We start from the raw sequence: 71,729 nt of genomic DNA on the forward strand, positions 1-71,729 counted from the left end.
GCACCATCACAGGGACATCACCACGACACTAAATCTGACAGAAGAAACTTCTTAATGATGGTGCAAATACGTGAATTCTCACCTCTCCACTTTGCAGCACCAAAGCAGACGTTGTGGAGCAGAGGGGCGAAAATTGGATCTATGGTGACGCCTTGGAGAACATCGGCTTACATAAATTTATTTTAGGTGTTTCACTGATAGGTGTTCAACAAAATATTTTTTTTCAAAATTTCAAATTAAAGGAGAGAATGCTCGAGGTATATTTAGTCCGGTTAGATAGTTGATAATTGTGAATATTAACAACCATCTGATACTATACCGAGTTTCCAATTGCCAATTGTGACACCCTGGTTCGGCAGAATTTATATACAAATTGCATAGGTTTGTTCCGGCAATTCTGTTGCATTGTTTTTATGTGTAATACTAGATCTTAAATTTTCAGCTATGCCCCACTTTAACTGGATTCTCCATTAGTTTCTTGGAGAATATTTGCTCTACTAATAGTACTATGGCCGACGTTAGGCGTCGATTGGTTGATAGATGCCATCGAGCGATCACCCTCTGAGCCGTCCGACCGTTCGGTCTCGTCCTCCCCTAATTGCATCATTATGTGAGCAACCCCCTACCCCCCCCCCTCCCGCACGAAACGCATGTCTCACGCAAAACAACATGACTTTTGTTGCATCTCCGCCTTGCAGCAACCCTCATCCGTCGTATTGCGGCTCTCATTGTCGTCTTGCTGTAGCCATCCATCCCTCACAACATCGATAACGAGCTTTAAAACATCAACGACGAGTCACAACAACAATGCTTGGGCGACTTGTAGTACCTGTGACGGCTCGCAACAGTGTGGTGTAGTGCCTCGCAACAGAGCCGTGCGGCGGATCGCAACACCGGCGAAGATGCTTGCCCTCTCACGCTTGTAGCAGTATGGCTGGCCTGAGTGGCACGCAACAGCTTGCATCAACACCACTATTGCTGGTTAAGGGGGAGGCGACGCTTGCGGCACTCGCAATCGCCTTGCAGCGTGAGTGCCCTGACATTGCGATAGTAAGCTTCGGCAGCGGCAGCCTCGCCAGGGCTCGTTGAAAGACATGAGGGGATCGATCAATTCTCCGACGAAAAAGAGGACAAATTAGGTGAGAATAAGAAATGAGAGGATGGGAGAGAACGGTGCATGGGTCTCTACGGTAAGTGATGTGCACGGTCGATGCCTTCGTGTCAAAACCAAGGTTTACCTTGCAGTAAACACGAGTTTACGACAAGTCAATACACGAAACACATAGTATGCTGCTTTAAAGTATCATTCATTCTACAGGGATTCATTCTACAGGGAAGAAAAACCATTCATCGTGTTTCCTTCTAGAGAACCAGAGGTTTTCATTGTAGTAAACACGAGTTTACGACAAGTCAATACACGGAACATATAGTATGCTGCTTTAAAGTATCATTCATTCTTCAGGGAAGAAAAATCATTCACCGTGTTTCCTTCTAGAGAACCAAAGGTTTTCCTTAAACACGAGTTTACGACAAATCAATACACGGAACATATGGTATGTTGCTTTAAAAAAAATCATTCACCCTCCAGGGAAGAAAAATCATTCATCGTGTTTCATTCTCGAGAACATGCAGCTCTCTTTTTCCGCAAAAAAAAAAACATGCAGCTCTCTTGGCGGTAGAGTTTCGCTTCATCCGAAAGTAATCTGACGGGTTCTCCCCTGGCTGAAAAATAAAACCCGACGACTTCAATTAGCTCCAGGTCCATAGTAATATTCAGAATCCAGAAAGACTTCCGTCGAGACTTGACAAGTCATGATGCGTGTCTCTCCAGCTCTCACTTTTTTTGTTTTGTTTGAGAAGATCTCCAACTCCTACATAAGCAAATGACATACTCCCGTGACGCGCGGCACATGCGGTCATCGCCGGGCCAAAACGGCGATAGCTCTCTTGGCTGCAGTCGTGCATCAGGTCACGCCGTACAAGACAAGGTAAAGCACAGTAACTAGATCGCGCAAACGGTCGCCATCGGGCCAAACCGCCAAAGCGGAGTGCTGTACAGGTCGGGTGTGTACAGTTGAGTTTCGTACAAGTTTCTTCACATCTCGCAGCACAAAAGCAGTCTCAACAAATCGCTAATATTTTCGGAGCCATGCTCTGGCGAACTCCTCCCAGGCGAAATATGTAAAGAAAACAGTCTAAAAGAAATCGTTAGAATCTGAAGGGAACAAGCATTTGATCAACAGACTGAATGAACAATCCAAACGACGAGGCGCCGAGTATGATCGCATTATGTGCATCATTTCCACGCCCCTGCACTGCGCGAGATTCTTCCGTGGACCGCCGTGTGTTTCGCGTTGGTGTGGTCGATTTCATCTGCTCTTTCTGATTCGTGAGACAGACGACGCAGAGACAGCGACTACACCTTGCAGCTTGGTGTTACGCGGGCGGGTGACGCTGGGCATGCTGACGAAACAAGCGTACGTCAAATTCACACGTGGGCACGACTCTGCCTGACCACGCTCTGTTCCGCGCCACTTGCGCCCCCGTTTTCCCACCCGACCGCGGCGTATCGCTCGATCCACAAGACCTGTCTCCCGAACCCCCGCTATATTTACCCACGTCCATGGCGAACCCAGAAAGCATTCAACTGTGCTCTTCTCCTGCTTGATTCTTCAGGCATAGCACTCGCAGCACCAAGTTTCCAGGGTCGCGCCCGTGTGATTGCTGATCAATGGACACGGCGCGGCGCTCACCGGTCTGCCTCGACCTCATGGTCGGGCTTCCCATGGTCTGCGAGCCATCTTCAGCGAGGTGCACCGGAATGAGAGCCCAAGCCGACATTGCAAGCTCGGCCTGTGGCAGAGCAACTTCCATGACCAGCAGCGAGGTATGCAACCGCTCAATCACACTCTGTTGTTTGTCACCCCGTCTATTTCTTGATTTTCGCTCGAGGTGCTGGATTTGATCCTGGAAATGTGGGGGATTTCCAGGCAAATAAGATTATGGAGGCGAAGTTCACGGAGGTGACCGAGGAGAACCGGAGGCTGACCGAGATGATCGGCTACCTGTACGCTAATAGCCAGAATTTCGCGCGACAGAGTCCCGAAGGCGAGGGCGAGCAGCCCGCAAGTACTGCTGCGTCGCCGACATCGCCGGTGGGCAAGAAAAGGAGCAGGGAGAGCATGGACACGTCGGATTCTGGCGATGTCAACAGCGACAAGAAAATGGGCACGGCCGAGGCCGAGCATATCGACGTCGAGAGCCCGCTGAGCAACGGCACTTGCCGGAGAATCAAGGTCAAGAGGGTCTGCACCCGGATTGACCCATCGGACACGAGCCTCGTAAGTCCATATCGACCAAAGCTAGCTAGAACCCTCCACTGTTCTAAACAATCGTCAACTAATTGCAACTGTACTGATACTGAAACGTATGGCATCTGTAGGTGGTTAAAGATGGGTATCAATGGCGGAAGTACGGGCAGAAGGTGACACGGGACAACCCGTCCCCCAGAGCCTACTTCCGATGCGCCTTCGCGCCGTCCTGCCCTGTCAAGAAGAAGGTATCGTACAAACTCCGCCCAGTTCGACGAGCATTGTGCAGCACTAATTTCGGTCTGAAAAGCTTTTACTCTGTCACTAATTTCTTGGTGCGATCCATGGTGGTGCAGGTTCAGAGAAGCGCGGAGGACAGCTCGGTGGTGGAGGCGACGTACGAGGGCGAGCACAACCACCCGCGCCCCACGCGGGCCGGCGAGCTGCCGAGCTGCGCAACGCAGGGCGGCGGCTCGGTGCCGTGCTCCATCTCCATCAACTCCTCCGGCCCGACCATCACGCTGGACCTCACCAAGAACGGGGGAGGCGTGCAGGTCGTCGAGGCAGGGGAGGCGCAACCGGACCTGAAGAAGGTGTGCCGGGAGGTCGCGTCGCCGGAGTTCCGGGCGGCTCTGGTGGAGCAGATGGCCCGCGAGCTCACCGGCGACCGAAAGTTCACCGACGCGCTCGCCGCCGCGATCCTGCGGAAGCTGCCGGATTATTAGCATTAAGTAGAAGCTATCGAGATTCGAGACAGTGCATACTTCAGAAACAAACACCCGTGCGGTGTTCTAGTACAGCTTCAGAAAAGGAATTCTAGCACTTCTCTGCTTAGATTTAGGGCCTGTTTGGAGACTCTCCCGCTCTCCAAATCCGCTCCAGGAGTTGGTGGAGCTGTAGCTAAAAATGATGGAGTGGGGAAAAGGCAGCTCCACAAATTCTCAGATTTCAGGGAGCTGGAGGACTGCCGAACAGCCCCTTAGGGCCTGGTTCTCCCCGAATTGTACTGCATAATTTGCAGTTTTTCTTGCTATTTGATGATCTGAATCGTACCACAGGAAAATAATGTATCGGGGAAAAGAAAGTATGGAGAAAATAACTTGAATCGTGCCACAGTTTGAAATTTAATACTCTTTATGACTGACATGTGGCAGCCTTGAATATCCCTCAAATAAACAATATTCATGATTGTAATTGTGCTCCTTATAGGCCATGTTTAGTTCATAAGTTTTAGAATTTTTTTTTTCCAACTAAAAAGTCGCTAGTCCCTAAAAACTCTCTACCTGTTTAGTTCTTGGGACTAAAACCTGTTTGATTCCTGGGACTAAACATGGACTAAAAGACCATGTTACAACTAAAAGTACAAAAAGACTCTCCCTTAGGGTCTTCTTTCATAAGTTTCAAATGCTCACTTAGTCCCTCTTATTTGGTTTAGATGAAACTAAAAAAACTTTTTTAAATGCTTATACCGATAAGTCCTTCTAAACAAACACCCCCCTAATCGATCATATGAGGTAATTTTGTGAGAACAATGGTTGCGGATGAACAGGAACTGGGTGTGTTTGGGGGAAAATGTAAACACACTAAGAAAATTGGTACGTACAGTAATTTCCCTTTTAACATTATTTTAGTTTCTTTTTGAGCAAAACTTTATTTTAGTATACACCCGCAAAAATTATATTTTAGTACACAGTATTTTTAAAAAAATACTAATAAAAAACAGATTTGTTAAATAGTTTACATCTAGATGTGAAATAGTTATCTCATATCTAAGTTTGTAACCATCCGATTATGCGTATCAAGATTCGGAGGCTATTACATGAGCTAACGTTTCTGAGCGAAATCACTAGTTAAGGAGTACTGGTTCTGAAGATCATTGTGCGCCACTTGTCGCAATCTGGAAGTTTTCCCTTTTTTCGTAGTTTCGTTTTATTCAAAATGTTTTATCTTTTAAACCATGCGTCCAAATCTCAAACCGCTTTCGCCGTTGGATTCTTCGCGTCGAGATCTTCGAAACTAGATCACATGTTGATAGGTTTTGAAGAAAAAAATTCATGAAAAAAAACGGACGAAGAAAACCGAACCGAGAGCATGGGTTTTCCCTTTCCGAAAGAAGTATGCCCGTGCCTCTGACAAAATCACAACAGTGCCTCTCACGAAAGCAAAACTGTGACTCTCACAAAAAAAACGCATTTTTTCCTTTTCTGAGGAGGCACGGCCGTGACTCTCGCGAAAGCACAACCGTGCCTCTCGCGAAAGAAAAAAAATAGAAAACACGTTTTTTTTCGTTTCGAAGAGGCATGGCCGTGCCTCTCGCGTAAGCTAAACCGTGCCTCTCGCGAAAAGAAAAAAAAATAGAAAACGCATTTTTTTCCGTTTCCAATAGGCACGGCCGTGCCTGTCGTGAAAGAAAAAAATGCGTTTTTTTGCGCAAAATCTTTTTTTCCAAAAAAAATGTCATCGAAAAGCTAGGAAAGACCGGTGGAAAATCATAACATCGAAAAAAGGGGAAAACCGTTTAAAAAGCAGAAAACGCGTGCGAAAAATTAAAAAAATGAAATCCATAGGGAGCGCTCAGAGCGCGACATGTGGCGAATCAAGCCACTAGGCTGACTTCCCTACGCTGTTTATTTTGACGACAAAGAGCCTTACTATATACCCAACCTATTATGCTTGTTATTTTATGACAAAATGAAAAGAAAAATTAAAAACGAATGCACAATATAAAAAACGTGAATTTCAAAGAAAGTTTATAAAATTGGAAAGGTTCGTACAAACTAAAAGAACGTAAATTTCAGAGAACTTCACGAATTTGAAAAAAGTTCACAAAATTTACAATAAAGTTCATGAAATTTCAAAAAAAGATCACAAATTTGGAAAACGTTCATTGATTTTGAAAATAGTTCACTGATTTTAAACAAAAAGTTCACGAACTGAAAAAAGATCATCGATTTTGAATAAAAAAGTTCATCAAATTCGAAAAAATAGTTCACTGATTTTGAAAAATGTTTGTTGATTTTAAGAACAGTCATCAACTTAGAAAAGGTTCATCAAAATTTAAAAAAGTTCATTGATTTCAAAAAAGTTTATCAAAATTGAAAAAGTTCATCAATTTTAAAAAAAACTCGTTGGTTTTGAAGAAAAGCTCATGAAAATTGGAAAAAGGTTCATTAAATTTGAAAAGGTTCATAGAGTTTCAAAAAAGTTCATCAAATTTGAAAAAAATCATCAAATTCAAAGGGGTGCAGGGGAACCTGGTCGTACAAAAAGGAAAAAGCAGAAAGTAAAAAAGGAAAAAGGGAAAAGGAAAAAGGAAAAAAATGAAAAAGAGAGAATAAAAGAGGGGGAAGGTTATAATTTTTCAGAATCAGCTGCGTGGTGGGGTGGTAACTGAAGCATGTAACGACGAGTGAGGTCCTAGGTTCGAGTCGCAATGCCTGCTCCTCACTTTTTTATGTTCTAACATAGAACAAAAACCCGAGGCACCCCAACATGGGCCGGCCCATCACGGAGCGCTGCAGGCGCCAGTTTGCGAAAGTGCACACAAACGGGCGCCTGCAGCTCGTGCCTGGTAGGTGTGTACATGCGTGGTTTTGCGGGAGCTCCTATTGAACGCTCGCGTGCGTCCAATAGTCCAGCATTCGCTGAAGGGGCACACAAAACGGGCCGGCCCATTAGCATGCCTCAAGCGGATGTGAAAAAAATCAAAAAAATCAATCACGAATAGTAATAGCCAGAGGGTGGGACTAGAACTCCTGACCTCACCAGGAGCGCTGCAGGCGCCAGTTTGCGAAAGTGCACACAAACGGGTGCCTGCAGCTCGTGCCTGGTAGGTGTGTACATGCGTGGTTTTGCGGGAGCTCCTATTGAACGCTCGCGTGCGTCCAATAGTCCAGCATTCGCTGAAGGGGCGCACAAAACGGGCCGGCCCATTAGCATGCCTCAAGCGGATGTGAAAAAAATCAAAAAAATCAATCACGAATAGTAATAGCCAGAGGGTGGGACTAGAACTCCTGACCTCACCAGGAATAGAAACGTCTACAGCTAGTCGTCCGCAAAACTACTTGTGACTAAACGGAGCGCTAACACTAAAGTACTTGACAGACACTTTTTTTTTCAATTTGCGAAACATTTGCTGGAAAAAGGTTTGAACATATTTTCTAAAAAATGCGAATATTGTTTAATAATGAAACTAAATTCCGAATTCCCAAGAATATTTATGAACAGTGAACAAATGTTTTAAAAAATGAATGTACAATACATAATGAACATTTTGTTATTATGGTAAGAGAGATCATGCCTCGGGAACCTAGCCCCGACCCCCGCGTCGCCCGAGCCGGGCGACTCGGGGGGAACCTGGCCGCAAGCGCCCGTTGCCCGCCCACCACTCGCCCCCGCGTCGCCGCCGCCGGAGGGCCGGCCGGCGAAGACGCGCCGGGCCCTGGGTTGGCGGCGGCGGGGCTGTCCTTCCTCCTCCTGCGCCCCCTCCCCTCCCCCCCCCCCACCCTCCCCCTCGCGCCAGATCTGGGCCGGCTGCGGCAGCGGCCTCCTCCTCCGGCGGGGACAGCGGCTTCCCCCGTTTGCTGGCGGCGCGGGTGGACTGCCCCGGACGCAGTTCCTCGCGGTGATGCCCTGGTCCGCCCCGACGCGATCTGGACACCCTCTCCGGCTAGTTGGGGCGCTCCGGCCGGCCGGCCGGCCTCCGCTGGGCCCTGCTAGCTGCAGCTCCTCCCCCTCCAACCCCCCATCCCCACGCGAGTTCAGGTCCGCCTCTTCGAGGGCCAGCCATGGAGGCTGCTGCTGTGCCCTTCGGTGTCTGCCTTCTTTGGCACGGCGGCCGGGTTTGGCTGTGCGCGAATCCGCTTCGACACCACCACCTCACCACCCCTCACCCCGCAGGGGTGGCTTCAGCTCGGCGGCAATGGACCTGCGCACCCTTCGAGCGTCCGGCCGGCGCGGCTTCGGACCTGACTAGCCTCGAAAGTTGCGCTCTTTCCGGCTCTCTTGGCTCTTTGGCTCCTCGGCATATCCGCACCATCACCACCTGTGGTGTCTTGGTTGGCCATCCATCCCGGTGCATCTTCGTCACCGGCTTGCTCGGGGTGCTGCGTCCCCTTCCAGTTCCCTGGGCCCGCCGGCGTCCCTGCTGCTCCGGTCCCGGTGGCTCGGATCTGCGTTCCTTCCAGGTCCTAGCTTTCTGGGGCTATGGTCACCGTCCCATCCCCACTTCATTCCGCGCAGCCACGCATCTTCATCCTCCTCCGGAGTTCGCGCGCCCGGCGATGCACGGTGCCTCCTTTGGCACCGCGCGTGGCTCCCCTTCCTGCAGTCGCAGCACCGGCCTACACCTGACGACCTCCTCTTCGACTCTTGTTCCGACGGCTTGGGATTGCTCGGAATTGGCCAGGGCGAAAGCCCCGCATCTTTTGCTGGCAGCGGCAACGCCCGCGGGTGTCGTCACCTTCCTGGAGGCATTATCATGGCCGTTCTGTGCCCCTCTTCGAGCATTAGGGGAAACCCTAGGTCTGGGATTCCGGATCGGACGACGACGGCGTCTCGGTGTCGTTCTCCTTCTTGAAGGCGTCGTCTTGGTTGCTCACGGCGTCCTCAGTGCGGGCTTCAGAGTTTTGGTCGTCTAGTTGTAGATTGGTTTGCTTCTCTGGTCGGAGAGTTTAGCCGTGTTCTTCTTCGTTTGGGTCGTGCATCTCTCATATCTCCGTTTCGGGCACCATGCTCACGCCCCTTGCGTCCGTGTCATGTGTTGTACAACCTCCTGTAATCATTCTCACTTCTTCTGTCAATGCAATGATACGCATGCTTTGCGTATTCGAGATTTTTTTTTGTTATTATACGATGAACATTTTCAATATACACTGAACATTTTTTAAAAATACGTTGAAATTTTTTTAAATGCAATCTGAACAATTTTTTCATACACGCTGAACATTTTTTGTACATAGTGAAAAAAAATCAATACACGTTGCAAATTTTTCACTGCGGTGAACTTTTTCTGAAATGCAATCTGAACAATTTTTCTATACACGATGAACATTTTTTATAAACAGTGAACATTTTTTCCATGCACGTTGCATATTTTTTTCATTGCAGTGAACTTTTTTTGAAAGGTGTGCAAAATTTGAAAACGTGAAAAAATTGAAATAATAAAAGAATTGTTTTTGAATTTCAATCATTTTTCCAAAATTTAAACAAAATTTATTTGCGAACAGTTTCGAAAGATTTTGAAATTCTGAAAAAACACAAAAAGAAATAGGAAAAGGAAACAGGAAAGGTAAGAAAAAAAGCAGAAAAAGCCAAAAAGAAAAATCAAACCTTCTAGAATGTTCCCAAAACCGGCAGCTTTCTTGAAGTGGCCGGCCGGTGCGCGTTGCTCGCTAGCTTAGCTTTCAGCGGAGCCGCGTCCGTCTGCCGCACACGAGCGGCAAATAGGAATTGCCAACTACGAGCTCTCTATGTTTATACAGTGCTCCTGGACACCTGCTGGCATCCAATAGATGAGCTTTCATACAGGGCAACACCAAGAGGGCCGACCCAACAGGGAGATGTCACTATGGCTAGTCGATATACTGCAGCCATTGTTTTTCTAGCTATTTTATTTGGTTATATATTGAAATGAGATTTTGTTTTTTTACCAATGAGAGCATTTCGAGCAAACTATGTATTTTTTACATTTTTGAATTTTCCTGACAAACAAATTATAATTTTCGACCATATTTTTAGTATAGGTAAACAATTTTCTAACATACTATCAAATAGAAGATGAGCATCTTTTCCATTGTTTGGTAAACATTTTTGAAATAGATATTGATACATTTTTACAATATATGATCGACATTTTTTAAATACATGATGCACATTAAAAAAATTATGTATTGAATATTTATAATATACAATAAACATTTTTATAATAAAAGATGAACAGTTTTTATGATTTTTGAACATTTTTTGAAAACACAAACGTTTATCTAAAAAAAGAGGAAATGATCACCATGTATATAGAAAAAATGTTGAACGTATATTACAAAATACTTTTAAAAATGAAAATCTGCACAATGAAAAAACCAAAAAACAAGAAGAAAACAAAATCTGTAAAATTATAAATAAAACAAAAGGAAAACCGAAACAAAAGTCCACACACAGAACAAAAACACGAAAAAAGTAACAGCCAAAAAACAGCAGAAAAAGGCTGGCTCAACTGGCGGCTCACTTCAGTAATCCATTACTATTTGCCGCTCGCAGGTGGCAATTAGGATGGTCAAACCCTATTCGGCGCTTTTTGTGCCGGTTATTGGCTATTTGGTACGCGACGCACAACGTCCCCAGTTTTGGGAAGCTTCCCGTCGGGTTTCTTTTCGATTTTGTTTCAAGAACGGTTTTATTTGGTTTTTTCTTTATTTTATTCTTACTTTTATATTTGTTTCAAAATGCAATTTTTTTGTCAAATTCGATGATTTTTCCGCTAATCGTTGAAATATGTTAAATAAAATTATGCTTTTTAAATATTGATAAATATTTTGCATTTAGTAAAATTTATAAATTTGGTGAACTTTAAAAATAATTGTTCAAATTTATTGAAATTTTCAAACATCCATAAAAACCATGACCTTTTTTCAAAATTTATGATATTTTCTCAAATTAGATGAACCTTCTCAATTTTGATGATTTTTTTAAAAAAAATGAACAGTATTAAATTTTTATGATTTTTTATAGTCAAAGAATTTTCTTTAAAAAATTGCGATTTTTTTCTCATAATTGATGATTTTTTGAATTTCTGTTTTTTTTCAAAAAAAATATGTTTCTTTAACAAAATGTCAACGGACAACTGTTCGATTGTGGACCGGTCAACGCGAGTAGTGAAGCAGGAAACTGACCGACGCGCCCGCAGCGAGCGATCTCGTCCTTCTTGGCCTGGCCACGAAGGGGCGTGCATGTGCCAAGGTTCCCTTTAATGGCACAGAGGACGCCGAAGAGGAGTTCTCAATAGGATTGGCCTATGTTAACCGTGTGCACTGCGGCAAGACCGGTGCGAGTGGGTCGGATTTCTTCCCCTTGAATCCGTATGGAATTCTAGTGAAATGTGTTGTTGATCCGATCATCTTTGGGCTTCGATCCTTGTCATGTCATCGCTCGTGTCACCTTCTCTCTCCCCCCCACCTCTCTCTCTCCCTCCCTCCCCCCTCTCTCTATCTCTCTCTTAAGGGATGGCTTGCGTTCACCCACACCCTGCTGCAATGGAAACAAAGCTCGGATCTCACCACACTTCTCAATTCTCACGATTGTCCATGAATCTCACCGCGCTAGCTGGGGACCCAAGGAAAACTAGAAGGCTTGGGCGTGCTTTGCTGCACCGTCGGTGTTGTTGGGTTTCTTAAAACCATTACTAATTCCGTTTCAAATATAAGATTTTATTACATTTTTTTAAGTCAAACCTTTTCAAGTATGATCAAATTTGTAGAGAAATATATCAAAATCCATAATACCAAATCGGTATAATTAGATTCGTCATGAAATGAATTTCCATTTTTTTGCTTAATATTGTGGATGTTGACATTTTTTGGCTCTGAACTTGGTCAAAGTTAAAGGAATATGAATTTCCAAAACATAATAGAGTTTGTTTTATTTTATTTATTTATTATAGTTTGATGATTTGGTGGGCCTTTCTCGATGTGATTCTATGTTATCCGCTAAGAAACTCATATTTATGTGGGCTAATTTCTGCGTCGGTAGTTGCATGTACTATAATGGTGCTACAGTGTCACATGATGACGTTTATTTTTTCTAGATGGTGGGAGAGTTTGCAGGATTGATATGTTTTTATCAGCCGGTTGCTGCTGATTGATTTGAAAAAGGATTGGCTCTATAATTAAATACCTCAATCGAATTGAAGAGCTTCAAAATCAGGGAACAATAGTGACTTAAAATAATTAAATGGGACAGCTAATTGTTGATCCAGTAAAATTGAGTGACTCAAGTTAAACTGAAGACCTCAATTAATTGTGAAGCGTTAAAATTAGAAAGTATAGTGTATAGTACAAAATACTTAATGAGAGAGCTTTAAGAAATTGCTTATTCAATTGAAGACCTCAATTGATTGTGAGCCCTTTAAAATTAGAAAGCTTAGTGTTATAGAGGATAGCCACCCAGATATCCCTGGCATGAGTAGCAGCACGAGCCACTTAGTGTCACGTCCCAAAGCAGCCCGCCCGGCCGACCCATTCCCTTCACACGACATGCATTTCCAGGGCACCGCGTTTTTTTTTCTTTTCTCACGACCCAATGAGGAAGAACTAGCTACCGAGCACATGTTTGCAGGTCAAGTTCTCTGTAGCCTTCCGTCGCGTTTCAATCATGCGTGTTGACCAACTGCCTGGATTTTTCCTGTGATGCATCGGGGTTGACCTGTGGATGCGGCGCGGTGTGGCGCAACGTCAACTCACAGGGAGGAAAAGATGCTAATGGATTCCACGTTGACGTTGCAATGAGAAAAGATGCTGACTATAGCGAAAAAGGTGCAGCAGTTTGGGCGGCTCCGGGGCCTACGCCCCACGGGGATATGGACGAGGGATGTTCGGCCTAATTAGCGGAGGGCAGTGGCAGAACAGTCTCAGTCCGACTATTGAATTCAAGGACTGATAGCTAAATTCCCTCATAAGGAAAACAGGGTGTGATAGCTAAAGAAATAAAATTAATCCTCGCCTCTACTTGGACGCCCAAACCCGCCTCAAACGCCGGAACAGAAGGTCCGATCACTGACCGGTCATAAAATGCGACCCAAACAGGTGCCTTAAACGGGCTCAAACGCCCGGACTGACCGGCACCCCTCATGTCCACCTCAAATATGGGGCGGATACGAAGGCGTCCGGGCGCACCTGGGCACGTCGGACCCGGCATCCCTACCCCACCTCAAATTGCATCAAATCCACCCCTCGCCCTACCAGATCCATTTGCTCTCTCCGCTCTTCTTCCTCCTTCGCGGCATCCGCCTCGCAGCTCCGCCGCCTCGCGCGCTTCGCAGCCGTTCCGAGCCTCTGCGCCGCCAGCACCAGTACAACACTCTCTGTCCCGGCCTCGTTGCCGGGGACGTCGGTGGCGGCTCGGACGCCACTGTGGTACATCCGACAACTCTCACACTCCCCGTTGCGCTCTATGTGTTCGAAACACTGTCCGACCTGGTTCTTTTGTGATTTTTATGGAATAATGATTTCCGATGCTTCGGAATACAAGGAGTATGGACCGACAGAGCTTGATCAAATTATTTAAGATGAGTTTTTGATTCGTCGGATTCGGACGAAGAAGCGGACATGATTATGATCATGAACATGCAAGAGAAAATGGACCGACAGGTGGAGCATATTCTCAACTTGAATGGCTCGATCAAAGGGAGAAGAAAGATCAACCGGGATAGGGTGTCGTGAGCACGGATACTGCAGAAGGACTACTTTGGTATGAACCCAACATTTCTGGACGATTCATGGTTTCGTCGCCGTTTTCGCATGTGGAAGCCATTGTTTTTGTGCACTGTAGAGGGAGTGGTCACACTCAAGCTCACAAGGGATTGTTGCGGCCAACTATCTTTATGTACTAAGAAAAATGCACAACTGCTATGAGGATACTTGCACGTGGTACTGCCGGAGATGCCATTGGTGAGATGGTCAGGATGGGGGAGAGCACATGCCAGAAGACAACTATCAAGTTTTGTGGCACCCCGACTCAGAGCAACCAATTTACCTTGCATTGCCAGCCCAGAGATCAAGTCTTCTGGCAACACACAACATCTTGATACAGAAAACAACCGCTTTATTGATGCTAGCGGAAGCATAGTGCGATATTACATCAAGTATCGAGGCCAAGCGGCACACACGGCGCAGATGAACAATATGTACATTATTTAGTGGACACGATCACGACAACTACGCAGCAGCGAAACGACGATGAAGCGGGACTCCATAGCATAGGGATACCAACATGGACACGATCTAGACACGGCAGCACTCCGATCCGGTTAGACTTTCCTAAAAGCTGGCACACGCCAGGCCAGTACATTGAATGTACTTGCAAGCTCACAACAAGCATAAATATAATGGCAAACAATATGAGAATATTTAATCAAGTTGAATGCAGATAAAAACATACTACTGATGTAGTGCAAACCAACTTGTGCACAAAGTCCCTCGGACTCTCTTACCAACGGGTTACCTCGTAACCAAACGGTGATCATTCACGGATCACAAACGAAACCAACATTTTGGTTTCCACAACAACAGTCTCACCAATCTCAGCATCCCTTAACCAGTGCCAAACATATGACTTAGTGTGCAAGAGTACTTATTAATGTTGATCCATGGTGTGACTTACTTACGAGTTGTGTCTGTAACCGAGGACGCAGCTATCGATAGATTTATATACACTTTGCAGAGGTAGTACACTGGACCCACATCACGAAACCCATGGCCTCGCGCTCCCATTCGGGTGGACTAACGGCATTCCGACAGAACTCTCCCATTGCCATGACACTCTCCCAGCCACTCCGACTAACTCTCCACTAGGCTAAGTCATGGGTGGCCCCATGCCTACCAAAGGCATCAACGACCACCGTCATGACAAAACTTAAACGGTCCCAAACGGGGACAAGGTACCATAACAACAACAACGGGCACACAAGGTTATGTCTGCTTACCGGGTCAGGGTACCGCATGCCCATAACCTTCCCTCGTTGGAGGAACCAACCAGAGGTATGACAACAGACTGAATAAAGGCCTTCCCATAAAGGCAAATGTGGTTGCACTGGGAAAAACTCGATTCAGTGGCACCATGACTCGATCAACTTTATGTTCAAGTTCATTTAACATCAGGTTTAACTTGAAATGAAAATACTTGAGTCACATATGCCATGATCATGCAACCGTTCGACATGCATCACATATCACTTAGAATAAACATGCCAACATCATCAAAAGTTCTACTTGCACAAGTCATCTCTAAACTTTACTGATTCTTTTTCACTGGTTATTATCACTCATCATTTTTAGTTTTATCATTACCATATGAAACCAAGCCATCACATAAGAAAATAATACTGATACTAGTCATATCATAGCCATAGCAAAAATCACATAGTCAAACTACCCTTGCTTGCTCACGCTAGTCTAGGTACTCACTACTGTAGACTAAGCATTTTGCTCATGACAAAATAACCAACATAAGCATTACTCATTAAATGATTATATGCAAGAAATAACTCATTTTCAAGTTGGAAAATCATGAATATTGCAATGACACCATGAAAATGTTGGTGTGGCTTGCCTTAGTTCAGAGGAGCTTCACACTCCTACTGGGTCTCCTCAAGACAAGCTTCTCCTTCTGAAAATAAATAAAACCATAAAAAGAAAACATCAAGAACACTTTTGAAAATCACCAGAAGATCTAGACAGCAGAGAAAATTATCATTTTTGGTGTGCTGCTAGATCTTTTCAATAAGAACACAATACAAAAAGAATCAACTCATTTGGACTTATGGTTAAAAAGTTATAGCTGGTCAAAGTTTCTGGTCAAAATTTGATTAATATTTGAATAAAAAGAAAACAAGGGGGTGACGTCCCACTCATACCGCTTGGTTGTGAGCAGTGAGGCTGACAGCGGGCCCCACGCATCAGATCCGGGGAGAGAGAGAAAGAAAAGCAGAGACGACGGCGATTCGCCGGGGCGTTCTCCGGCGAGGAGTGCCCGGCGACCGGATCCAGAGGGATAGAAAGAGAGAGGGGGTCGAGGCGCACCTGCCCATACCCGTGGTTTGCCTAGAGGTGGTCGTACGGGGTCGGAATTAGCCTCTCCAGCGGATGCAGAATGCAGAGCTCGTTGGAGTTGAAGACGACGGCGACGTGGGGCTGCACCAGGGGCTCCAACGAGGTCGGACGACACCAGTGAACCACCAGAGGGTCGCCTGAGGAGTGGGTGGAGCTCGAGAGGCACCAGAGTGAGGAGGAGGAGCTTGCAGGGATCGCCGGTGAGCTCGGCTTGGGGCGGCGGCCAAAGGCCTGCCCGACCGGGTTGCAGCTTAGCTACGGGCTCGTGGAGGTTGGGTGAGTGAGTGATGATGCTCGAAGAGGCTGGGGAGGGCTGTATTTATAGGCGAGCGAGGAGGGGGGGGGGTCAGGCTCTGCTGGAGAGCTTTTAGACACGGCAACGAACAGCGTCAGCGAGAGGGGGAGAAGGCGAAGCAGCTCATGCGACCACTATGGAAGGGCAGAGATGAGCACAAGAGCGCGGGTGGCGACGAGCACAGTGGCATGGCGTACGCTTGGTCGCGTCGTGCCCGTGCCCGTTGCGGCAAGCTCCGGAGTCGGTAAGCGCCAGGGGGGAGTTAATGGCATCGGGACGTGATCGTGGCGAAGTTTGGCAAGGTGCGGCGGGCTGGGAAGTGAGCACAAGCTCAACAGAGTCTCGGGCACGATGCAGAGCGCGTCGTCAGCATGCCAGCACGCTTGGACGAATGCAGTCACCATGTGATTGGCATCACACGCGCCTTGCAGTAATTTAATGTCTGGCGTGTAGTCCTTGATGGTTAGGGTTGTTCCAAAGTTTTGAGTCGATCACAGGTGCTTTGTATGTGTGGTTTACTTCCTGGTAAGTTTATGGACAGTAACTTGTGAGGTTAACTAGGAGTGATCTAGTAAGAGTTTAGAGCTTTGGGGGTTTGTAGTTTCTTAGGAAGGTAATGAAGCTTAAGAAAAATCAGCCTCATTGGATCAAGGAAAAATATACTTATTGCGTAAAGTGCCTTTTTTGTTCAGAACATAAATGATTTTCTGTAGCAAAAATATTCCAAAAATTGATGCAATATTTTTGCTCAAGGAGGTTCCCTAGGGTTCAAAAAGTATTTGGGAATTTTCTCAGGATTTTTGGAGCAATAAAAATGAGGGTTGCTTTGGAGCACAAGTTTCTGAAGTGAGTTTCAGAGAAGATAATGAATATTTTTCTTTTATGAAAAATATTCCTTGGGTCATTCTGGGATTTTTCAGAGAAAGAATGATGAGTTAGAGATGGATGGGTCACTTGGGTGAAAATAAAAGGCATGCCCAAGTGTTTAAGTCCATTTGAATTGATTCAAAAACTCCAAATTCAAACCAGAAGCAAATGAAGTCCGAAAAAAAAGAGAAGGCAAAAACCAGGCTGTCATAAGTTTGCCCACGTGTGGTGCAGGTGTTTTGAGCAGAGTATCTGAGAGAACTAAATGTGCAGGACACAAAAAAGTTGTTGACTATTGGAGAGACCAGAGGGTTTTCAGGATTGCTCAGTTCAATTGATTGTATGCATTGGCAATGGAAGAACTGCCCCAAAGGTTTGCAGGGAATGTATCAAGGTCACATCAAAGAGGCCACCATCATACTAGAAGAAGTGGCATCATGTGACTTGTGGATTTGGCATGCTTTCTTTGAAATGCCGGGTTCTCACATCAACATCAACGTGCTTCAACGATCTCCGGTGTTCTGGAGGCTTTGTAATAGGGAATCGCTGTCGTGCAACTACACCGTCAACCGCCATGTCTATAACGTGGGATACTATTTTGTCGATGGCATCTACCTTCAGTGGACCGCGTTTGTGAAGGCCATATCCGAACCACAGGGCAACAAACAAAGCCACTTTGCAACAGTGCATAAAGCAACTAGGAAGGATTTATAGAGGGCATTCAGAGTGCTTCAAACTCAATGAGCAATTATTCATGGAGCTACAATGACATGGAATCAGAAACTTTGTGGCAGCTCATGACATTTTGTGTTATTTTGCATAATATGATTGTCGAGGATGAGGGTGATGATGTTGCCAAACCAATGATTTTGAAGCGCCTCGATAACAAGTTCATATCCCGAAAGATCAAGATGCAACTCACTTTATGAACTTTCTACAGATGCATCAGAATCTTCGAGATCATTAGGTGCACCCGCAGCTACTCAATGATCTTGTGAAGTATATGTGGACCCACAATAAAAACCAAAGAGCTGATGTGTGAGTCATGCACTTAAAATAATTTTATGTAAGAACTATGTATTTTTGGTGCTAATATTTGTTATTTACGTGTGATATTGGTGTGTACTATGAACGTGCATGGATTTGAGAGTCCGGATTTGAGATATGTGAATGTCGGGCACAAGATATAAGGGGTCGTTTGGATGCGTCCCTGGGCATGCCCGGGTGCGTCCCTTGACGTATAGGGGTCCGGATTTTGCAATTTCATAGATGCTCTTATTTAATGACAAAGTGAATTATTGTGACCGATTAACTTGTTCCATGGCCTCGACCCCTGACCCCTGCGTCGTCCCCAGGCGACACGAGGAAACCCTTGCCGTCGGTCAGCCAGTGTCACCCTCTCCACCCCTCCCCCTCGCCATCGCCGGAAGATGCTGCTGGGTAAGCCCGCGCCGTGGATGGCGGTGGCAGGGCGTTTGCTTTGCAGCGACACGGTTTCCTCGGTGGTGGGAGGCTCCCGTTCCTCAGCTCAGTGGCCGAGCCATGGCGGCACCCTGCGGGGATCTGGCCGGCGTGGGTGAGGAGGGGTGGCGGCCCTCCTCCCCCTACTTGTGGGTGGCGTGGCGGCTTTGCTGGCCCAACGGCTATGACGTTTCGATGGTTGGCTTCTTCGTGGACGCTCCTTGTGCTACGGTGGCGGCCCCGAGTGTGCAGCGACGGCGGTCGCCAGTGTGCAGTGTGCACTGACGACGGCCGCCAGTGTGCAGTGTGTAGCGATGGTGGCCCCAGTGTGCGGTGACAGCGGCTACCGGCATGGATCCGGATTCAACTGGCGAGGATACAGAGAGGTGGAGGCCCTCCCGCCCCTGCTCGTGGGTGGCGTGCTCGCCTACTGGTTGCGGTCCTTTGGCCGCATGAGGTGGGGGAATGCGGATCTGGCAGGCGGACAGATCTGGCTTGCCGGTGCTACTCCGACTGCCGGTGATGAGTTGTTTGTGGTGGCTCTCCAAGGGTGTTGGCGCGTATCTTCGTGGAGGTGCGTAGAACTGTGGAGGTGTTATGCGTGAGGGTGCCGGTGGTGACGGGTGCTCCAGGCGAAATCTTGTTGGGTTCTTGCTAGCCGGCGGCTTCGGCGTTTGTGGGCGTCGTTTCACCTCCTTGGAGGCACCGTTGTGGAGCCCCGTGTCCGCCATCCTCAGATCTTGCTCTTCGGGTGAAAGCCTAAGGCCCGGCCGGGACGGGCGACGACGTCATCATCGTTGCTTCCCCCCTTGGGGGCTTCACCTTGAAGAGCATTGGGTCCCGTTTGCGCGGTTCATGGGCTGGACACTCGCGACATTGCGGTCGGCTGGTGTCTGGACGACGATGTGGATGTTTGTGCGACTTCTTATGTGGCAACGATGGCGGCTTCGAGCGGAGTTTGCTTGCTGATGGGTCTTGGAAGTCGGTCTCTTCTGGCGTGTTCGAGGGTTCTCCATGCCTCACTTTGTCTTCCTGAAGTCGTAGCTGCTGAGGAGGGGCCCTTGCGATGACGATGACACGAGACGGGTGGTCGGCTCTGGCGCTGGCTCACCGCAAGCCCAACGCTTTTTCCCCGCAATGCTCGTCGACAGAGTCGGAGCTGCCTGGTCGCCGGCTTTGTGTGATTGACTGTTTGGCATCAACAGGCGCAGGTATCGACGCTTGTTTGCAGGGAGGGCTTCTTCGATGGTCGTCGATGGTGGAGTCGGAGTCTCCTTCGCGGGGGCATGATGACGAGGACGCGGGCCTGCAACTTTGACGGCGCTTTTCTCCTCGGCGGCGTGTGTGCATTCTTGTGTGGGTTGCCAGGTCGCCCAGTGTGTCTTGTTTTTGCGGGCGCGGTGTAACGGTTTTCGCTCGATTTTCCGTTAATTAACTGGGCAATTCTCTTTGAGCTTTGAATCGAACCCTAAGGGACCGCGTTTCAAAAGAAAAACTTGTTCCATGGCATCCTGGCAGAAAACAATCATCTTCAACAAACAAACAAAAGTAGTACATATGTTGGCGCAAACAATTACTCCTATACAAGTGCATGTTATCTGTATAAACTCCGTTAAATAAAACATTTTTGTATCATTAGGCTGTGTTTAGCACTCTGGAGGTATAAGAAATCTTACTGAAAATCTTACTGAAACTGGCATAAAAATGAATTTATAAACTCTTAAGTACTTAAATTGGTGAGAAGAGTCACGTAATTAGCTAGATAGACTACACTTCTGTCACAGAAACACTGAAAACTGGAGAGCCTCAATCACATCGATCGACCAGTATGCTTTAGCCTTCCTTGTCTTTTTGTACAGTCGTGGTCCTCCGTCACTCTCACTCGGGACTCCGGAGATAGATACTCGACAACAGGAACACGTCTGCTACAGTCACTACTCCTGCCTGAATCTGTAGGAACAGGGGGTGTGCAGTTAAGCGCAATAGACGAGCAGAATTGCTATCCTCGGGAAAGCTCTACCGCATCTTCACTTCTTGCTCGGACAGGCACGCACGCGTGCGTGCTTTCATTTCTTGCAGAGTCTCCGTCAGGGACGGACGTAAATACTCTCGTGTGGACTAGTGGGGGGGGGGGGGGGGGGGGGGGGGGGCTGACAAAGTTTAAGTGCAACAATGAATTCAGAAGGCTATCGTGGACTCACAAGTCACATTGTGTGTTCCAGGTATTCAAAGGCACGAATTCTTGATGTTTTATCAAGTTCGATCTAAACAAAATATTATAGTACACTAAATAGAGCTAAATGTTACTACTACTTTAACTTGTAAAATGATATTATGTTATGGGATGGAGGAAGTAGTAAACTGGAGTTAATGATATTATGTCGCCTCTCGTCCACTTTGATTTTCAACCGAAGGGCAGCGCTTGCACCTGATTTTCCAGTTTTTGGGTTATCATCTCCTCACTAGAGAAAAACAGACCAATCCACTCCCTTCAATAAAACAACCATTCCCACTCAGAGTTTATATGCGTCGTCATTTCAGATGATTAGATGTTGCATCTTCCATCATGCCATAGGCTCGGTAATTTGCTATTAGTCCAATTTCTCAAGCCCAACAACGTATCACACCTTGTCCATGTCTCAAGAGCTGAATTTGATTAATCAATTCATTCGTTCAATGGGATTCCGATTCGAATTTTGATTGGTCCAAATTTTATTCCAACAGTTATGATTGGGTTTCACACGGAAATAAAATTATTCGTTCTACTACAAAATTAAGTTGTTATGAATTTGAACCTCACTTCACACCGGAACCATACAAGAATTATGACATGTGTACGATTTTGTTGAACTTTGAAATTTAAAATTTTCAACCTCATCGAGTCCACACTATAATATTTTACGAAATTATTGAAATTTTATAGGTGACACATTTGCTAAGGAGCAACTTGAGCCTATTGGCTGATCAACTCGTGTAAAGATGGCTTATTAAAATTTCAGAATTTACAAATTTTAACTTCGCATTTGCACAATAAAATTTTAACAATATTACTTGAAACTTTATGTATAGCTAGAGAGCAGAACAAGTTGTGAAGAAGCGAGTGTACTATAAATAGGGTACATCTTGTGGCTGCGGGTTAGTGAAGTGTGATATGCACAAAGGGATAAACAAAAAGTATACATGCATTAAAATCATGTCATGTTCTAAAGGTGATGACTTACTTCTGGGGTTGTTTTCGATCTAACCTTCAGTAGTCGAACTGATTGAACGTCGTTCTTGCATAATTTCTTAGTAGTGATGTCATTTCCTTTTCTTATAACCATGGTTGGTTCGCCGGCGGTGGCCAGGTCTAGTGCTTCAAATAAGAATTGATGAGCTAAACCTTTTCAATATCAATCATATGGAAAATAGCAATATGAAAATAACTGGCTAGATGGATGATAAATAGACAAAAGTTGGGTGACCGGACATAATTACAGTAAGACCACTCCCAATATATAATCTTTTAGCATTGTCTCTTAAGAGTATGTAAATATGTTATTTTTGTAACTAGCCACCAATGCATTGTATCTTACATGTTTTTGTTGGTAGACCTCACTTTTGTTCGAATTACCCACTCCAGTTGGATGATAGTTTGAGGTTTAATGATAGTTTGTACTATATGCATTAGATTGCGTCTAGAGACCAATACTAAAGCCTCACACCTCATCAATTATACGCCACACAGCGAAAAATCTGAAGTGAATCTCGAAAACACGGCGTCAAGGTGAAGCATTGGGCATAGCTAACCCATTTGATGCATGCACGACATGACATGAGGGACTGTAAAACCGGATAAATTAACAAAGAAAGTTAATTGTTGTCAGCCCTGGACGGCGCGCCGTGCGATGCGGAGCTGCACGCCGGCGTGGATCTGGCCCTCCGGCCTTTTCTCTGGCGCGGTGGCGCTGGATGCTGGGGCGGCGGCCCCAGGGAGCGGCGGTCCCCTCCTCTCTTCCTCGCGGTGGAGGAGCGGCGGATCGGGGCGTTTTGCTCGGATGTGGTGGGCGCGCGCCGTCGGCGGGATGCGGCGGTGCTGGCCGTCCTGGGCCGCGTGGGTGGCAGGGCGGCTGCGCGTGGTGGAGGCCCCGGCGCCTCTGGCCCTTGGCGGCATGAAGGGTCTGGGTTGGGTCGGCGCCATGTGTGGTTTGCCCTCCGGACAGATCTGATCTGGCCGGTGCGACCTCAATGTGCGGTGGCTCAGATCGGCGGCGATCCGTGCACACGATGCTTGATGGAGATTCCTTGAGCGGATCCGGCTGAAAACCTAGTTCTCGGCTTGATGCCAAGACCGGCATTGGCGGCACTCTTTTGTGTCATTACCTTTTTGAAGGCCTCGCCGTGGAGAAGCTCCAGACTTCTATCCGCTACCTCTGGGGGAAACCCTATATCAGTAGATCAGATGACGGCGGCGCGTTGGTGTCGTTTCCTCCTTGGGGGCGTCATTCTTGGAGGCGTACACGGGTTCGAGGGACCAGTGGGCGGCTTTTTGGTGGAGCGGTGCTTCATCCTGCACATTGATGACGACGGATCTCGGCGGCGTGGTGCAGTGGAGACTCGGCACCCGATGCGCGGTGCTGGACTCACGCAGGAGGGGGTTGTTGTTTGGCGTCATGGTGGCGTCGATGGCAGAGTGGCCTGACAAGGTAGAAGCCTCAATATCTACTCTGAAGACGGACTAGTGAAAGATGACGACGACGACACATGTGAGTGCGTCAGACCAGTTCATGCCCCAGACCCGGTATGTGGCTCGGCTGGGGCTTCTGACTTTTGATGATAGGCTTAGGTGAGTGGACTGAGTATTTGGCCCAGCTAGCGCCCCTTCATCATATGGATAAGAGTAGTGGCATATGATGCCTAGATGGTGGATTCAGGCCTATTGTTATAATACTTTGTAAGATTCTCAAAAATAATCAATAAAGTGGCCGCATGCATCTCCTAGATGCAGAGGCCGGGGTTATCCTCCTTTTTTTTAAAAAAATTATCCAGAAAAATTTCAATCACTGGGTTTAACCAATACTGGAATCTTCTCTTTCATCTTTAACTGCAGTACGAGATTTAATGATCTATGCATTGCATTGCCTGTCCAGTCCAGATGGTATCTAAGTTAATTTAGACAATTATAGAACCTCTCGGCTTAGTAAGTACACGTCATGTAGATAAAAATCTGATGAGAATAGCTAGGGCGTCAAGGTGAAGTAGTACTGAGACGCGGTGGATCTTGGCAAGGGCCGGCGGGAGGGCTCCGTCTTTAGTCGTTTTTTTCAATCTTGTTATGGTTTGTATCCTACTCAGGAAGGCGAGACGGTGGCGGCTCCCTGAATATGGAATAAAGGTCTCCCCGCTTAGCCCCCGTTCCGGCGGTGCGTCTAGCATCGTTGGTGGGCGTGTGGAGGTGTGTCTCCGGCAGATCTATCTTTGGTGGATTTGCTCGGATCTCGTCGTTGTTCGTCTACGTTCGTGTGTCTTCGGTTTGGATCCTTCCGATCTACGTTATTTTTCATCGGCGGCGGTTGCTGTTCTGGGGTGCTGGCCCTATGGGGCCTTAGCACGACGACTTCCCGACTGTCTACTACAACAAGTTGTGCCCGGCTCCGGCGATGGAGGGATGATGACAGCGGCGCGCCTTCGGCTCGCCTCTGTGCTTGTAGTCGTCGCTAGGTGGTCTACGAATCTGGATGTAATTTTTATTTTTGGTATTCATTGTACTGCCATGATTGAAGATGAATAGATTGGAAGTTTTTCCAAAAAAAAGTGAAGTAGTACTGGGAGGGGCCTAACTCATTTTATACCCCTACACGTGGCACATCACAAGAGACGGTAAAAACAGATAAATTAATAAAGACTGTCATGCTCATGGGTCTATCTGTTATATTAATGGAGCTAGACCTTAATCAATTTGGCTCCGGACATAAATATCATACTCCAACCCTAGTGGGGGGCTCTGTGCAAGTAGGCTGTTTGGTTTAAACAACGGCGGCTCCAGATTTACTTTTGAGGATATCATCCAAACCCTCGTCCGTCTTCTACACTTTCACCCCAACTCGATTACCGAGGGCTAATCGGCCGCTAATCTATTCGGCAATCACTCGCACAACCAGCCAACAAACGCTTTGATTAGTGATAACCATTGTCGCCGCCGCACAGAAGCAGCTGACCCCGTCCCGTTTATAAATAGCCGACGACGCCAACTCCGTGCAGCTTAGCTCCCCCACCTTCCCTCTCGAGTCTCCATCCATCTTCAGCGGACTTCGGTTTTATCCTAACCCTAACCTACCCCCGCCTCTCGCGGTCTCGCCCTGTAAGCCCTAGCTTGCGCGCGATGCAGCCGACGACCCGGGAAATGCAAGCCATGGCCGCCGCCGGCCAGATCTCCCTCGACGACCTGCGCAGCGGCCACGCGGGGGTCAACAATGGCGGCGCCGGCGGCGTGCACGACGACTTCCTCGACCAGATGTTCGGCAGCCTGCCGCCCTCGGCCTGGCACGACCTTGCCGCCGGGACCAAGCCCGAGGACGGCGCGCAGGCCGACGGGATGCAGCAGCAGTTGTTTGGGGGCCCGTACGACGACTCGATGATGCTGGCGTCGCGGCTCCGGCAGCACCAGATTAGCGGCGGCCCTGGCGGCGGCGCCGCCTCGGCGAAGCAGATGGTGCTGCGGCAGCTCGCCGATCTGAGGCAGGGCCACCACAACAACATGCTCCTCCAGGGCATGGGCCGCTCGCCGTCCATCGGCGGCGGCGGCGGGGAGGGCGGCCTGCTGCTCCCACTCACCCTCGGCAACGGCGGATCGGGCGGCGACGTGCAGGCCCTGCTGAAAGCCGCCGCCAATTCCGCCGTACTGATAATCCATCTCCTTTTCTGGAATTAATCCAATCCACTTGCATCTTTTTTCTCCCTCACGACCTTGACGAATCGAGAACCTTTTTCCTTTGCAAAAAAGTTAACGTTTTTATTCGCTGCTGTTTCAGGGAGGGGACGCCGGCGTCTTCGGCGGCTTCGCCGGATCGCTCCAGCAACAGCAACATTTTCAGCCACATCCACAGGTTTGCCGTTCGCAACACAATACATAGCTTTGCTTGTAAGATCTAACCTACCTACCGCGACACCGCCGGCGCCGGGTCACCTTCTTTCCCCCTCTCTAAACGGCTTGCTTCTCGCAGCAGCAAACGGCGCCCATGCCGAGCCAGACCTTTGGCGGAGTAGGAGGTGCTCCCGGCGGCGGGGCGCAACCACAACAACAAGCCGGGGGAGGAGGAGGCGGCGGCGCGCCGGCGCCGCCGAGGCAGCGGGTGCGCGCGCGGCGAGGCCAGGCCACCGACCCACACAGCATCGCGGAGCGAGTAAGTTATCCGGCGATGCTAGCTGCTACTACCAGTGTAGTGTTACTGGCTATTTTGGCCGGCAATTAAGCTTATGGAGAATAAAACCAAGGGGAGCAGTTAGCACTGATGTAATCTAATCAGCTCCCGTGTTTTGTTATTGTTTCCTCGGTTTGGATCGTTGTGGCTTGCGCTAACTACCATTATTCCTTTGTCCTTTTGGATGTCCCGCTACAGTTCGTGTTCTTCTCTACTCCTGTGCAGTTTACTTACATAGCTTCACCCAGTTTACTCCTTTTAGACATCTTCTTCGTCTCTACACTAGTTAATGTTAGACTTCTCCTAGTGAACTAATCGTTGTGGCTGGTCGTCGATGTTTCGCAGCTTCGCCGGGAGAGGATCGCCGAGAGGATGAAGGCCCTTCAAGAACTGGTGCCCAACGCCAACAAGGTGAGCAAAGATATGCTCGAGATCGTGCTTGTAGGAAGGTAGCTTAATTTGATTCTTCGAGGTAGATCCAAGCGGTCGAAGACGAGAGCTTCATCACTAGGGTTTTGGTTGGGAAGCTGCTGCTTTATTATTGCATTGCATATATCAATCAGTTCAATGCCGGCTGGGGATGGATTAAAATAGGGGCTTCAACAGTAGCCGATGGAACAAAAAAGTTGGAGCCATCAGGTTGAGATTTCATCGAGTTTGCTTGCAGTACTACTACTGGTGGGCGCGCGCGCGCGTGCGGGGCACATTTAGGCCCTGTTTGTTCTAAATAAGTCACCAACTTATAAATCGAAAAGTGCAAAAAGTGACTTATTTTGCCAAACAGACCTAACTTATAAGTCACCCCAACTTATAAGTCATAAGTTGCTCCACCCCAACTTAAAACTTATAAGTTATCCCCTTTTGTATGGGTCCCACCATCTTTACCTAAAAAAATAAGGTGGGAAGGTGTGCTCAGGTGACTTATAAGTCAAGTGACAACCAAACAGTCATGATTTATAAGTCATTGGTTTTAAGTCACCTGACTTATAAGTCAGGTGACTTATTGAAACCAAACAGGCCCTTACCCGCACGTTGGCCTACTTGACCACCGCCGTGCTCCCTCGGCAACCGCGCGTGCTCCATGCTGGGGTCTGCCAGCCATGGCTTTCCCGGCCCCTAGAATCCCTGCCGTCTTGCTCGGGTCTCGTCCCGTCGCTCGCCGGCCGGCGCCGGTTCCGAGATTCTTGACTTGACAGCACTTTTCTTTCGAGCTTGCTGCGTGCCCGTTTCCATGTTTGCCTTTCGCTGTTGTTGCTCAATCTCCGTGCATGACATGCGTGCGCGTTTTTGGTGTGGCTGCAGACGGACAAGGCGTCGATGCTGGACGAGATCATCGACTACGTCAAGTTCCTGCAGCTCCAAGTCAAGGCAAGCTATGCTATGCATGATGGATTAATTTCCACAGTATACTTTGTGTTGCGTCATGAAATGTCGATCCTATGTATGTGCATGATTATTGACTGACGTCTATGCCAACACACACGCAGGTGCTGAGCATGAGCCGGCTGGGCGGCGCCGCTGCCGTCGCGCCGCTCGTGGCCGACATGTCCTCGGAGGTAGCCCTCGCCACTCGCACTCTCTCCCATATGATCAGCGCAGTACGAGCGCCCTCTTCCTCTTCGCCTCGATCGCTTTCTCTCTCCCTCTCTCTCTCCATCTTTTCCGCGCTCGAAAGAATCACCAGGATGTGACCAAACTTTTCAGCTACACGGCCGATAGCCACTGCCATGCCACAGTGGCTCGCGTGCCGCCGCGCGAAATGACGCGGCGCTGCCCCCTGTACTGGCCGTCGTACGTCGTACTACTGTACTGATACGGACCATGTGCGTGTATGTTTGTGCTTGTGCTTGCAGGGGCGAGGCGGCGCGGCCGGCGGAGCGGCCGACGGGAGCGACGGCCTGACGGTGACGGAGCAGCAGGTGGCCAAGCTGATGGAGGAGGACATGGGCGCCGCCATGCAGTACCTGCAGGGGAAGGGCCTCTGCCTCATGCCGGTTTCCCTCGCCTCCGCCATCTCCTCCGCCACGTGCCAGCTCCGCCCCCCGGCAGCCGCGGCCGGCGGCCCCTTCACCGCCGCACAGCACATGAGCGCCGCCATGCGCATGAGCGTCGGCGACGGCGGCGTGCCGGCGTCGCCGAGCATGTCCGTGCTCACGGCGCAGTCGGCCATGGCCAACGGTGGAGCCTGCGCCAACGACGGCGAGGGTTCGCATCCCAAGGACGCCGCGTCCGTCTCCAAGCCGTGAGCGGAGCCCGCGACGGCCGCCGCGCCGCGCCACATACGAACGGCGGACGAAAACCCTCGACGTCATCGTCCACGGATCCATTCATGACCCGGTCTCCGCTCCGCTCGCTTCCACGGTCGCATTTCCACAGACCCGTGGGCTCCGTAGTGGGCCCAGCAGCTCCCACCAGGCCGCAGGCCCGGACCCCACTCTAGCGGCTGCAGCCCACGGGCAGCCCTTTTTTCTTTTTTCTTTTTCTTTTTCCTAATGTTGCCATTATTTTCTTCCCCTTTCTTCTTACATTATTACTAGTTTTATCATAGCATCATGTTTGTTATTTAACCTAAGTATATATATTGATCCGGGTCGGGTACTTCTGGCTTTGCGCCAGCTTTAGCCTCTCTTTCCCCTCCATCTGCATCAGCTTTTCTCCCGCTCCTCATCTTTTTCCCGCCTTTGGTCGGCCCAACTTTTGGTTTATTTTACACGCACAAGTTTGTCCTTTGCGGTTGGATGTGGAATTTGGTCGCCCCGCTTTACTCACTAACCTACTTTATCTGGTTTGTTATTCCTTTTTTTGTGCTACATTTTCAATTCTTATATTGTGTGGATGATGCTTGGAATCTTAGGTTGCTCGTTGTTATCTTGGCAGCTCATGGATTAATATGGATGTGGTTTCCTCGTTTATTCTACTAATCGTAGTAGTAGTAGCTTTGGTTAGTTAAGTGAAAGGGACGCAATTAGCCAACGGGAAAGGGGATATGATATGATGGGTCCTTTCTCCGTGGGGTGACTATTCGAGGACTCGGGACTCAACCGGTCGGCGTTTGGACTTTGGAGAAGCAATTTTCTCGTCCCTCTTTCGCGCAAAGCCAGCATTTGTGCTGCCACCTGGACATGTAATCCTTTGCAGGAGGAAGAGAGAAATGAAGAAAAGACCAAGGGGATGAGAGAGGGCTTGATATTCAGTCAAGCTTTATTTTCACCTCAGGAGGCGTGAGATCAGGAGGATTTGATATGATGCAATTTTTCGTGGAAAGTGTAGATCAGGCGCATCCAGAGGAAGATCAATGGTCTTTTTGAGTGTGTGGGGAGGGGGCGTACTAATGGTCCAAACTCCTTTTTACTAGTAGTACAATCGTAGTAAGCTTTTCTCGTGCAGATATAATTGTTTTATGCCTTCTCTGGATAGTCTTTTTCCAGCAGGGGTTTTGGGATAGTTGATAGAAAAACACAGGGAAAGACAAGAAGAGACACAAGTGTAAATACAGGACAGTTACATAACTGCGGAACACAACAATATTGCAGATGTGGTCCTCTAGATCAAACATAGGAAAATCACAAGAACAGTGTATCTATTCGCAAAAAAAAGAACAGTGTATCAATTTTATCGGAATCGTTGTACCAAAAAAGTTCAGAGTGTACACTGAAATTTGTATAAAACTGTAGCATATCTTTTTTTCAAGATACGCCGAAAGGGTAGCTTAGTTTTATAGAAGAAGATTTAAAGTATTTACAAGAGATTACAATTAGCGGTCACCCACACAAGTGTCCGCTCTCCCGCACTCCTAAGAAACTATGCGATTACTCGCAAAAATGAAGCACTCTGCTCCTACTTGCCAGTGCCCAAATACTACGCTCTTTGAAAATGATCTCAACTGTGCCTAACTCGCTCCTCACGTCGCTCCTGCCGAACACTCTACCATTCCTCTGCTTCCATAAACACCAGCATATAAGAATCACAAAGGAGTCAAAGTCCTTGCGCATTGGTTTAGGGACTGCCTTTCGGGCTGTCATCCACCAACCTTGCACTGAGTCATTGCCCACCGGCAGTAGTGCTTGGTTGATGTCAGTCTTGGAGAAGCAGATGTACCACACCTGTCTGGCAAACACGCACTGCAAGAGAATGTGGTTCACCGTTTCTTCTTCCTGCTCACAGAGGAATCAAGGCGATGTCGCGTCCTGCATGCCGTGTTTGGCTCTCATGTCGAACGTCCAAAGCCTGTGTTGCAACACTAACCACATGAATATTTGGCAGGTCAGGGGTGCTTTGCACTTCCATATCGCTGTGGCCGGTTGCAATTAGATTCCTCCTTCACACATCATCCTGCAAGCCAAGGCGACCGAGTAACTCCCCGTGGTGTTCCAAGCCCAGATCGGCTTATCGTCCACTCCCTCAGTAAATTGGATGCCAATCAATGCCTCCCATAGCCTGATGAATTGGGTCAACTCCTCAGTTTCCAATTCTCCGACGACATCATTCATCCAGTCGTGAAGGTATAAGTCGTCCTTCACCATGCGCCTATTGATCTGTCGGGTTCTGACTTTGGCCACAAGGAGCGGTGCCAGTTCCTAGACACGGGAGCCACCAATCCACTTGTCTTTCCAGAATAAAGTTTTCGTGTCGTCTCCTATGTGCCAGGTCACCAAGGTGCTGAATGCCGTCAAGACGCCCTTGTCCCCAATCGCCTACAGCTCCTGCCATGCACGTGAATCGTCTGTCCTCTGTAGCCATTCCCATCGCAGTTGGAGGGCGATACCATGCTTATGCAGATCAATGACACCCAACCCGCCTAGGTGCTTAGGCCGGCACACCCTCTGTCATGCGACTACACACTTCCCCCCTTGAATCTCATCTGAACCAGCCCAGAAGAAAGCACGACACCCTTTGTTGATTTTGTCCAGAGCCCATTTAGGTGCTTCCGCAACGATCATGTGATGCGTCGGTCTTGCCTTCATGACTTGGTTTACAAGGATTAGCCTACCAAGCCTAGTCACCATCCCTCGTTGCCACCCAGGTAGAATTTTCAGAGTTGCATCCACCATGGGCTGCTAGTCCGATCTGGTGAGTTGCTTGATGCTAAGTTGCAGGCCTAGATATTTGCACGGGAATTGCTTGATTTTCCTGGGCAAAGTATTCATGAGGATCTGTTCATCCCTCTCCTCACCTCGGATTAGAATCACCGAGGATTTCACATAGTTCACTCGCAGGCCGGAAGCTTCGCTGAAGATCTGCAGTACTTCTTGGACAAAGAACAGATCTGCTGGGTTTGGCTTCGCGAATAGAACCACATTGTCTGCGTATAGAGATAGCCTCTAAGTAGGCCCACATCCATTCAATTTACTGAGCATCTGTGCATCATGCACTTTGATGAAGATTGTAGTGAGAACGTCCATTGCGATGACTAACAACAGGGGCGAGATTGAATCTCCCTGTCTAAGCCTGCAAGCATGCATGAATTTCTTCCCTGCTGCACCATTGACGACCACGCGAGAGCTGGCAGTATAAAGTAGAGTTGCTATACAGGACCACCACCTATTTGAGAAACCTTTGGCACGCAACACCTCGAAGAGGAATGTCCATGAAAGCGAGTTGAAAGCCCTAGAGATATCCAGCTTGAGCAGCATCCATTTTGTCTTCCTCTTATGCAGCTTCCGCACCATCTGACGAACTAGCATGAAATTACCGTGTATGCTACGTCACTTGATGAATGCTGACTGGTTCACGTTGACAAGCTCCAACATGTGGTGGCAGAGTCTCGACGCCAACAGTTTGGATGCGAGCTTCGGTATGCTATGAACCAGGAAAATAGGCCAGAAATCCTTCACGGTGCATGCGTCGGGGCATTTTGGTAACAGGGTGATGAGGGCCTGGTTCAACCTTCGAAACCCCCTCCCATTATCTTGGAAAAGCTTGTGCAGCACCGCCATGACATCTCCTTTCACGATATCCCAAGTCTTCTGGAAGAACATCCCAATGAAGCCATCTAGCCCCGGTGCCCGATCCGAGGGCATCTCTTCGATGACCGACCATACTTCCTCCTCGCTGAAGATCAGATCTTGTTCTGACAGATCGAGTCTATTAATGTTCAGCAACTCCAGGTCTAACATGTGTTGGCGGCCCGAATCATTCCCTAGAAGCTCCTGAAAGGTCATGAAGAAGGCCTCCTCCTTGCCTTTCCAGTATGTGACCACTTGTCCGTCCACTTGGATTGCAAGAATGAAATTTTTGGCCTTCCTCCCATTAGCAATCAGGTGGAACCGTTTGGTATTGGCGTCTCATCTTGCAGGTATCAAATCCTTGACCTTTGTCTTGCGATCGTCCTTTCGAGCGATGCCAGCCCTAGCACCAGATGTTTGAGTGTGGATCTCAACCATCTCTCACCCTACGATAGCATCCTCGTCTCCTAGGCGCAATCGAATCTCAGGATCACCAAGTGGGCAAAGGCGATCTGGAATTTAATGTTACCGACCTTCCTTTGTCCCCATGTGATACGTCTCCAACGTATCTATAATTTTTTATTGTTCCATGCTATTATATTATCCATCTTGGATGTTTTATATGCATTTATATGCTATTTTATATTATTTTTGGGACTAACCTATTAACTTAGAGCCCAGTGCCAGTTTCTGTTTTTCCCTTGTTCTTGAGTTTTATAGAAAAGGAATACCAAACGGAGTCCAAATGGCCTGAAAATTTACGGTGATTTTTTATGGACCAGAAGAAGCCCCCAAAGCAAAAGAGTTGGTCCAGAAGAGTCACGAGGCCACCACAAGGATGGGGGCGCCCCCCACCCCAGGGCGCATCCTCCGATCTTGTGGGTGCCTCGTGGGCGCCCCTGACTTGTTCTCGACACCAAAATTCTTATAAATATAGAAACCCCCAAAAATAAACCTAGATCGGGAGTTCCGCCACCGCAAGCCTCTGTAGCCACCAAAAAACAATCGGGGCCCTGTTTTGGCACCCTGCCGGAGGGGAAATCCATCACCAGTGGCCATCTTCATCGTCCCGACGCTCTCCATGATGAGGAGGGAGCAGTTCATCCTCGGGGCTGAGGGTATGTACCATTAGCTATGTGTTTGATCTCTCTCTCTCTCTCTCTCTCTCTCTCTCTCCCTCGTGTTCTTGATTTGGCGTGATCTTGATGTACCGCGAGCTTTGCTATTATAGTTGGATCATATGATGTTTTCTCCCCCTCTACCTTCTTGTAATGGATTGAGTTTTTTCCTTTGAAGTTATCTTATCAGATCGAGTCTTTAAGGATTTGAGAACACTTGATGTATGTCTTGCATGTGCTAATCTGTGGTGACAATGGGATATTCACGTGATCCACTTTATGTATGTTTTGGTGATCAACTTGCAGGTTCTGTGACCTTGTGAACTTATGCATAGGGGTTGGCACACGTTTTCGTCTTCACTCTTCGGTAGAAACTTGGGGCACTCTTTGAAGTTCTTTGTATTGGTTTGGATAGATGAATCTGAGATTGTGTAATGCATATCGTATAATCAAACCCGCGGATACTTGTGGTGACATTGGAGTATCTAGGTAACATTAGGGTTTTGGTTGATGTGTGTCTTAAGGTGTTATTTTAGTACGAACTCTAGGGCTCTTTGTGACACTTATAGGAATAACCCAATAGAACGATCAGAAAGAATAATTTTGATGTGGTTTCGTACCCTACAATAATCTTTTCGTTTGTTCTCTGCTATTAGTGACTTTCGAGTGACTCTTTGTTGCACGTTGAGGGATTGTTATATGATCCAATTATGTTATCATTGTTGAGAGAACTTGCACTAGTAGTATGAACCCTAGGCCTTGTTTCGAAGCATTGCAATATCGTTTTTCGCTCACTTTTGTTACTAGTTAGCTTGCTGTTTTTATATTTTCAGATTACAAAAACCTATATCTACCATCCATATTGCACTTGTATCACCATCTCTTCGCCGAACTAGTGCACATATACAATTTACCATTGTATTGGTTGTGTTGGGGACACAAGAGACTCTTTGTTATTTGGTTGCAGGGTTGTTTGAGAGAGATCATCTTCATCCTACGCCTCCCACAGATTCATAAACCTTAGGTCATCCACTTGAGGGAAATTTGCTACTGTCCTACAAAACTCTACGCTTGGAGGCCCAACACGAGTCTACAAGAAGAAGGTTGCGTAGTAGACATCACCATGCCGTAAGATATTTCATTGTGTTCCTGAGCAGCACATCTAGCCTTAGGAAAGGATCCCAAACTTCCTCCTGGCACACCCAATCTTCCTTAACCGCATCCAAGAATCCATCGAGTTTTACCCAAAAAATCTCAAATCTAAACCATTTCCTTGCATGCAAGCGTTCCTCCAGGGATAGGAATAACGGATAGTGATCGGATACCGAGGTAGACATTGCTTGCAGCAAACAGTCCGGGTGATCAAGTTCCCAGTCCACCGAAACGAATGCTCTGTCAATCTTGGTGAGCGTTGGATTCTCCCTTTCACTGCTCCACGTGAATTTGCGCCCATGCAGAAACAATTCCTTAACTGCATTGTCATCCCCGAATCACTTGAATCTACCCATCATTCTACGACCGATCCGGTTGTTGCTCTTATCCATGGCATTCAGAATCAGGTTAAAATCTCCAATGCCAGCCAGGGTCCTGGACATAACATTCATCGTTCCGAGAGCTCCCCCATAAAGTTAATCTTTTGTTCATCTTCCTGCGGGCCATATACCACCGAAAGCCACCAAGGTGGCCTCTCCAAAGGGGACACGAACTCCGTGATGAAGTTAGTTTCACAAACAAAATTGGATATCTGCACCCGAGTGAAGTCCCACCCCACGATGATGCCTCATCTCGTGTCTGAAGTGGGGAGATACATAAGACCATCATACGATGGGCCGAGGCATTGCATTATGGTGAAATGATCCACCCGGTCAAGTTTAGATTCTAGGATACAGATGATTTCTACACGCACTGAATCAATGAACTCTTGAAGTGTTTTTTCTTAGATGGGCTATTCAGCCCCCTAACATTCCAACAAACCAGCTCCAGTGGTGCGTATGACATCGGAGAGATGTATCTCCACTGCCCCGGCACCCATCCTCTAGGCAAGAAGCCTCGCCGTTTGCTCCATGTCACATGCGAGGTTGGTGGGCATAATCTTCCCAAAGATGGCCACGATCACAGCAGTTATTGTTCCTGCACGGGAGAGTCAAAGATAGCCCTCAGTTGACCTAGCGAGTCATCGGAGACCGCCAGATCATCACTGGAAATCCCCAGAGTTTTGAGAAACACAGCCTTGGTTGCCGTTGCCTTGGTTCTCCTAGACCTTGTCACGCAGACAGATCTGGTAGTGCGCTACGGCATGAACGGGTCTTGCCCTGTCCTCACTCCCCGAACTCCCTCAATCTACTTAAGTAGTGGTGGCGCAAGTTTCTTCAAAAGCCCAGAACAGAAACATTTAATGTTGCAATGGCCACCACTTCCTTATTTGATAGGTTCCCAGCCTCAGGGTGTGTCTCATGTGCATGCCCATGCACGACCATCTCAGTGACATGTGATTGTGGATGCTCACATGCATGCTCCCTAAACATGGTCACATCCTCCCCCATGGGGCCCGACAGATCCTGGCCCACCAACTGCATCTCCCTTGGGATCAAACCACCATCCCGGTCTGCCTCCACCTAGACAGCCAGCGCTCCAATGAGCACGCGGACCGGAGCCCATCGCTCTGTCTAGGGCCCATGAGAACCCAGTGCCTCTGGTCCCCTCGAACACCCATCAGGGATCCCATGTTCCATCTCGTGGCCCGTTCTGCCCACACACACGTCCAGGATACGTGCGATGCTGCACACCTGATCTGGCTAGCCTGTCCCCACGTCCAACACATCCTTGCCAAGTTGGCTCTGGTCATCTAGAACTGGTGACACTGGTGCCCCCACCATCTCCTTACCCTTATTGGTGTCTCTACCGCTTGCCTCCACCAACGGTACTTCCAATGCGCCTGCATGATTGCTATTATCGGGATCCGATCTGGTCTCCTGGTCTGCCATCAACGTCAGCATGGTGGCCCGCTCCGCCACTAGCCGTTTCTGGTTTTCAACATCCCTCTCTCCGATATTCTCAGCCACAGCCACTGGAATGATCCGGTCCTCAGCCATGACATTTGAAATCCTCGGATTCTCGATTGGCCAGTCCTCTTGGGCCCCCACTTTATCTGTCGTGCCAGCCTCCCTGACAGATCCCATGTGTGGTAGCCTCCAGTTGGAGGGCCCCACCCTTCCTTCCAGAACTGCACAGTACGATCTGCCCACGCCACTGCCGCCGCCGGTAGCCGGACTTTGCTGGTACCGGCCAACTCCACTGCTGTCACGAACACCCCATACCCATGGCTGCACCACCCATTTGCCGCCCGGGGATGCATCACCGAAGCTGTCCGGCAGCCCACGCTGCTCGCTTCCACCGTCAGACCCTGACGCCCGTCTCCAAAGCTCTGGTAGCATGAAGTCTCTCATCCGTCCGTGAATGAAGGTAGGGTATTTCGGCAGCTGGCGGAACAACGCTCGGTGCTCACTCGGACGCGCCATCACTTCCGGCGGCTCCGGCACCCAAAGCCTATGGAACACTAGTGACACGTCCATTTTGCATCATGCTTTTATATCGATATTTATTGCATTATGGGCTGTTATTACACATTATGTCACAATACTTATGCCTATTCTCTCTCATTTTACAAGCTTTACATGAAGAGGGAGAATGCCGACAGCTGGAACTCTAGGCTGGAAAAGGAGCAAATATTAGAGACCTATTATGCACAACTCCAAAAGTCCTGAAACTGGAAGTTATTTTTGGAATTAATAAAAAATACGGATCGAATAAAATACCAGAGGGGGCCCACACCCTGGCCACGAGGGTGAGGGGCGCGCCCTACCCCCTGGGGCACGCCCCCTGCCTCGTGGGCCACTTGGCAGGCCTCCGGTGCCCATCTTCTGCTATATGAAGTCTTTTACCCTGGAAAAAATCAGAAGCAAGCTTTTGGGACGAAACACCGCCACCACGAGGCGGAACCTTGGCAGAACCAATCTAGGGCTCCGGCGGAGCTGTTCTGCCGGGGAAACATCCCTCCGGGAGGGGGAAATCATCATCATCATCATCATCACCATCGATTCTCTTAGTGGGAGGGGCTCAATCTCCATCAACATCTTCACCAACACCATCTCCTCTCAAACCCTAGTTCTTCTCTTGTATCCGATCTTTGTCCCAAAACCTCAGATTGCTACTTGTGAGTTGCTAGTAGTGTTGATCACTCCTTGTAGTTGATGCTAGTTGGTTTATTCGGTGGAAGATCATATGTTCAGATCCTTTATGCATATCAATACCCCTCTGATTATGAACATGAATATGATTTGTGAGTAGTTATGTTTGTTCCTAAGGACATTGGAGGAGTCTTGCTATAAGTAGTCATGTGAATTTGTTATTCGTTCGATATTTTGATGAGATGTATGTTGTCTCTCCTCTAGTGATGTTATGTGAACGTCGACTACATGACACTTCACCATTGTTTGGGCCTAGAGGAAGGCATTGGGAAGTAATAAGTAGATGATGGGTTGCTAGAGTGACATAAGCTTAAATCCTAGTTTATGCGTTGCTTCGTAAGGGGCAGATTTGGATCCACATGTTTCATGCTATGATTAGGTTTACCTTAATACTTCTTTTGTAGTTGTGGATGCTTGCAATATGGATTAATCATAAGTGGGATGCTTGTCCAAGAAAGGGCAGTACCGAAGCACCGGTCCACTCACATACCAAATTATCAAAGTAACGAACGCGAATCATATGAGCGTGATGAAAACTAGCTTGACGATAATTCCCATGTGTCCTCGGGAGCGCTTTTCTCTATATAAGAACTTGTATAGGCTTGTCCTTTGCTACAAAAAGGATTGGGACATCTTGCTGCACCTTATTTACTTTTGTTACTTGTTACCCGTTAGAAATTACCTTATCACAAAACTATCTGTTATCGATAATTTCAGTGCTTGCAGAGAATACATTACTGAAAACCGCTTGTCATTTCCTTCTGCTCCTTGTTGGTTCGACACTCTTACTTATCGAAAGGACTATGATAGATCCCCTATACTTGTGGGTCATCAATCGGCACATCATCCGGGTCGACACACCATGCCGTGAGCTTGAACAACGACATGTCCTCCCTGCTCGCCGTCTTGGGTGCCAAGCTATCGATCAAACAGGCGCTACCCAATAGCTCCGGCGCCGTGTCCTTAGACCACGCATGGGAAGGAACCCCCTCGATCATGACATCCACCTGAACATGCATCAATCTGGAAGTCGCATGTGCCTGCCTTAACCAAGGCTTGATGAACATCTTGAATCCCTGGTGCTCGATAGATTGGACGGCCAACGCCTTGTTCCTGAACTCATGCAACGTGAAGACCACCAAGAAATCCTCCGGGTGCTACTTGTAGATGGAAAAGAGGAACCTTGGGATGTCCAGTTGCACCGAAATCGCCACTACAACCTCCTCGCAGAATACCAGCGGCCTGGCCCCACCCACGTACATGACCACCTCAAGCTCCAACCTCCGCTCAAGGTCGTCCATGTCTCTGGACCACTGCAGGACACAAATGTCCGACGACGGCCCCCGCGACATCGCGGTCGGCATCATGGGGAAGAAGTTGGGTGCAACTGGCGAGAGCAGCATCGCCAGCATGCTCTATCTAGGTTCCGACAGCCTCCTCCGCATGGCCGACGCCTAGTGAAGAACCGACGCCTTCCGAGCCACCTTCGCAATCACCACACGGTGCAGCTCCTCCGCCGAGAGTGAGCTGCGAGGTTCCCGACACTGAGATGAGACGTGCCCAACACCCCCACAGCGGATGCAGAGCGGATCATTGGTGCAGTCCTAGCGGTGGTGACCTTCCTCAAAACATCTAAAGCAAAGGTCGTAGATATCCAGCGGGATCCACCTCTGCTCGAGGTGCCAGCCTCCTGCTAGCGCCTGAGCGCATGCCGGTGATGCCACATGGCCTTTCGAGTCGGCCTAGGCCTACGCCATCCTTCCGCCTATGCCGGAACCCCGCCACCCAGAAGCTCGCCACCGGCCGAGGACGAACGTGCAGGTCCAGCAGAACCCAAGAGGCCGAGTCCCGACACGACCGGCTGTTCGCGCTAGAGCACCGACAAGACCGAGGGGGGTTGCAGGAACTAGAGGCCATCGCTGCGGGGAGAGGTGGCCGGAGCCGAGGAAGCGGCCGCCGCGGTGGGTGGACGACGGTGCCGGAGTGGCAGCCACAGTGGAAGCGCGCTCTCTCACTCATTATTATCTCAAATTTAGATCGTTAGTGGCATAAAACTAGAGCATATCAAAGCAGTAGTCTTAGGAAATTGGTAGATGACATCACATAAATTCGTACCAAAATACAGAAAAAAGATGATACAATAAGGGATAACTTATGCTGAGAGTAACAAGAAGAAATAAACCCCGGACATATAAAAAATAGAGTGTTAGAAATTTGGCAACCGATGTCACATAAATTCATATAACTTGGAGCACATAAAAGCAATAGTCTTAGTAAATAACAACAAAAAATCTTAAAGGATTACTCATAGCAGCCTACAAAAGTTTTGGGAAAATTAAACTAGAGAGTGCCATATATAAAATGGCCTTCTAAAAATTGATTAACTATCATCTCAATTGGCATGACAGCTAGACTAAATCTCTCTCACTAATCGAACTTATACCAGAAAAACAGTTACCCAGATCGTTCACCACCAATAGACCATCAATCGCACAACAGAGGAGTCATATGAAATCTCTAACAATGGAATGTATGGGCATCCGTTCTAATGAAATTCCACAACTAACCAAAGGCACATATGTGCCACTAGGATTGTACTCCTTCTATTTAGTATTGGAAGAGATTTGTGAAGAGGATATTGTTTCATGTTCATCTTTGAAATGTGTAATTAATCTTGTCTTAAGATGAATTTATCATGAGTTCTAATGTATGAAATGTTGTTGTAATGCAAAATGTTCTGCACATATGAATTTGGTACTCCCAATGGGATTAATTTATCATGAGTTATCATTTATGAAATGTTGTTGTAGTACACAATATTAATCGATTGTACTAAAAAGTCTTCAGTTGGTCACTACTAACAGACCCCTAAAGAAGTTCACCACTAGTAATAAAACCAGTGACTTTCTTCTTTGACAGGTGACAACTACCCATTTCGTGATATTTGACCTCTCTAGCAGCAGTGCCCATCAATAGTGATGTATTGTTCTCTCTTCATTGGGGTCTACAAAACAATAAAGTTCTCGACTTGTTTTCACTCCATGTGCGTTTTAGAAAAACATTGGCCATAGATATATGAAAATAAATATTCTTTGTTGGGTTTTTTTAGCCGAACCCATAGAACAATTGTTCTATGGTAAATTTTCATTAATTAATAACTATACACATATAAAAAGAGAGGAAAATGTTACTCAACCAACGCTTGCTCTAGGGAACGACATATTTAAATTAGGTGTTCTGTTCTATCCAGGAATGGATCTTTTCAGCCTTGGATGCTTTAGCTTTGAGTTCTATAACTTGGAGACCCTCTTTCAGATAATACTTCCAAGTATCTAGAGTGGGTGCTACCATTCTAAAGATCTTATCATTTCTGCTCATCCAAATTCCCCAGCAACCCATAATAAAAATATCCAGTGCAATGTCCGAAGGGAGGTTGTTCCCGATTAGGTGAACTTCATCATATACTGAGATGCCTCTTTGTTTATTAGGAGCAATGGAATTCCAACACCTCCAGGCAAATTGGCAATCCAAAAGAGATGGGTTACTGTTTCTTTAGTGGCATCTGAACATATATAGGGCACAATTATAGTCCTCCAGAAACATGCTTCTCCTATGAATTAGATTCCTTGTGCTTAGACTGTCACAGATTAACAGCCAAAAGAAAACCCGTGCCTGAGCCTGCGTGCTATTTTCCACAAAAATCTAATGATATTGTGTGTTGTGCCTTCCCCTTTAATTGCTTTGTGCATTTTCATGGATGAGTATTTGGGTGCTGCCCATGCATATGACCATCTATCCTGATTTTATATAGTAGCTCTACTGTTAAGGATAGCATGTAATGCGGTAAATTGTTCAAAGGCTTGCTGAGATAGTGGCCTATGAAAAAGCTGGCTTATGTCATTGTGTTCCAAAACTCTGTTCAGTGAGATGTCTTGATTAATAGTAAATGAGTGCAGCTTAGGGTATTTGGTATAAGTGGTTATTCCTGCCAATTATCAGGCCAAAAATAAACAGAACCCCCTCTACCTGCTTTACATATGGCATGTTGCTTGAAAATTAGTAGAAGCTTGAGTATAGATCTCCACCAAAATGATCCCACCTTTTGTTCCCCATGTAGTCTGTTCTGGTAATGCTTCTCCCAAATAATGTTCATCTAAGGAGTATTAGTTTTGTTGAAAATTTTGTGGAGAAACTTGAGGAGCAAAGCCTTGTTATGTGTGTGCAGATCTAATACACCTAGACCTCCATGGTCCTTGGGTCTGCTGACTTTATCCCAAGAAATGACCAAAACTCCTCTATTCATGGTGCCATACTTTCTCCAAAAATAGTTCACAAGGTAGGAGATGATTTGCTTAATGAATGTTTTGGGTATCATTAGGGTGCACATGAAAAAGGTGGGCATACTGGTGAAAATAGACTTAATGAGGGTCAATTTATCTCCAAATGAAAGCATTGTAGAGCAACTCATTAATCTGTTCTCTATTCTACTCATCATAGGCACAAAGTCCTCCACTCTAGGTTTTGTTAGACATAGAGGTAGGCCAAGATAAGTGTGGGGTAGTGAACCGATCTTGCAACCTAGGAGTTTGGAGAGTTCATTCATCTTCTCAGCAGGTGTGTTGACTGAAGTCAGTATAGACTTTGCATAGTTTACCCTGAGCTTAGTGCAATGTGCATAATGCAGGAGTAGTTTTTTGATGTGTTATATCTGCCTGGAATCAGCCTTTGCCACCAGGATAGTATCATCTGCATATTGAATAATGGGGTAGTCTGGAAAAGAGTTGTGGATGAGTGGAACCTCAATCATGGTAGCCTGGGATGCTTCATTAAAAATGGACTGGAGCAGATCAACAACAATCGCAAAAATGAGAGGTGATAGTGGGTCTCCTTGCCTCACTCCGTTCTTGCATAGGAATTGTTTCCCTGGAACTCCATTGAGAAGGACAGGTGAGAAACCTGTGCCATATATCATTTTAATCCAGTGTATCCATTTGGTGCCAAAACCTTTGGCTTGCAGAATCTCAATTATTGTGTCAAGGTTCAACATGTCAAAAGCCTTTTCAAAATCTAATTCGAGGAGTATGATTTCCTTCTTACTGTGATGACATTGATGGATGTATTCATATGACCATGCCAAGCAATCCTGTATGCATATGTTATTGAGAAAACCATATTGATTTTTGTGAACCATATTGAGGATGTACTTCTGCAATCTGTTGGCCAGCAATTTAGTAGTGATCTTGAGAGTGCAATTCCATAATGAGATAGGCCTGAACTCAGATGGGGTTGATGCAAAATCCTTCTTTGGAATGAGGGTTATGAAGGAGTAGTTGATACTCTAAATGTTCACTTGACCTGAGTGGAAATCTTCAATAAGCTTATAGAAGTTTGTGGCAATGATATCCCAACAACTTTTGGGAAATGCTACATTGAAACCATCTGGTCCAGGGGTGCAGGCATATGTTTGATGACCCTATGAATCTCTTCCTTAGTGAATGGAGCTTCTAATTCAGATAGATCATCCAGTGGTTGCAACAGATGGTGAAGTTGGAGGGGGTTTGAAGTTGGTGAATACATGTTCCCAATCTGTCCTTGAATGCTCTCTATAAAATTGCTACATTTGCATGGTGATCATGGTGTTCATGTCCTTGCTCATCTTTCAGCATTGTTATGCAATTATTTCTGAATTTAATAGTTGCTTTGGCTTGGAAGTATTTGGTATTTTCTTCACCAACTTTGACATGCCTACTGGTTGCTCTCTGTTTTCGGTATTGTCTTTGGTGGTCCAAAATTCTTTCCAGATGTGTCTTGAAAATGTCTCTACCATTACATTGTGCCCTGAATTCCTATATGGTGTCAAAGCATAGGATCATGAAGTTGGTGTTTGCTATGATATTTTTGAAATCTGAAAGCCCTTTTTCCTAGATTTTAAACCTTTCCTCAGCCTCTTAAATTTGGTAGCAATTACTTTTGCACTGTCATTATCATCCACTGATTGGGACCAAACAAATATGACAACATCTTTAAACTAGGGGTGCTCTAACCAGAAATTCTCAAATATGAAAATGCTGGTTTTGGGTATAGATGGTCTAATTTGGATTTTGATGGGAACATGGGTAGAGGTGGTTTTAGCAAGAGGAAATGCAAATGTACTAGTGTATTTTAGTGTCCATGCTTTTGACATGAAACACAAATCTAGCTTCTCAAGTAATGGCGCCTCTTGCATATTCCTCCAAGTGAATCTCCTGCCTTTGAGTGCGATCTCAATCAGATCCTGCTTGGTGATAGCCTCATTAAAAGAGGAATATCATTAATGCTACCCCCTTCTCTGCTTCTATATGAGGTTATCTGATATAGTTGAAATCACCCACAACAAGCCAATTAACATCATCTTGCATATGGAAGTTTTGGAACCAGTTGAGGAAGAGGATTCTCTCATTTTGTTGACAAGGTCCATACACATTTGTTAGGATCCATTTATCACCATTGTGAGAGGAAGAGAATTGGATAGATAAAGAGAAATCATTAACATGATGGATTGGGCAAGAAAACATATGTTCATTCCAAGCAATTAAAAAGACACCAGCTGCTCCAACTAAGGGGAGGAATGCAAACTTTGCAATTCTTCTAGGGCAGAAGTTCTTGATGTATGTGCTGCCAAAACTTTCTTTCTTAGTTTCTTGAAGGCATAGGATAGAGCATTGAGATTCTTCTATTTTGTTTGCAATGGCAGACCATTTCTTTGGAGCATTGATACCTCTAATCTTCCAATTGAGCACTGATGACCCACAAGTATAGGGGATCTATCATAGTCCTTTCGATAAGTAAGAGTGTCGACCCCAACGAGGAGCAGAAGGAAATGACAAGCGGTTTTCAGCAAGGTATTCTCTTCAAGCACTGAAATTATCGGTAACAGATAGTTTTGTGATAAGATAATTCATAACGGGTAACAAGTAGCAAGTGTAACAAAGGTGCAGCAAGGTGGCTTAATCCTTTTTGTAGCAAAGGACAAGCCTAGATGAACTCTTATATAAAGCAAAGAGCTCTCGAGGGCACATGGGAATTACTGGCGAGCTAGTTTTCATCATGCTCATATGATTTGCATTCGCTACTTTGATAATTTGATATGTGGGTGGACCGGTGCTTGGGTGCTGTCCTTACATGGACAAGTCTCCCACTTATGATTAACCCCTCTGGCAAGGATCTGCAACTACGAAAGCAGAATTAAGATAAATCTAACCATAGCATGAAACATGTGGATCCAAATCAGCCCCTTACAAAGCAACGCATAAACTAGGGTTTAAGCTTTTGTCACTCTAGCAACCCATCATCTTCTTATTACTTCCCAATGCCTCCCCTAGGCCCAAATCATGGTGAAGTCTCATGTTGTCGATGTTCACATAACACCACTAGAGGAAAGACAACATACATCTCATCAAAATATCGAACGAATACCAAATTCACATGATTACTTATAACAAGACTTCTCCCATGTCCTCAGGAACAAACATGACTACCCACAAAGCATATTCGTATTCATAATCAGAGGAGTAATAATTATCATTAAGGATCTGAACATATGATCTTTCACCAAATAAACCAACTAGCATCAACTATACAAGGAGTAATCAACACTACTAGCAACCCACAGACACCAATCTGAGGTTTTGAGACAAAGATAGGATACAAGAGATGAACTAGGGTTTGATAGGAGATGGTGCTGGTGAAAATGTTGATGGAGATTGACCCCCTCTTGATGAGAGGATCGTTGGTGATGACGATGGCTTTGATTTCCCCCTTCGGGAGGGAAGTTTCCCTGGCAGAATAGCTCCACTAGAGCCCTAGATTGCTTCTACCTAGGTTCCGCCTCGAGACATTGGCGCTTCATCCCGAAATCTCTCCTATGATTTTTTCCAGGTCAAAAACATCATATAGGAGAAGATGGGCACTGGAGGCCTGCCAGGTGGCCCACAAGCCACAGGGGCGCGCCCAGGGGGTAGGGCGCGCCCCCACCCTTGTGGTCACCTGGTGGGTCCCCTGTGGTATTTTCTTTGCCCAATATTTTTTATATATTCCAAAATAATTCTCCATAAATTTTCAGGACTTTTCGAGTTATGAAGAATAGGTCTCTAAGATTTGCTCCTTTTCCAGTCTAGAATTCCAGCTGTCGACATTCTTCCTCTTCATGTAAACATTGTAAAATAAGAGAGAAAAGACATAAGTATTGTACCAAAATAGGTAATAACATCCCATAATGCAATAAATATCAATATAAAAGCATGATGCAAAATAGACGTATCAACTCCCCCAAGCTTAGATCTCACTTATCCTCAAACAAAAGCCGAAATCGAAAATCATGTCCACATGTTTAGAGATAGAGGTGTCGATAAAATAAAATACGGACATGAAGGCATCATGATCATCTTTATAACAACAACATATTGTTATATAATTTCTTATTCTAAAGCAACAATTCGTTAACAAGCTAAAGTATGAATCAGGAACTTTATTGAAGACTAACAAACTATGATCTCAGTCATTGAAGCACGGAAAGAGTCAATATAAGACCTTTTGTATAGCAAGTCCACATACTCAACCATCTTTTAATATTTCACAATTGCTAACACTCACACGATACATATGAGTTCAAAGCTTCAGTCGGACACAGAGAAAGATAGGGGCTTATAGTTTCGCCTCCCAGCCTTTTACCTCAAGGGTAATGTCAACAATAACAACTTATGAATATCTACATCCGAGTGGATATATATATTTGGATCTTCCCCCAACATAAAGTTCTTGCCAAAAGGAAAAAGTGTAAAAAGGAATAGTTGAAGATCACCATGACTCTTATATAAAGGTAGAAGGTAAAAGTAAAAGATAGGCCCTTCGCAGAGGGAAGGAGAGGCTGTCATGCGCTTTTATGGTTGGATGCACAAAATGTTAATGCAAAAGAACGTCACTTTATATTGCCACTTGTGATAAAGAACTTTATTATGCAGTCTGTCGCTTTTATTTCTTCCATATCACAAGTTCGTATAAAGCTTATTTTCTTCGCACTAATAGATCATACATATTTGGAGAGCAATTTTTATTGCTTGCACCTATGACAACTTACTTGACGGATCTTACTCAATCCATAGGTAGGTATGGTGGACTCTCATGGCAAAACTGGGTTAAGGGATGTTTGGATGCACAAGTAGTATCTCTACTTGGTGCAAAGGATTTGGTTGGCATAAGAGGGGAAAGCAAGCTCAACATGTTAGAGGATCCATGATAATATAACTTATGTTCAGATATAAAGAAACATAACCCATTATGTTGTCTTCCTTGTCCAACATCAACCTTTTAGCATGTCATATTTTAATGAGTGCTCACAATCACAAAAGATGTCCAAGATAGTATATTTATATGTGAGACCTCTCTTTCTTTATTACTTCCTATTAATTCCAACAATGACCAAAACTATGTTTGTCAACTATCAACAAGTTTCATGCGACATACTTATTATATGTGAAGTCGTCACTTCCCATAAGATAATTATATAATCTTTTATTTCTTTATTCTTTATTACTTTTTATCATGGTCATAGCAAGAAAGCAAAGCCCTCAGCTCAAAACTAATCTTATTATATATCTCTCGGACTCGATTACATAGAGGGAACATAAAGCAAAACTCAGAGCTAGATCATACTAAAAACTATTATTCTACTTAACCGAGATATAACCAAAAGGATCGAATTAAGAAAAACAATAAAGGTAAAGGTGTGATGGTGGGATGGTGATAAGATACCATGACACCTCCCCCAAGCTTGGCACAAGCCAAGGGGAGTGCCCATACCCATGTATTTAGATCTCTTTCTTCGGAGGTGGTGATTGTCGGTGTCAAAACCGGCGGATCTCAGGTAGGGGGTCCCGAACTGTACGTCTAAGGCTAATGGTAACATGAGGCGGGGGACACAATGTTTACCTAGGTTCGGGCCCTCTCTATGGAGGTAATACCCTACTTCCTGCTTGATTGATCTTGATGATATGAGTATTACAAGAGTTGCTCTACCACGAGATCGCAGAGGCTAAACCCTAGAAGCTAACCTATGATTATGATTGTTCTTGTCCTATGGACTAAACCCTCCGGTTTATATAGATATCGGAGGGGGTTAGGGTTACACAGAGTCGGTTACAGAGAAGGAAATCTACATATCCGAACTACCAAGCTTTCTTTCCACGCAAAGAGAGTCCCACCTGGACACGGGACGAAGTCTTCAATCTTGTATCTTCATAGTCCAACAGTCTGGCATAAGCATATAGTCCGGCTGTCTGAGGACCCCCTAATCCAGGACTCCCTCAGTAGCCCCTGAACCAGGCTTCAATGACGATGAGTCCAGCGCGTAGATTGTCTTCGGTATTGCAAGGAGGTTCCTTCTCTGAATACTCCAAGGTAGATTTTGAACACATGAATCGTGTCCGGCTCTGCAAAACAAATTCCACATACCATCATAGATAGCATAATGTTTTACAAACCCAATATGCTGACAATTTTTCATTGCGTGACACCACGCCGCAGCCCGGTCATTATGCGAACCATTTTTCTCAACCTGCTACTGCATGTATTGCGAGGCGGTTTTATTGGCACGTCTTGTCAAAGCAGAGATCGTGTCCCCTTATCACAAGATTCGCATCAATACGGGTGTGATGAACACGACGCTTGGGGAATAAGCGAGTTTACATGGCAAGTGGGGAGGCGCACAGTTTCTACCGCCTTTATAAAGAGATAAGGATTCCCCCTTTTCACCCACGCCTTCTTCTTCCTTTGCTGATTCATTCTCTCTTGCTCGAACTCTAGCGCCCAAGCTCTCACCTTCTCCGCAAAGTCATTCAAGCATGTTCGGAGTGGGAGGCAAGTGGATGGCCTCCTCCGTTACGGAGGAGGACATTACGAAGCTTCGGGAGGCCGGATACCTGTCCGCAAACATCACACACTGGCTTCCCACCGAAGGGCAGATCATCCCCACCCCCAAAACCCCAGGAGAGGGTAGTGTTCCTCTCCCACTTTGTCCCTAGACTGGGATTTCCCCTCCACCCATTCGTCCGTGGACTCATGTTTTACTACGAGCTGGACTTTCATGATGTGGCACCAACTTCATCCTCAACATTTCAGCGTTCATCATCGTGTGCGAGGCCTTCCTCCGCATCACGCCCCACTTCGGCCTATGGCTGAAGACCTTCAACGTGAAGCCAAAGGTGGTGGGCGGCCAGCAAGCGGAGTGCGGGGGCGCCATGGTGGGCAAGATGGCCAATGTCACCTGGCCCGAGGGCTCTTTTGTGGAGACTGTAAAGGGGTGGTAGTCGGGGTGGTTCTACACCACCGAGCCGCGCAACACCGAATGCGCGGAGGCCCCCGAATTTTGATCCGGCAGCCCCATGCGGCTCACCTCCTGGAAAGAGAAGGGCTTAGCCTAGGGCTCCGTGGTAGAGCTGACCGGACTTCAGACCTGCGTCCATAATATGATAAGCAAGAAAATCAAGCTTGTCAACATAGTACAGGTTATGCTCCTCCGCCGGATCCTTCCGTGCCAGAGACGGGTTTGCGATCTATGGGAGTTTGACCCGACCGAACACCAGGCGCTGCGAGAGCTCTTCGGCACGATGCATGATGACGTCTGGAAGGTGCTGTTCAAGGCCACCGAGGTACCACTGCCCATAACCGAAGATCAAGGACTCAGCGCAAAGCGCCCAGCCAATCCGGTAAGTTTGTATGTTTCGCAAGACATGCTTTTTATCGGCACATCCGCGTGAGGATCCTAAGCCTCCATGCCGTTTTTTCAAGACTAGGTAGCGATAGCGGAGCGGATCGACTGCCCAGCTCTGTTACCTGAAGATCCGGAATCGGAGCTTCTAACAAGGATGTTGTTTCTGACGCCCTATGAGGTGCTGGAGAAGAAGGCCAAGAAGACGGCCGCAGGAACCAAAAAAGGTCTCCGGCGCAAGGTTGTATCGGACTCGACATCCGAAGACACCGAGGCGCATTCCTCCCACGAAGATGAGGAGGAGGAAGAGGAAATCCCTCCCTCCCCAACCGGCGGGGAAAAGAAGAGAAAGGCCTCCCCATAGGGGGAGGCCGGAACGTCCAAGAAGGGAAAGACCTTCCTTCCGGACCACTCCACCACGGCCACCTACAGTGAGTGGTTGCCCAGGGACAAGCCCCTGGCTAAGTCATAAGTATCCGGACACTATAATACTTCCAGTGTGTTTTACTTTATTGCTTCTTACAATGCCTAACATGCATATGCAGTCCGGCCAAATCCCACATCGAGGTATCCTCTTCGGAGGAGTACCTGGGCCCGTCGGCAATGAAAAGCGAATCACTCCCGACAGCCTCCTCCCCAGGCCCGCGGACGACACCGAAGTGTTGTCCCAGAGGATACTGGACCAGGGGGATACCGTTCTGGAGACGCCCTTAGGCGAGATCCCAATCGCCAGGCACATGGGGGGAAGACCCCCATGGACTCTAATGACGGGGGACGCAACGAGTTTGGCCCCAGCCGAATACGACTCCGGAACCCCAAGCGGTTCCGAATTCAGGTAGGCACCCTCTCCCTAAGAGGGGCGAGCCGCTTGTACCAATGACCTCTATCAATCCAGAGGCATCGGATAACTTGCTGGAAGCGCTTCATGGCGCTTCCTTTGACGAAGAACACCGTATTCTTATGAGTGTGGTGATTGAGAAGGTTCGGTCCGCCAAAAGTGGATTGACCGAAGCCTGTGCCAGCCTCCTAAAAGGATTTGAGGTAAGTAACAAAATTGTAAGAAAATATCACAGTATAGACAGTAGCCCCTAATGCTCTATTTGGTGTTCGGAAAGAAAGGCCGAACAAAGGATCAAATAATACCGCAGGAGTCTAATAGAAGATGTCTATGTGAATAAGGAGGCGTCGCTACTAGTTGCTGCCGCTCGTACTGCGGAGGTCTCCGGACTGAAGCGGGACCTGGAGCGGGCCGAAGGAGAGCTCGACCTCATGAAGAGGCAGCTCTAGGAGAACAAAGGTACACAGTACCCTGTCTATATATTAAAAAGGAAAAATGGTTTCTGCTAATGAAAGCATCATGAACTTTACTAGGGGCCACGACCAAAGTGGTGGCCCTTAAGACGGTGCTTACCGAGGCCAAAGACAAAGCGGACAAGGAGCGTGCTGAGCGTGAGAAGCAAGAGGCTCGGGTCAGCGAGGTCCAGCAAGAGCTCCAGGATTTCGTCCAAAAATACGAGTCCTTGGAGCGTGACTCTAAGATGCAAGAGTCCGAGCTTGCTAAGGCCCTCCAGAGCGCGCGAGACGCCAAAGCCGAAGCCCAAAAGGCCCTCCTGGAGATTCAGGTGGCCAAGAAGATTGCGGCGGGTAAGACATTCATTATGCAAAGCAAGCATGTGAAGGAGACTTTCCTTTTACTTACCCGAATTTGGAGCTCTCTAAGAGCGTTCGCAGATCTACCACGCAGCATATCTGATGCCGCAGAGTTCTACCGAGCCAACGAAGGGAGCTCGACAAAAAAGTTGTTCTGGTCTCAGTATATTGGGACCGAACATCTGATGCCCTTGAGCGACCAGCTGAAGCAACTGGTCAAACTGCAGAAGGCGATCGAACTATCCATGAAGGACCTCATAGTCCGGCTATGGCCTGCCGAGCCTCTACCCAAAAGCTACTTCGGCCTCGTAAAGCGGCTTGTGAGTTTGCATTGAAGGTGCGCGGATGGTCTTTGCCCGCACAAAAGTGCATTGGGTGAAGATGGATGCCGAGAAGCTGATGACCGAAGGGCCGCCGAAGGGCAAGGAGCATCGCCACCCCGAAAAATATTATGATAGTCTCCTGAAGGGCTCTCGCCTTATGGTGGAGCAATATGTGAAGGATGTAATCTTTGAGTGAATGTATCCTGTAATATGAAACAAGTTCTTTTGCACAATATAACGCTTGTTGATTTAAAATTTTACCTTCTGTGCGGCCGCTTATATAATCTAAGAGTTGGCCAGTCGTCGGCTTCTGCCCCCATGTAAGTAGTACAGGGGTGTTCGGGATAAATCTAAGCACTCTTTATCCAAACTTTTGGTCCTTTAAGGAGGTGTTTAGCGCAACGAACAAGGCAATCGGACTATACAGCTTTATCACTCTCACTTAGCCGTAGAAGTTCTATAATTTTAAATTTTGGCGTAGCCCCTGGTGTTCGGAAGGCCGAACTTGGGGCGCTATACACGCCTAAATCGGACGAAGACCGATTCCTCGCCCAAAGCGGAAAAAATCTTTAAGGATTTGAAACCTCTTGAACAACGACTAGCTCTCGCCGCATCATGACGATCAGTTTTCGACTTTCTCTACTGAGGTGCTCATCCGGAAGAACCGGGACACAATCACAATACTTCTCCCTGTGTCACCTTAGCCGATATAGCGGAACGTAAGGCTGCAAAATATGGGAGCCGGGCAAACTCAACTATTGACCCAAGATAGGATCCAGAGCTGATGCATATAATGCTATAAGTTCAGGGTGCCGCACTGTCAAAAGTGTTCGGACTCTTCTTGCTATGTTATGGGGTACATTGAAGCCCCTGGCGAACTGAATCGTACCGAATTGTACGTGTGCAATTTGTAATAAATATATAGTCAAGGAAAAAGAAAAGAAAGGTAGTAGTAAGCTGACGCTGCATATTATTTTCCATTGTTATTTGGATGATATGTCAAGGCGTATGTATACAAGTAGTGCAATAAGCAAAATAGGACTATTTTACATGTCCTCGCCAAGAGCGAGCTACGTGCGGGTATGGAAAAATAGGTATAGCGATCATTATCAGAGACCACCTGAGGATTCCCTCGTACCTCAAAGCTTCCCGCCTCCTTGGTACTTTTGTCCTGTAATGGGTCGATAATCAGGTTATCGGACGAGCCTCAAAGAGATAGGGACCTGGAAAAAAGAAAAGGTTGAAGGTGTGATGGTTTTGGGGCGGTTGAGCCGCATTGTGGACCGCATTGTAGCCGTGCCTTCGCCTATGCCCATGGTATTTTAAGTGCGTAGTTATGTACGCGCGGCACAAATTTCACCGCTTGACTGGGATCAGGACGGAGGCCGAATTGCTAGGCAAGCTTTGGTCGTGCTGGACGATCTTGTTGCAGAGTACTTCAGACTCACTTGGCGGGGTCCGGGGGCTTTATTGCCGAATTGGAGGCCGGCCTAAGAAGGCTGCTCTGTACTTCTGCTGCGAGGGCCGCAGTGTGCTCCTCTGTATGGAGGGAGCGCTTTGTGTTTCCATTGACTGTTATAACCCCCCGAGGTCCTAACATCTTGAGCTTGAGGCCAATGTGGCACCCCATTGAATCTGGAGAATGCAGTTCATCCAAGCAGTGCATGATAGCCACTGTGGAAAGGGACGATATCAAAGATTAACTCCTCGCTTCGGAAGTTGTCCGGAGATCCAAAGACTACTTCCAGTGTGAATGAGCCCATGCAACAGGCTTCTACACCTGGTATGACACCTTTGAAGGTGGTTTTGGTGGGTTTGATCCTTGAGGGGGCGATGCCCATTTTGCACACTGTATCGTGATAGAGCATATTCAGGTTGCTACCATCGTCCATAAGGACTCGTGTGAGGTAGAATCCGTCAATGATGGGGTCGAGGACCAACGCGGTCGAACCGCCATGACAGATACTGGTCGGATGGTCCCTGCGATCGAAGGTGATCGGATAAGAAGACCATGGGTTGAACATTGGGGCGACTGGCTCCATCGCGTAGACGTCCCTTAATGCACGCTTTCACTCCCTCCTGGGAATATGGGTTGCGTATATCATATTTACCGTTTTTACTTGGGGGGGGGGATTTCTTCTGTCCTCCTGTGTTCGGCAGTCGGGGTTCCTCGTCGTCATCACTATGCAACCCCTTTTCCTTGTTTTCGGCATTCAACTTGCCGGCCTATTTAAACACCCAACATTCTCTGTTGGTGTGGTTGGCTGGTTTATCGGGGGTGCCGTGAATTTTACATGAACGATCGAGTATGTGGTCCAGACTGGACGGCCCCGGATTGTTTCTTTTAAATGCCTTTTTCCGTTGACCGGACTTAGAGCCACTAAATCCGGTATTGACGGCCGTGTCTTCGGCGTTATCGCCATTATTGCGATGCTTGTGTCTGTTGCATCGGGGCTTGCCGTTGCTATCTCTGGCGTCTGAGGTGCCGGGATTTCTTGATGTGATGTTGCTACGAGCCAAACAGCTGTCCTCGCCCGCACAAAAGCGGGTCATGAGTGTCGTGAGGGCTACCATGGACTTTGGCTTCTCTTGGTCGAGGTGTCGGGTAAGCCACTCGTCACGGATGTCATGCTTAAAGGCCTCTAGGGCTTCGGCACCCAGACAGTCGACAATTTGGTTCTTTTTAGTTAGGAACCGAGTCCAGAATTTCCTGGCTGACTCTCTGGGCTGTTGGGTTATATGACTTAAATCATCAGCATCTGGTGGCCGCACATAAGTGCCCTGGAACTTATCTAGGAATGCGTCTTCCAGGTTCTCCCAACTTCCAATAGAGTTTGCCGGCAAACTATTCAGCCAATGACGAGCCGGTCCCTTGAGTTTTCGTGGGAGATACTTGATGGCATGTAGATCATCATCGCGGGCCATGTGAATGCGGAGAAGGAAATCTTCTATCCTTACCGCGGGTTCTGTAGTCCCATCGTAGGGCTCGATATTCACGGGCTTAAACCCTTCTGAGAAATCATGCTCCATTACTTCATCAGTGAAGCATAGGGGGGGTGTGGCGCCTCTATGTCGGGCTACATCACGATGCAACTCGAATGAGTCTGGTCTATTGTATTCAGCCCGGTCGGATTTGTATTTAGTATATCCGGCGTGGCGGTCATCCTCACGCGTTGAGGCGCCCCCCCTTGATCCGTAGGTCGATCTTGACTGCCCTGCTTTGTTTTCCAGTTCGTCTCACAGGTCATGTCTGTAGCCTCGGGCCTTCATGTTTTTATTTGTTTGGCGACAGGGTGCGGGATGGTGTAGGCCCCGCTTTGGCTCGGCCACGAGGTGGCCGGTCAGCCGCATCCTGCGCTAGTAGTGTAGGCTCTAGTGCCTCCTCCTCGAATTGAGGTAACAACCTGTGCTTTGGGTAACTTTTGGTTGGGCGCTCGAGTCCGTATTCCTTGGCTGCCAGGACTTCAGTCCATCTATCAGTTAGTAGATCTTGATCAGCTTGAAGCTGCTGATGTTTTTTCTTCAGGCTTTTTGCAGTGGCTATGAGCTGGCATTTGAAGCGCTCCTGCTTGACGGGATCCTCTGGCACGATAAATTCTTCGTCGCCGAGTGTCGGTGTCAAAACCGGCGGATCTCGGGTAGGGGGTTCCGAACTGTGCGTCTAGGCGGATGGTAGGAGGAGACAAGGGACACGATGTTTTTACCCAGGTTCGGGCCCTCTCGATGGAGGTAAAATCCTACTCCTGCTTGATTAATATTGATGATATGGGTAGTACAAGAGTAGATCAACCACGAGATCAGAGAGGCTAAACCCTAGAAGCTAGCCTATGGTATGATTGTTGTTCATCCTATGGACTAAAACCCTCCGGTTTATATAGACATCGGAGAGGGCTAGGGTTACATAGAGTCGGTTACAATGGGAGGAGATCTACATATCCGTATCGCCAAGCTTGCCTTCCACGCCAAGGAAAGTCCCATCCGGACACGGGACGAAGTCTTCAATCTTGTATCTTCATAGTCTAGGAGTCCGGCCAAAGGTCATAGTCCGGTCATCCGGACACCCCCTAATCCAGGATTCCCTCAGTAGCCCCTGAACCAGGCTTCAATGACGACGAGTCCGACGCGTTGATTGTCTTCGGCATTGCAAGGCGGGTTCCTCCTCCGAATACTTCATAGAAGATTTTGAACACAAGGATAGTGTCCGGCTCTGCAAAACAAGTTCCACATACCACCGTAGAGAGAATAATATTTGTACAAATCTAATCTGCTGACATACTCCGCTGCGTGACATCACGCCATGGCCAAGCCTTTATTCAAATTGTTTTACTGTCCCACCTCAGCGCGTTTAGCGAGGTGGTTCCCTTGGCACGTCTTGTCGAAGCAGAGATCGTGTCCCCTTATACCGGGATTCTCATCAATACGGGCATGGGTAACCCAACCGTGCCATTAATCATGGCGCTTGGGAGATAAGCGAGTTTTACCAGGCTGGTGGGGGCACATAGTTTCGTCCGCCCATATAAGGGGATAAGGATCCACCTTTTTCATCTACGCCTTCTTCCTCCTTCGCTTATCCATTTCCGCGCACTCGAGCTCCAGTGCCCAAGTCCGCACTTCCCACCTCAACCTTCTCCAGCCATGTCCGGAGCAGGAGGCAGGTGGATGGCCTCCTTCGTCACGGAGGGGCACATCAAAAAGTTGAGGAAAGCCGGATACTTGTCCAACGACATTGCGCACCAGCTCCCAGACGAGGGGCAGCTCATCCCCACCCCCAGGCCCCATGAGAGGGTGGTGTTCCTCCCCCATTTCCTCCGCGGACTAGGCTTCCCACTCCACCCATTTGTCCGGGGGCTCATGTTCTACTATGGCCTGGATTTCCACGATCTGGCCCCAAACTTCATCCTCAACATCTCGGCGTTTATCGTCGTGTGAGAGGTCTTCCTCCGCATCAAGCCCCACTTCTGCTTATGGCTGAAGATCTTCAATGTCAAGCCGAAGGTAGTGGACGGCCAGCAGGCGGAGTGCGGAGGCGCCATGGTGGACAAGATGCCCAACGTCACATGGCTCGAGGGCTCCTTTGTGGAAACCATCAAAGGGTGGCAATCGGGGTGGTTCTACATCACCGAGCCGCGTGACCCTGAATGGGCAGCGGCCCCCGAATTCCGATCTGGCATCCCCACACAGCTCACCTCCTGGAAAGAGATGGGCCTGTCATGGGGTAATTCGGGAGAGCTGACCGGACTCCAAACCTGCGTCAAAGACCTGATTGACAAGAAGGTTAAACTTGTCACCGTAGTCCAGGTCATGCTCTTCCGCCGGATCCTCTCGTGTCAACGACGGGCTTTTAACTTGTGGGAATTTGACCCGGCCCAGCACCAAACTTTGTCCAGGCTCTTTGACACAACGCACGAAGATGCCTAGAAGGTGCTATTCAAGGGCTCCGAGGTTCCCCCTCCCATTACTGAGGATCGTGGATTCTACGCGAAGCGCCAAGCCAGCACGGTAAGCTTGTTTTACCCATTACAGGATACTTGTTTTTCATAGTTTGACTCTATGCGGGATCTAAGCTCCCATTCAATTGACAGGATAGGCAGAAGAAGTCCGGACAGATAGACTGTCCGGCTCCTTTGCCCGAAGGCCCAGCAGACGCCCGCTTGGTGAAGCTGCTGGTCCCGGCACCTCACGTGGTGCCGGAGAAGAAGGCCAAGAAGAAGACCATGGGAACTCGAAAGAGTTCCCAGCGCCTGGTAGTGTCGGATTCCTCGTCCGATGACTCTGAAGCGCACTCCTCCCATGAAGGCGAGGAGGAGGAAGAAGAGGCCTCCCCCCCTCTAACGGGGGGAGGAAAGAAAAGGAAGGCCACCCCAACTTGGGGGCCGGAGAGTCCAAGAAGGGAAAGACCCTTCTCCCGGACTACTCCACCAACGTCGACAATGGCGAAGAGGAGTGGCCATCCAGGGCCAAGCCCCTGGCAAAATCATAAGTATCCGGATACCAGAATAACTCATGGTGTTCCTTTACTGCACATTATCTTCTAACGCCGAACATAATCATGCAGTCCGCCCAAGGCCCGGCTCGACGCTTCGTCGAGCGGATCCCTGGATTTGTCGGATGTGAATAGTCTTTCACTCCCGACTGCTACCTCCCCTCGCCCCACAGACGATGCCGAGGTGGAGTCCAAAAGGGGACGAACCAGGAGGAGGTAGCCCCGGAGGCGCCGCAAGGCGACCTTCCGGACTCCAGGCGCAAAGGGGATAAAATCCCAAAGGGCTATAAGTCCGGCCCTGGGCCAGACACCGCACCGGAACCTTCAGTGGTTCCGGAGTCCGGCAGGTGGCCCCCTCATAAGAAGGGCAAGCCTACAATGCTGGTGACCTCTGTCCAACCGGAGGCACCGGATAATTTGCTGGAGGTGCTTAACGACGCCTCCATCGATGAGGAGCACCGCACTATTATGAGTGCGGTGATCCAAAAGGTTCAGTCCGCCAAGAACGGGCTGACGGAAGCCTGTGCCAGCCTTCTAACAGGCTTTGAGGTATGCATTTAAGATATGTAAAAATATTACCGCATAGACAGTAGCCCCTGATGCTCAGTTTGGTGTTCGGAAAGAAAAGCCAAACTGAGGATCTGAAAAGATATACGTAGGAGTCGAACATAAGTATGCCAATATGGGAATGTAGGCTGCGCTGCTGACCTCTGCCGCACTGACTGCGGAGGTCGTAGCATTAAAGCAGAGCCTCGAGCGGTCCGAGAACGAGCTCGACCTTGCCAAGAAGCAGCTCGAGGACAAGGAAGGTAAGTAATACCTTATGTAAGTATATAAAAAGATCTTGTTGCAAATAATGACAGGACCAACATGGTTATTACAGGGGACACAACCGAGGTGGCGACCCTGAAGGAAGCGATGTCCAAGGCCGAAGACAATGCGGCCATGGAGCGCACCGAGCGAGAAAAGCAGGAGGCGCGGGTGGTGGAGGTGCAGCAAGAGCTCCACGCTCTTGTGAAAAAACACGAGAGTTTGGAGCTTGACTCAAAGACTCGAGAGTCCGAGCTTGCCGCGACCCTTGAGAGCGCCAAATCTGCCAAGGCCGAAGCCCAAAAAGCCCTCCAGGAAATTGAGGCGATGAAGAAGATAGCGGCGGTTAAGGCATTCTTTATGCAAAGCAAGCACGTGAAAGTGAATTACTTGTTACTTAACCGAGTCTGGAGCTCTCCAGGAGCATTCGCAGATCTACCCCACAGTGTGTCCGACGCTGCCGCATTCTACCGAGCCGAGGAAGGGAGCTCGACGGAGAAGGTGTTCTGGTCCCAGTATGTTGAGGCCGGACACCCGGTGCCCTTTAGCGACCAGCTGAAGCAGCTGGTCTAGCTCCATAAGGTGGCCGAACAAGCCATGAAGGACCTTATAGTCCGACTATGGCCTGGGGAGGTCATGCCTGGGAGCTACTTTGGGCTGGTGAGGCGGCTGGTGGATGCCTGTCCATGGCTTGAAGTCATCAAGCGCTCTGTGTGCATCGAAGGTGCCCGTAGGGCCCTTGCCCGTGTTAAAGTACACTGGGGAAAGCTGGATGCTGAGAAGCTGGTGAAAGAGGGGCCGCCGGAGAAGAAGGAGCATCACAAGCCCGAGATGTATTATGAGGGCGTCCTGAAGGGTGCCCGCCTTGTGGCGAATGAATGTTCCAAAGATGTAATATTTGAGTAAACCCGCTCGTGTTATCCTGTGTGCTAAAGACTTGTTCATATGTGCTAAGCAACTCTTTTTGAATTTAAAATATTACCTTTTGTGTGGACGTTTATCAAATCTGAGAGATGGCGAGTCGTCGGCTTCTACCCCCATGCCATGAGTGCTGGGGTGTTCGGGATAAACCTGAGCGCTCTTGTTCCCATTCTTGGGTCCTTCGAGGGAGGCGCTCAGCACGACGAACAAGGCAATCCGACTATAATGCTTTATCACTCTCACTTTAGCCATAGAATTCTATAATTTTAAATTTCGGCAAAGCCCCTAGTATTTGGAAGACCGAGTTCGGGGCGCTATCCACGCCTAGACCGGACAAAGCCAGCTCCTCGCTCTAAGTGGCATAAGTCTTTAGGGACTCGAAAACCTCTCGAACAACGACCGGCTCTCGCCCTATCATGACGGTCAGTTTTAGCTTTCTCTAGTCAGGTGCTTAACCCAGCTCAACTGGGGCACAATCGCAGTAGTTCTCCCAATGCTACCTTAGCCGATATAATGGAACGTAAGGTACCAAAACATGGGAGCCGGGCAAACCCAACTATTGACCCAAGACATGATTCGGAGCCGATGCATATAATGTTATAAGTTCAGGGTGCCGCACTCGTGAGAGTGTTCGGACTTCTCACACCATATTCTGGGGTACTTAAGCCCCTGGTGTATTGGCCGTACCAAAGTGCACGGTTGCATAATGTCATAAATGAACATATTTACATAAAAAGTGAAATCAATAACAGACAAGAGCTATGTATTGTTTATTAAAAGGCTGCTGTGAGAGCAGAACGATACAAATAGTGCGATAAGCAAGAGATGGGATGATTTGACATGTCCCCCTCCAGGGGAAAGCTGCGAGACTTTATGTAAGACAGGAATTTAGCTCGTTACAGAGACCACCTGGACGTTCGACGTAGCTTGTTGCTTCCCTGGCTGTTGTATCGTGAGTTCAGCAATTGTACTGCCGGACAGGCCTTCCGGATAGTGGAGTCCTGAAAGTAAAGTAAAAAAAAGAATCACAAAATCGGGAGCCCCTAGTGCGGTTGAGCCGCATTTTGGGCGTGTCGTGGTTGTGCCCCTCCCCTTATGCCCATGGTATTTCCAGAGCGTAATTATGTACTTGTAGTACTGGTTTCGCAATTTCGCGAGGGCTGGGGTTGTGGCCGCACTGCTACACTTGCTCGGAACGTGCCAGGTGGTCTTGCTATAGGTTACTTCAGGCGCGCTTGACGGTGTCCAGACGTTTAATAGCTGGACTGGAGAATTGCCTTGAGAGGCTACTTTGTACTTCTGCCGTGAGGGCCGCCGTATGCTCCTCCATTCGGAGAGAGCGTTCGGTGTTTCCATTGACCGTAATGACTCCTTGAGGGCCTGGCATCTTGAGCTTGAGGTATGCGTAGTGCGGCACCGCATTGAACTTTGCAAATGCGGTTCGTCCGAGCAGTGCGTGATAGCCGCTGCAGAACGGGACTATGTCGAAGATTAACTCCTCGCTTCGGAAATTATCTGGGGATCTGAAGACCACTTCAAGTGTAACTGAGCCTGTATAGTTGGCCTCTACACCTGGCATGACGCCTTTAAAGGTCATCTTTGTGGGTTTAATCCTTGAGGGATATATGCCCATTTTTTGCACTGTATCCTGATAAAGCAGGTTCAGGCTGCTGCCGCCGTCCATAAGGACTCTAGTGAGGTGAAATCCGTCAATGATTGAGTCTAGAACCAATGCGGCAAATCCGCTGTGGCGGATGCTAGTGGGTGGTCCCTTCGATCAAAAGTGATCGGGCAGAAGGACCATGGGTTGAACTTTGGGGCGACTGGCTCCAACGCATATACGTCCCTGAGTGCACGCTTCCGTTCCCTTTTGGGGATGTGGGTTGCGTATATCATGTTCATCATCCGCACTTGTGGGGGAAAGCCCTTCTGTCCCCTATTGTTCTGCGGCCGGGGCTCCTCCTCGTCATCGCTATGCAGCCCATTGTCTCTGTTTTCGGCGCTTAACTTGTCTGCCTGCTTGAACACCCAACAATCCCTGTTGGTCTGATTGGCTGGTTTTTCGGGGGTGCCGTGTATCTGGCACAAGCGATCGAGTATTCGGTCCAAATTGGACGCGTCCAGAGTACTTATTTTGAATTGTTTTTTCCGCTGACCGGGTTTAGAGCCTCGGAATCCGGCATTGACTGTCGTATTCTCCGCATTGTCGCCGTTAATGCGGCACTTGTGTTTGTTGCGACGCGACCTGGCATTGTTGTCCTTGGTATCCAAATTACCAGGGGTCTTGGTCATGTTATTACTATGAGCTAGCCAGCTATCTTCTCCCGCGCAAAAGTGGGTCATGAGTGTTGTGAGGGCTGCCATGGAATTCGGCTTTTCCTGTCCTAGGTGCCGGGCAAGCCATTCGTCACGGATGTTATGTTTGAAGGCAGCAAGGGCCTCTGCGTTCGGACAGTCGACTATTTGATTTTTCTTTGTTAGGAATCGTGTCCAGAATTGTCTGGCTGATTCGTCTGGCTGCTGAATGATGTGGCTTAGGTCATCGGCGTCTGGTGGTCGCACATAGGTGCCTTGGAAATTGTCGAGGAATGTGGCTTCCAGGTCCTCCCAGCAACGAATTGACTCTGCTGGCAAGCTGTTAAGCCTATGCCGAGCTGGTCCTTTAAGCTTGAGTGGGAGGTATTTGATAGCGTGTAGATCATCACCGCGGGCCATGTGGATATGAAGGAGATAGTCCTCGATCCATACCGCAGGATCTGTTGTGCCATCGTATGATTCGATGCTTACGGGTTTAAAACCCTCGGGGATTTGATGATCCATTACTTGATCTGTGAAGCATAGTGGGTGTGCGGCGCCTCTGTACTGGGCTATATCACGACGTAGCTCAAATGAGGTTTGTCTGTTGTGTTCGGCCTGGCCGTATTTGCCATATCTGACATGACGGTTATCATCACGTGTCGTGGGGTGCCCACGCAATCCGTAGATCGATCTTGTTTGCCTTGCCTTGTCCTCCAATATGTCTCGCAGGTCTGGCGCATTTCCCCGTGCCTTGGTATTTTTGGAGCGACGCCGGGGTGCGGCTTGAGTGGATGGCCGAGAGGCATCACTGTCGCGGCCACGGGGTGGCCGGTCGGCCGCATCGTGCGCTGGTGATGTAGGTTTAGGTGCTTCCTCCTCTAATCGGGGTAGCAGCTTGTGCTTTCGGTAGCTCTTGGAGGGGCGTTCGAGTTCGTACTCTTTGGCCGCAAGGACTTCAGTCCATCTGTCGGCTAGCAAGTCTGGGTCAGCTCTAAGCTGCTGCTGCTTTTTCTTGAGGCTGCTCGCCATGGCTATAAGCGTGCATTTGAAACGCTCTTGTTCGACGGGATCCTCAGGCATGATAAATTCGTCGTCGTTGAGGCTTGCCTCATCTCCGGAGGGAGGCATGTAATTATCGCCCTCTACTTCTCTGTCTGCCGCTCTCTCATGAGGGTTGGCTTCTCCATCCTCCTGTGTTGAATCCTGCTGGAGGGGGTTGTCTTCGGCACTGTCCGGGGTATTATTATCTCCCATGCCGGAATCACCGTTTTTGCTTTGGTGGGATTTAGAGCGGCGCTGCTGACGCCGGCACTTAGGCTGCTTCTTGGAGGGGTCATCCTCCGTTATTCCATCACCATTCCCTTCTTTTGGGGTGTCCGCCATGTATATGTCATATGACGAGGTGGCCTTCCAGTGCCCTATAGGCGCTAGTTCTTGGTCGTCTCCTTCATCGGCGTCCATACCGTTGATGTCTTCGGAGTCGAAGTCGAGCATGTCGGTTAAATCATCGACAGTGGCTATGAAGTGGGTGGTGGGTGGGCTTTGAATTTCTTCGTCGTCCGCATCCCAACCTTGCTGACGATAGTCCGGCCAGGGATCTCCTGATAAAGAGAGAGAGACTTTAGTGAATTCAGAATGTCGCCAAAGGGCGAGTGCTGAAAGATGTCCGCGGCGGCAAACTCCATGATCGGCGCCCAATCAGGTTTGATCGGTAGGGGCGCGGAAGGTTCGGAGTCCGGAAAGGAGTCCGGCACCTTGGAGTCATGAGCTTCGCAAAGGACAAGGCTGGTGTTCGGCTCGATCGTCGTAGAGATTGTAGCCCCCGAGGCGGTGTCCAGCCAGCCGTCCTCGATTGGCGCAGCCGGCTCCGAACTAAGGGTCGGAGCGGACACTGGGGCGGCCTCCTGGGCACTATTCGGCGGCAGAGCTAGATCATGCCCATCGTGACAGTGTGACGCGCTCGGCTGTGGCTCGAACCCGTCGAAGATCAAGTCTCCGCGGATGTCAGCCGTGTAATTCAAACTTCCAAATCTGACCTGATGGCCAGGGGCATAGGTTTTGATCTGCTCCAGATGGCCAAGCGAATTGGCCCGCAGTGCAAAGCCGCCGAATACGAAGATCTGTCTGGGGAGAAAAGTCTCACCCTGGACCGCGTCGTTGTTGATGATCTGAGGAGCCATCGGGCCTAAAGATGACGACACAGAGGAACTCTCAATGAAAGCACCAATGTCGGTGTCAAAACCGGCAGATCTCGGGTAGGGGGTCCCGAACTGTGCGTCTAGGCGGATGGTAGCAGGAGACAAGGGACATGATGTTTTTACCCAGGTTCGGGCCCTCTCGATGGAGGTAAAACCCTACTCCTGCTTGATTAATATTGATGATATGGGTAGTACAAGAGTAGATCTACCACGAGATCAGAGAGGCTAAACCCTAGAAGCTAGCCTATGGTATGATTGTTGTTCGTCCTACGGACTAAAACCCTCCGGTTTATATAGACACCGGAGAGGGCTAGGGTTACACAGAGTCGGTTACAACGGGAGGAGATCTACATATCCGTATCGCCAATCTTGCCTTCCACACCAAGGAAAGTCCCATCCGGACACGGGACGAAGTCTTCAATCTTGTATCTTCATAGTCTAGGAGTCCGACCAAAGGTCATAGTCCGGTCATCCGGACACCCCCTAATCCAGGACTCCCTCACCGAGGCTCACCTCGTCTTCGGAGAGAGGCATGTAATTGTCATTCTCCGAGTCTCCATCCATTGCCTGTTCATCAGGGCTAGCTTGCCCATCCTCCCGCCCGGCTTGCTCCAAGCTTGGCTGGGCGGGATTGTTTTCGTCTTCGGCATCATCCGGAGTGCTATCATCTCTTGTGCTGGTATCACTATTCTTGCTGTGGTGGGGCTTAGAGCGGCGCCGCTGACGCCAGTGCTTAGATTGCTTCTCAAGGGGATTATCCTCCGTTGCCTCGTCGCCATTGCTTTCTTTGGGTGTGTCCACCATATATATATCATATGATGAGGTGGCTGTCCCGCGCCATGTGGGATGTGGTTCCTGTTCTTCTCCGGCATCGTCGTCCATACCGTCGATGTCTTCGGAGTTGAAATCAAGCGTGTCGGTTAAGTTGTCGACAGTGGCTACTAAGTGGGTGGTGGGTGGGTAATGAATTTCTTCATCGTTCGCTTCCCACTCAAGCCAGACATAGTTCGGCCAGGAGTCTCCTGATAGGGAGAGAGATTTTAACGAGTTTCGCATGTCGCCCAAGGGCGAGTGCTGAAAAATATCCGCGAAGGTATACTCCATGATCGGTGCCCAATCAGGTTCGATAGGCACGGATGCGTGCGATTTGGAGCCTATGGCCGGAGACGAGTCTGAGGGTCCGATGACACAGACCTCATTGGAGGCAAAGTCTGTGTTCGGATCTATCGCCAATGAATATGCGGCCTCCATGGCAGGGTCCATCCACGCATCCACGGATGGCATGATCTGCTTCGGATTTAGAGCCGGGGCAGCTGCAGGTGGGATCTTCTGAACGCCATCCTAGGGCAGATCTAAGTCATGCTCATCGTGACTGTATAGCGCACCTGCCATGAGCTCGAATCCGTCGAAGATCAAGTCTCCACGGATATCGGCAGTGTAGTTCAGGCTTCCAAACCTGGCCTGATGGCCAGGGGCGTAGCTATCGATATGCTCCAGATGGCCAAGCGAGTTGGCCCGTAGTGCGAAGCCGCCAAATATGAAGATCTGTCCAGGGAGGAAGACCTCACCCTGGACCGCATCGCTATGGATGATTGAAGGAGACATCAAGCCTTACCGTGACAACATAGTGGAACTCTCAATGAAAGCACCAATGTCGGTGTCAAAACCGGCGGATCTCGGGTAGGGGGTCCCGAACGGTACGTATAAGGCTAATGGTAAGGGGAGGCGGGGGACACAATGTTTACCCAGGTTCGGGCCCTCTCTATGGAGGTAATACCCTACTTGCTGCTCAAGTTTCTTAGACCAGTTCTTTCTAGATCTATTAACAGTCTTTTGCAAGATCAACTTTATTACCCTATTACTTAATTCTACTTGACCACTAGACTGAGGATGATAAGGAGATGCAATTCTAAGGTTAGCATCATACTTAGCAAGCAATTTACAGAAAGCACCATGGATAAAGTGTGAACCACCATCGGTCATTAAATATCTAGGGACTCCAAACCTCAGAAAAATAACTTCTTTAAGCATTTTAATGGAAGTGTTATGATCAGCACTACTAGTTGGAATAACTTCTACCCACTTATTAACATAATCAACATCAACCAAAAAATGTGTATAGCCATTGGAGGAATTAAAAGGTCCCATATAGTCAAAGCCCCAAACATCAAATGGTTCAATAACAAGTGAATAGTTCATAGGCATTTCCTGACGTCTACTAATATTACCAATTCTTTGACATTCATCACAAGACAAGACATACTTACGAGCATCCTTGAAGAGAGTAGGCCAATAAAAACCAGATTGTAATACCTTGTGCGCAGTTCTATCTCCAGCATGGTGTCCTCCGTAGGCCTCAGAGTGACACTTACATAGGATCTGTTCCTGTTCATAGTCAGGTACACAACGTCTAATAACACCATCTACTCCTTTATAAAGGTGTGGGTCATCCCAAAAGTTATGTCTTAAATCATAGAAATTTTTTCCTTTTGTTGTATGGGAAACTGGGTGGTATAAATTTAGCAACAATGTAATTAGCATAATCAGCATACCATGGAGTACTATGTGAAGCATTTATGACAGTTAATTGCTCATCAGGAAAGCTATCATCAATAGGCAGTGGGTCATCGAGAACATTCTCTAACCTAGACAAGTTATCTGCTACAGGGTTCTCAGCACCCTTTCTATCAGTAATATGCAAATAAAATTCTTGCATCAAGAGAACCCATCTAATAAGTCTAGGTTTAGCATCTTTCTTTTCCATAAGGTATTTAATAGCAGCATGATCGGTGTGAATAGTTCCTTTAGTATCAACAATATAGGGTCTAAACTTATCACAAGCAAAAACAACTGCTAAAAATTCCTTTTCGGTAGTAGCATAATTTCTCTGGGCACTGTCTAGAGTTTTGCTAGCATAATGAATAACCTTCAATTTCTTATCAACTCTTTGTCCTAGAAAAACACTAATAGCATAATCACTAGCATCACACATTATTTCAAAGGATAAGTTCCAATCAGGTGGTTAAACAATAGCTGCAGAAATCAAGGCTTTCTTAAGGATTTCGCATGCTTCTACACAATCATAATCAAAAACTAATGGAACATATTTTTGCAAGAGATTAGTGAAAGGCCTAGAAATTTTAGAGAAGTCTTTAATAAACCTCATATAGAAATCAGCATGACCAAGGAAACTCCATATACCTTTGATATCTTTAGGACACGAATTTTTTTCAATAGCATCAACTTTAGCTTTATCAACTTCAACACCTCTTTCGGAGATTTTATGCCCCAAAAAATAACTTCATTAACCATAAAGTGGCACTTCTCCCAATTCAAGACAAGATTAGTTTCTTCACATCTCTACAAAACTCGATCAAGGGTCCTCAAGCAATCATCAAAAGAAGTTCCATAAGTAGAGAAATCATCCATGAAAACCTCAACAATCTTTTCACAAAAGCCAGAGAATATAGCAGTCATACATCTTTTAAAGGTAGCAGGTGCACTGCATAAACCAAAAGGCATACGTCTATAAGCAAAAGAACCAAAAGGGCAAGTAACAATAGTCTTTTCTTGATCCTCTTTTGACACGGGTATTTGAGAGAAACCAGAATAACCATCTAGAAAGCAGAAGTGTGTATGTTTGGATAGTATTTCTAGCATTTGATCAATAAAAGGTAGAGGGTAATGATCTTTTCTAGTAGCTTTGTTTAATTTTCTAAAATCATTTACCATTCTATAACCTGTAACTATTCTTTGTGGGATTAATTCATTCTTATCTTTAGGAACAACAGTAATACCTCCCTTCTTAGGGACACAATGAACAAGACTTACTCATCTACTATCAGCAATAGGATAAATTATACCTGCTTCCAGAAGCTTTAATATTTCATTTCTTACCACTTCCTTCATCTTGGGATTTAACGGGCGTTGGTGATCAACAACTGGTTTAGCATCAAGCTCCATATTAATTTTATGCTGACATAGAGTGGGACTAATGCCCTTAAGATCATCAAGAGTATATCCAATAGCAGCACGGTGCTTCCTCAGAGTTTTCAATAGTTTATTTTCTTCATGCTCTAAAAGGTTAGCACTAATAATAACAGGATATATATTCTTTTCATCAAGCTAAACATATTTCAAAGTATCAGGTATTTGTTTAAGCTCAAACACGGGATCACCCTTGGGTGGAGGTGTTGGGAACGTTGCATGGAAAACAAAAAATTTCTACACACACGCAAGATCGATCCATGGAGATGCATAGCTATGAGAGGGGGAGAGCATCTACATACCCTTGTAGATCTCTAAGTGGAAGCGTTGATCATGCGGTTGATATAGTCGTACTCTTCATGATCCGATCACGATCCAACCGATCTAGTGTCGAACCTTCTAGAAGCTTCCCGGCACAATACTAAAAAAACTGCACCTTTTTTCGAAACCCAAAATATGACTTCCCATATATAAATCTTTACCTCTCGACCATTCCAAGACTCCTCGTGACGTCCGGGATCTCATCCGGGACTCTGAACAATATTTGGTTAACACTCATCAAATATCCCAATACTACTCTAGCATCAACAAACGTTAAACGTGCGACTGTCGGTGTCAAAACCGGCGGATCTCCGGTAGGGGGTCCCGAACTATGCGTCTAAGGCTAATGGTAACAGGAGGCGGGGGACACAATGTTTACCCAGGTTCGGGCCCTCTCTATGGAGGTAATACCCTACTTCCTGCTTGATTGATCTTGATGAACATGAGTATTACAAGAGTTGACCTACCACGAGATCGTAATGGCTAAACCCTAGAAGCCTAGCCTATCTAAACCCTAGAAGTCTAGCCCCTCCGGTTTATATAGACACTGGGGGGACTAGGGTTGTACAAAGTCGGATACCGAGGAAGGAATCTACATATCCGAATCGCCAAGCTTGCCTTCCACGCAAAGGAGAGTCCCATCCGGACACGGGGCGAAGTCTTCTATCTTGTATCTTCATAGTCCAACAGTCCGGCCAAAGTATATAGTCCGGCTATCCGAGGACCCCTTAGTCCAGGACTCCCTCAGTAGCCCCTGAACCAGGCTTCAATGACGATGAGTCCAGCGCGCAGATTGTCTTCGGCATTGCAAGGCGGGTTCCTTCTCCGAATACTCCAACTTAGTCTTCCGAAAACAGGAAACGTGTCCGGCTCTGCAAAACAAGTACCACACATAACTGTAGAAAGTCTAATATTTCACGAGTCTAATCCGCTAACAACTTTTTTGTAGTGTGACATCACACCACTGTTCGGTCATTATTCGAACCATTTTTTAGCCTGCCTCTCCTTATTTCGAGGTGCGGTTTCACTGGCACGTCTTGTCGAAGCAGAGATCGTGTCCCCTTATCACGGGATTCTCATCAATACGGGCATGGGTAACCCAACCGTGTCATCCGCACGACGCTTGGGAAATAGGCGGATTTTAAGGCGAGGGAGAGGCGCATGACTTTTGCTGTCTTTATAAGGGGATAAGGATTCATCCTCGTTCACCCATGCCTTCTCCTTCCTCTGCCCATTCATTCTTGAGCTCCAGCGCCCAAGCTCTCACCTTCTCTGCCCGAAAAAGCACTCCAATCATGTCTGGATCCGGAGCTGGAGGCAAGTGGATGGCCTCGTCCGTCAAGAAGGAGGACATCAAGAAGCTCCGGGAGGCTGGGTACTTGGCCAAAGACACCACTCATCGACTTCTGGCCAAGGGACAGATTGTCCCCACCCCGGAGCCCCAGGAGAGGGTGGTGTTTCTTACCCACTTCGTCCGCGGGCTGGGATTCCCCCTCCACCCGTTCGTTCGCAGACTGATGTTCTACTACGGGCTAGACTTCCATGACTTGGCCCCCAACTCCATCCTCAACATCTCGGCATTTATTGTCGTGTACGAGGCCTTCCTCCGCATCCCACCTCACTTCGACCTATGGCTGAAGACCTTCAATGTGAATCCAAAGGTGGTGAGCGGCCAACAAGCGGAGTGCAGAGGCGCCATGGTGGGCAAGATTCCCAACGTCACCTGGCCCGAAGGCTCCTTTGTGGAGACTGTAAAGGGGTGGCAATCGGGGTGGTTCTACATCACCGAGCCGCGCAGCATCAACTGGGCGGTGACCCCCAAATTCCGATTCAGAGTCCCCATGCGGCTCACCTCCTGGTAAGAGAAGGGCTTGGCCTGGGGCTTAGCAGAAGAGCTAACTGGGCTCCAGACGTGTGTCCAGAACATGATAAGTAAGAAAATCAAGCTTGTCAACGTGGCCAGGTTATGCTCTTCCGCCGGATTCTTCCGTGCCAAAGCTGGACTTGTAATTTGTGGGAGTTCGACCTGGCCAAGCACCAGACGTTGCTGGAGCTCTTCGGCACGATGCACGAAGATGTCTGGAAGGTGCTCTTTAAGGCCGACGAGGTACCACCGCCCACGATCGAGGATCGTGGGCTTAGCTCAAAACGACGGGCTAATCCTGTAAGTTCTTTCACGTTTTCAAGGTATATCCTTTACTGGCATGTCCGAGGGAGGAATATAAGCCTCCCTACCAATCTTTCAGGCCTGGGTAAAGATAGCGGAGCAGATTAACTGTCCGGCTCCGCTGCGTGAAGATCCAGAAACGCATCTTCTGACGAAGATGCTGTTTTCGGCGCCTTATGAGGTGCCGAAGAAGAAGGCCAAGAAGACGACCAAGGGGAACAGAGATGGTCTCCGACGCAAGAACGCTTCGAACGCAATGTCTGAAGACATCGAGGTTCTCTCCTCCGTCACCGAAGACGACGACGAGGAGGAGGAGGAAGAAGAAATCCGTCCCCCCCACAGGAGGGAAAAAAAGAGGGCGGCCCCCACACATGGGGGGGCCAAGACGCCCAAGAAGGGAAAACCCTCCCTTCCGGACTACTCTGCCGCAAGCACCAACAGTGGCGGTGAGTGGGACCCCAGGGTCAAGCCCCTGGCCAAATCGTAAGTATCCGGACATGGTAGTATTTCCGGCCTTTTTACTTTATCATTTTTAACATGCTAGATCATGCACCTGTAGTCTAGCCCATTCCAACATCAAGCTATCCTCCTCTTTGGAGGGGTCGTTGGACCCGTCGGCAATGGACATCGGGTCCCTTCTGACGGCCTCCTCACCCAAGGCCACGGTCAACACCGAGGTGTTGTCTCGAAGGATCCCGGGCCAGTAAGAGGCTCAAGAGGCCTTCCAGGTGATGCCGGAGGACAGGTCCAGGGGGTCCGGACACATGGGGGACCAAACCCGGCCACCACTGACGACGGGGGCCGTAACCCCAGTCGGATACAGCTCTGGAGGCCCACGTGGCTCCGGACTTTGGCCGACTGCCTTTTACGAAAGAGGGGGGCAAGCCAGTTCCACCAGTGGCCTCTGTCCATCCAGAGGCACCGGATAGATTGATGGAAGCGCTACGAGGCGCTTCCATTGTTGAAGAACACAGTACTGTTATGAGTACCGTGATCGAGAAGATCCAGTCCACCAAAAGCGGACTGACCGAAGCCTGCACTAGCCTTCTAACAGGCCTTGAGGCAAGTAGTGTAATTGTAAAAAATAATATCACAGTGTAGACAGTAGCCCCTGATGCTCTATTTGGTGTTTGGGAAGAAAAGCTGAACACAGGATCAAATAACTTTCGCAGGAGTCTAACATAAGATGTTTATGTGAATAAGCAGGCGTCGCTGCTGGCTGCTGCCACTCAAACTGCAGAGGTCTCCGGACTGAAGCAGAACCTGGAGCAGGCCGAGGGAGAGCTCGGCCTCGTGAAGAAGCAGCCTGAAGAAAGCAAAGGTATGTAGTAACCTGCGTGTATATTTAGGAAGGATGAATGGTTCGTGCTGATTAAAGCGTCAAGAACTTTATTAGGAGCCACGACCGATGTGGCAGCCCTCAAGAAGGCGTTAGCCGAGGCCGAGGACAAAGTGGCCAAGGAACGCACCGCGCGCAAGAAGCAGGAGGCCCGGGTCAGCAAGGTCCAGCAAGAGCTCCAGGACATTGTCAAGAAGTATGAGTCCTTGGAGCGTGATTCGAAGACTTGAGAGTCCGAGCTCGCCAATGCTCACCGAAGCACACAAGATGCCCGAGCCGAAGCCCAGAGCGCCCTCCAGGAAATCCAGGCGGCCAAGAAGATCGCGACGGGTAAGGTTTTAATTATGCAAAGCAAGTATGTGAAGGAAATGTTCCTTTTGCTTACCCAAATTTGGAGTTCTCCAGGAGCATTTGCGGATCTGCCGCGCAGCATATCAGATGCTGCAGACTTCTATCGAGTCGAAGAAGGGAGCTCTACGGAGAAGCTGTTCTGGTCTCAATACCTTAGACCAAAACATCCGGTG

At 48.0% G+C, this 71,729-nt stretch overlaps 2 protein-coding genes across 3 annotated transcripts; both read left to right on the forward strand.

Moving 5' to 3' along the window:
- Window positions 1-2,624: 2,624 nt before the first annotated feature.
- Window positions 2,625-4,435, forward strand: LOC123116229 (WRKY transcription factor WRKY76). Its single transcript, XM_044537217.1, has 4 exons — window positions 2,625-2,887; window positions 2,991-3,341; window positions 3,443-3,559; window positions 3,668-4,435. Exons 1-4 carry the CDS (start codon window positions 2,732-2,734, stop codon window positions 4,034-4,036), a joined length of 993 nt encoding a protein of 330 aa, XP_044393152.1. The 5' UTR covers window positions 2,625-2,731; the 3' UTR covers window positions 4,037-4,435.
- A 20,541-nt stretch (window positions 4,436-24,976) lies between these two features.
- Window positions 24,977-28,783, forward strand: LOC123112103 (bHLH transcription factor RHL1). 2 transcript variants are annotated; one of them, XM_044533023.1, is made up of 7 exons: window positions 24,977-25,632; window positions 25,766-25,840; window positions 25,958-26,137; window positions 26,501-26,566; window positions 27,458-27,523; window positions 27,643-27,711; window positions 28,009-28,783. In XM_044533023.1, the coding sequence occupies exons 1-7, from the start codon at window positions 25,117-25,119 to the stop codon at window positions 28,399-28,401; spliced, it is 1,365 nt and encodes a 454-aa protein (XP_044388958.1). In that variant the 5' UTR covers window positions 24,977-25,116; the 3' UTR covers window positions 28,402-28,783. The 2 variants fall into 2 exon arrangements, with proteins under 2 accessions (XP_044388958.1, XP_044388959.1); XM_044533024.1 differs by having other exon boundaries at window positions 25,961-26,137.
- Window positions 28,784-71,729: the final 42,946 nt, after the last annotated feature.

Source organism: Triticum aestivum, chromosome 5B, assembly GCF_018294505.1.
Source record: "Triticum aestivum cultivar Chinese Spring chromosome 5B, IWGSC CS RefSeq v2.1, whole genome shotgun sequence".
NCBI classification, from domain to species: Eukaryota; Viridiplantae; Streptophyta; class Magnoliopsida; order Poales; family Poaceae; genus Triticum; species Triticum aestivum.

Coding starts and splice junctions, on each gene's coding strand:
- LOC123116229 (XM_044537217.1), top strand. CDS start 2,732: ATGGACACGGCGCGGCGCTCACCGGTCTGCCTCGACCTCATGGTCGGG. Junction 2,888..2,990: donor CTTCCATGACCAGCAGCGAG/GTATGCAACCGC, acceptor GGGGATTTCCAG/GCAAATAAGATTATGGAGGC. Junction 3,342..3,442: donor ACCCATCGGACACGAGCCTC/GTAAGTCCATAT, acceptor TGGCATCTGTAG/GTGGTTAAAGATGGGTATCA.
- LOC123112103 (XM_044533023.1), top strand. CDS start 25,117: ATGCAGCCGACGACCCGGGAAATGCAAGCCATGGCCGCCGCCGGCCAG. Junction 25,841..25,957: donor ATTTTCAGCCACATCCACAG/GTTTGCCGTTCG, acceptor TGCTTCTCGCAG/CAGCAAACGGCGCCCATGCC. Junction 27,524..27,642: donor TCCTGCAGCTCCAAGTCAAG/GCAAGCTATGCT, acceptor ACACACACGCAG/GTGCTGAGCATGAGCCGGCT.